Source organism: Lottia gigantea (genome assembly GCF_000327385.1).
Source record: "Lottia gigantea unplaced genomic scaffold LOTGIsca_39, whole genome shotgun sequence".
NCBI lineage: Eukaryota > Metazoa > Mollusca > Gastropoda > Lottiidae > Lottia > Lottia gigantea.
The window spans coordinates 2278168-2335314 of record NW_008709333.1 but is presented as its reverse complement, the minus strand read 5'-3'; the positions used below and the strand labels follow the sequence as shown (position 1 = coordinate 2335314).

At 35.0% G+C, this 57147-nt stretch overlaps 5 protein-coding genes across 5 annotated transcripts; 3 read left to right on the top strand and 2 right to left on the bottom strand.

Moving 5' to 3' along the window:
- Positions 1-23626: 23626 nt before the first annotated feature.
- On the top strand, positions 23627-25618 carry LOTGIDRAFT_163440 (hypothetical protein; the record flags this gene model as incomplete). The annotated part of the gene is made up of 1 exon (XM_009059513.1): positions 23627-25618. One exon carries the CDS (start codon positions 23627-23629, stop codon positions 25616-25618), a length of 1992 nt encoding a protein of 663 aa, XP_009057761.1.
- A 4660-nt stretch (positions 25619-30278) lies between these two features.
- Positions 30279-36283, top strand: LOTGIDRAFT_233458 (hypothetical protein). Its single transcript, XM_009059512.1, has 9 exons — positions 30279-30511; positions 31293-31524; positions 31798-31977; positions 32798-32952; positions 33751-33994; positions 34386-34482; positions 34769-34866; positions 35130-35308; positions 35653-36283. Exons 1-9 carry the CDS (start codon positions 30311-30313, stop codon positions 36031-36033), a joined length of 1767 nt encoding a protein of 588 aa, XP_009057760.1. The 5' UTR covers positions 30279-30310; the 3' UTR covers positions 36034-36283.
- A 3934-nt stretch (positions 36284-40217) lies between these two features.
- LOTGIDRAFT_233457 (hypothetical protein) lies at positions 40218-45460 on the top strand (the record flags this gene model as incomplete). Its single annotated transcript, XM_009059511.1, has 9 exons — positions 40218-40418; positions 40973-41204; positions 41561-41740; positions 42086-42240; positions 42614-42857; positions 43328-43424; positions 43998-44095; positions 44442-44620; positions 44927-45460. The coding sequence occupies 9 exons, from the start codon at positions 40218-40220 to the stop codon at positions 45299-45301; spliced, it is 1761 nt and encodes a 586-aa protein (XP_009057759.1). The 3' UTR covers positions 45302-45460.
- Positions 45461-47127: 1667 nt separating this feature from the next.
- LOTGIDRAFT_191399 (hypothetical protein) lies at positions 47128-50564 on the bottom strand. Its single transcript, XM_009059510.1, has 5 exons — positions 50389-50564; positions 49185-49514; positions 48537-48640; positions 47922-48102; positions 47128-47441 (listed from the first exon to the last, which is right to left on the bottom strand). The coding sequence occupies exons 1-5, from the start codon at positions 50513-50515 to the stop codon at positions 47329-47331; spliced, it is 855 nt and encodes a 284-aa protein (XP_009057758.1). The 5' UTR covers positions 50516-50564; the 3' UTR covers positions 47128-47328.
- A 4511-nt stretch (positions 50565-55075) lies between these two features.
- LOTGIDRAFT_122004 (hypothetical protein) lies at positions 55076-55699 on the bottom strand (the record flags this gene model as incomplete). Its single annotated transcript, XM_009059509.1, has 1 exon — positions 55076-55699. A coding segment is annotated over one exon (624 nt), but the record flags the coding sequence as incomplete, so codon positions are not given.
- Between the last annotated feature and the right edge of the window lie 1448 nt (positions 55700-57147).

Below are 57147 nucleotides of genomic sequence, written 5' to 3'. Positions count from 1 at the left end.
ATAAGTTTTCGTATAGCTTGACATTGCGAAGATGAAGTTTGTAATAGCTTGACATTGCGAAGATGAAGTTGGTAATAGCTTGACATTGTGAAGATGTAGTTTGTAATAGCTTGACATTGTGAAGATGAAGTTTGTAATAGCTTGACATTGTGAAGATGTAGTTTGTAATAGCTTGACATTGTGAAGATGAAGTTTGTAATAGCTTGACATTGTGAAAATGAAGTTTGTAATAGCTTGACATTGTGAAGATGAAGTTGGTAATAGCTTGACATTGTGAAGATGAAGTATGTAATAGCTTGACATTGTGAAGATGAAGTTAGTAATAGCTTTACATTATGAAGATGTAGTTTGTAATAGCTTGACATTGTGAAGATGACGTTGGTAATAGCTTGACATTGTGAAGACGAAGTTTGTAATAGCTTGACATTGTGAAGATGAAGTTTGTAATAGCTTGACATTGTGAAGATGTAGTTTGTAATAACTTGACATTATGGAGATGAAGTTTGTAATAGCTTGACATTGTGAAGATGAAGTTTGTAATAGCTTGACATTGTGAAGATGAAGTTTGTAATAGCTTGACATTGCGAAGATGAAGTTCGTAATAGCTTGACATTGTGAAGATGAAGTTCGTAATAGCTTGACATTGTGAAGATGAAGTTTGTAATAGCTTGACATTGTGAAGATGAAGTTTGTAATAGCTTGACATTGTGAAGATGAAGTTTGTAATAGCTTGACATTGTGAAGATGAAGTTTGTAATAGCTTGACATTGTGAAGATGAAGTTTGTAATAGCTTGACATTGTGAAGATGAAGTTCGTAATAGCTTGACATTGCGAAGATGAAGTTGGTAATAGCTTGACATAGTGAAGATGTAGTTTGTAATAGCTTGGCATTGTGAAGATAAAGTTTGTAATAGCTTGGCATTGTGAAGATGAAGTTCGTAATAGCTTGACATTGTGAAGATGAAGTTCGTAATAGCTTGACATTGTGAAGTCGAAGTTTGATTACTATTTTGAAACATGTCGATTCGAGCTCGATGTGTCTAAAAAGCACCAACAATTGAATAAAGCTATGTAATTATCAATGTAGCGAGAAAATGTTTTTTCATCTGTTACCATGTTTGATTGAAGTAGCCTAAAACATCTTGTAAAGGGAGATAATTTACTGAAGCAGCTCTCAATGAGTTCTAGAAGTTTAGCAGAGCACCATAAATTTCATACTAAGTCTCTTTAAATAACCATTTATCTGTCTTGATTCTAGAATAGTTTTATTAAAACGCCGTTAAAAATCAATATCTATTTGTTATCATTGTATTTTATCAGTTTTTATCAAACACCGAGCTGAATCACTCTGCAAATTTTCTCATTTAATCTAATTTCTGCCTTCAAGTCATACAACTAATTTATTTTACGAGGTTTATGATGATAGTGAATGAAAATAATAACCACCGATATTTCATGCTGTTTTCAGTTGAAAATGAGAGCGACCATTTTTTTCACCAAGATTCGTTATTTAAAGGGATTGTAAAGAGGTTTTGGAAATTTTGTATATGTATCGGGGACACTGATAGCACCAATGTACACCATACAGAGTTTCATGACGTCACCCCCGCAAAGGTTTTCATAAAACACTTAGTTTTAGTGGAATTGCAGGACCCTCAGAGGTCTGATTGAAAATTGGAATGATGGTAATTGATGATATAATTGTCCCCGGTAAGCATAAAACAATTTAGAAATCCTCATTACAATCCCTTTAATATGAGAACAAATTGGGCAGAAATACTTCAGGAAATCTTATTTGAATACTTCACCCCCCTCCTACCGCCGCGACCCACGACCACAACTTACTCACCTATTGTCCCCTATATCTATACATCAATGGATCTGATATTATTATAAACGTTTAAACTTTGACTTCAGGTAGAAACATCAAATAGCTTTGCCCTCAAGGTGAAAATAATCTTGCTTTGATTAATTATAAAATCTCTGAGCTCAGTTTGTACAATATTATTATTATAAGAAGAAAAATGTTGATAAAAGAACAGCCTCATGTCCACAAAATTGATTTCCTTTTCATAATAGAACTTTTTATCTTGTTGACTTTTATTAAAGAGGGTTGTCTTCAGGTTGTTTACAGTCATTCAGTGGCGGCGTCAGCCTCCCGAAACGTGGGTACAAATAGGGGGCAGAATGACTCAAAAGGGGACAAATGTCCAGACTGATTTCCGAATGCGGCAACTCTGTGGATTCGTCATAGTCGCAAGCCTCTCATCGAGCGTTCGAAATGGTTCTCAAAAGAAAATTTTCGAAAAATGGAATTGATTTGGTGTATTCTGCTATTGTCGCCAATAATCGCCAATGAGATCGCCAAGGAATCGAGAATGTCTTTAGACAAGCGTCGTAGCATCTCCATAAACGCAAAAAATGAAGTGCACCAAGCCCACAGATTTTATTAGAAACGAACGCAATATGATCGCTTACGTCGTAAGTTGATAGCGACTGTTGTAGAATTTATAATTTTAAGGGACTTCTTTTAGTGTTTTCTTCACTCAGTACAATTTTAGTCGTCATAAGATCGCAAATGGTCGCTGTCCGTGTGTGTGTGACTGGGCTATACAACCGTCTTTCCTTGTGTAATTGATGTAATATTATGTAGACTCCCGGTTCCCAACCTAGGGTGTCAGGGGTGTGGCCAACTGGTGTAGGAAAAATATTTGTTTCGAATAAAGAGAGCACCTCACATCAACACATGTTGAAAATGTGGATGAAATAATTTTTGACGGTGTGAAAGATCCAGGCGATTGCTCCAGGGGTGTGTAGGCTAAGAAAGGTTGGGAACCACCGATGTAGAGTATATGTTATTTTATGATATTGGTAAGAAAATAAATATTATATACATGACACATTTTACCTATAACAATCTATGATTTTATTTAATATAATATGATCACAGTAATTAATTATATTATATTATATTATACAGATTCAATGAATATATCAAATTATAGTGAAGGTATATATTCCTCTAAATATTAATCTTGTCATAATGGGGACAATAACTACAGGAGAGAATGTTAATAATGGCCGGATGTAAAAATGAAATGGAGTTTTACGTCCTCCTTTTCGGCACCGTGTGGACTAATGAAGACGTGCAACGTCATGCAGGGTGTAATAAGGGCAATTTTGTCAGGAAAGCGGTATTAGCCTGCACTTTTTTATTTTCAGCTATCGAGGGATATTTAACGTGTGCATCATATAGCACAACGGCCGGATATGACGTTAACATTAATGTAAAGATTTTGTTGAATTGCATATTAACCACACTTCGAATTATAGGTCTAAAAAGTAATGCAGATAGCTGAAATTGAGCTCTATCAGCTGGTAAAGTAAATATTTAGAAGACTATACAGATAGCTGAAATTGAGATCTATCAGCTGGTAAAGTAAATATTTAGAAGACTATACAGATAGCTGACATTGAGCTCTATCAGCTGGTAAAGTAAATATTTAGACAACTATACAGATAGCTGAAATTGAGCTCTATCAGCTGGTAAAGTAAATATTTAGACAACTATATAGATAGCTGATATTGAGATCTATCAGCTGGTAAAGTAAATATTTAGACAACTATACAGATAGCTGAAATTGAGATCTATCAGTTGGTAAAGTAAATATTTAGACAACTATACAGATAGCTGAAATTGAGATCTATCAGCTGGTAAAGTAAATATTTAGACAACTATACAGATAGCTGATATTGAGATCTATCAGCTGGTAAAGTAAATATTTAGACAACTATACAGATAGCTGAAATTGAGATCTATCAGCTGATAAAGTAAATATTTAGATGACTATACAGATAGCTGAAATTGAGTTTTATCAGGAAAAGTTTAGAGGGCTGAATCTCTTTGATACAACACAGATTCTATCTGATTCAGTATCATTAAACTGACATTATAATTCAGATATAGATTTATAATATAGATAGCTGTCTGTTAGTTTCACTAAAGGTAATCGTTTTTTCTAAATAATTTGTTTGTACGCCTAAAGCTGACCCCATGTCAAAAACTCAAGCCCTCTCCAAGCTAACAGTCGTGCCTTCTGTCTCGATTTTCTTTCTTCTACTCGACCTCACTAATGTAACCGTCCTGGCAAAATTCCCCTCGTTGCACACTGCATGGCGTTTCCCATCTTCATTGGTAAAACATTAGTAGCAGCTAATGAACTTTTCACACGAGGACGTATATCAATATCAATATATATCGTCAGTAATACAGGAACTCAGATATACTGTCGTCAAATCAATCAATCAAACCTTCACTGAGGGAACATGGCATCGGGAAAGAACACATTTTTCTCTTTAACACTATTTCTTCAATTTTTACAGACTGTTTTTTATTCCATGGGCGCTTTAAAACATGTTCCAAGTGGGCTGACACTGTAAGGAATTATAAACTATGAAGAAATATGGAATTATTATTGTTAACAGTGACTTACAGTCCGAGACAATCGTCTTTGACAAATTAAAGGGATTGTAAAGAGGTTTTGTTTGATTTCCATGTGTATGAAAGCATCAAATTTGCATCTTTCCAATTTTCAATAAGACGTCTGGGTTCCTGCAATTCCACTAAAACTAAGTGTTTGATGACGTCACTTATCGCAAAATATGCTGTAATATATTTAATAAGCACCGTCGCGATTAGTGACGTCATCAAACACATAGTTTTAGCTGATTTGTAGGAACCACAGACGTCTGAATGAAATTGTAATGGTGCAAATTGATGGTATAAGTGTCCCCGATACAAATACAATGTTTAGAAGACCTGTTTATAATTCTTTTAAGGAATGGTTGTCTATTGTTAGGTCTCTGATAATCTTCTTTCTCTATAATGAAAGCAAACATTATTTCATTGGTGATATATCGAGTATTAATGTTACTTCATGTGAAATATTTTTACTTCTAAAGTCGCGAATAGACGAGCTACGGTGTACGGTGTGGTATTATTGATACAGCGGAAAAAATAAGAACTGAATACGTAAACTAGCTTTCAACAAAATTGTTATGCACAGCGACTGATTAAGGAGGATGGGGGCTTACACCAATGATTGGCAGACAAAGATATTTAAAGACACTCTATGTCAGATTAAGTATTAAAGACACTAGCTGTCAGAACTATAACAAGAGATTACCGGTGATATTTATCAGTATTATAGAGGATTAATCTGTCAAATAACCAGACAATTCACCCTGATATACAACCAGTACTCGATACCTGGACATTCAAGACTAAAACAGGTAGACCGGACAGTCAAGTCTTATATGACTATATGAATGTTGTAATTTTGAAATGAAATCAAGTTTTACCCTTTGTTTGCTAAAAATGATTGACCTCAGTCAGACGAGAACGGCGATTCAGTGTGAGTGATATCTTTAACAAGAAAAAGACTGTTGTACAAAGGGCGTCAGGGTATTGTTACACCAGCCTGTAGAACATTGGGTCGGGAAAATTTTCTACGATAGCTGTTGGTAGTTGACAAGTTGACGTCTTCTTTCAGTTAACTGATATCACAGACTAGGTAGTTGGTAGATGTCAAGTTGACGTCTGCTTCTAGCTAACTGATATCACAGATTATGTAGTTGTTGGTAGATGTCAAGTGATGTCAAGTTGACGTCTTCTTTCGGCTAACTGATATCACAGACTAGGTAGCTGTTGGTAGATGTCAAGTTATCGTCCGCTTCCAGCTAACTGATATCACAGACTAGGTAGCTGTTGGTAGATGACAAGTTAACGTCCACTTCCAGCTAACTGATATCACAGACTATGTAGTTGTTGGTAGATGACAAGTTAATGTCTGCTTCCAGCTAACTGATATCACAGACTATGTAGTTGTTGGTAGATGACAAGTTATCGTCTGCTTCCAGCTAACTGATATCACAGACTAGGTAGTTGTTGGTAGATGACAAGTTATCGTCCGCTTCCAGGTAACTGATATCACAGACTGGGTAGTTGTTGGTAGATGACAAGTTAACGTCTGCTTCCAGCTAACTGATATCACAGACTAGGTAGTTGTTGGTAGTTGGATTGGTTCTATGCTGTTGGTTTGGTTGTTGAGAATTGAAAGAATGTTTGTTGGACCAGAACGTTAGTAGAGATTAAACAATTTGACCTCTGACCTATTAATGTTAACATGGTATAATAATTAAATTATAGTCAGTAAAATCAATAAAACAACATTAAATACAACTCAGAATTCACTGGTTATATTCCTCTATAGTCAAACAACTTCTCATTCGAATCACATAAAATTAATGACTTTTTCTCTAAATGAGAATAAAAGACGAATCCTGATGTTGGTACTGAATGACACGTTACTTCAATTCACAGTCTTATTAAAATCATACCAAACTTTCGTTCCATTTTATTTGTATTAAAGATAAAAGTTAATAATAAGGAAACGGAACGAAAGTTTGTTATAATTTTGATTTGATTACAAATCACTACATGAAATATTTCGGGACAATTTTTCTCTTATAATAATCTAAATTCAAACTATTTGCTAATTTTTTTTATCACATCGACTTATAAATGGCTTTGAAATATCCACTAATTCTTTGATTCTGTCTCTAACCTATTGAAATAACCTCAGTAACTTGTACAGAAAATTATAATCCATGGTTCTATAACAGAAACTTGAGAATATTCGATAATTTCAAGAGTCCTTGACGAAGTAGTAAATTGTTCAGATTTCAATGCATCGTGATTTTCTACTGTAAACATCATAATTGAAGAATTTTCGAGTCAGAAGATGATTTTATTCGGCAATTCTCGGTAGATTCCGTAAAGCTAAATCTTTTAAATAAATTTTTAATCTTTAATTGCTACTTTTTCTTTATCAAATTTTAAATTTTACTTGTCTATGGTTCCACGAGCTTCTGATTCTTATTCTGATTCGTAATACAATGAAACTCATATAAACCGGCACATGTGGTTATATTTTACTATGCCTAAATATTACACGATCGCTCGAATGGGACTATTAAACAAGTGCAACAGGCACAACAATGCTTTATTGGTCTGAATCAGACTGCTGTCACTGTCCTAACTTTACCTCACTGCACACTGCATGGGGTAGTCAATCTTAGTTAGCTCAATTAGGTGCAGACAAATGGGGCGTAAACCTTTGATTAAGATTTGTTGTAAATCACATACAAATTGGAGGGAGTAAGTTTATATGATTTACTTCACTGCGGACTGCTAAACGTATCTCGCCTTAATTAGGTGCAGTCCAGATTTGTTATAAATCACCTACAAATTGGAGGGAGTAAGTTTATAAGATGAATCAACAGCACAATCAAAGCAGTTTTATAATAAATGTTACTACACACGCCGATCAATAACATAATCTCACCAGTTCCTTTTCTCTCATTCGCGTTTCCGTGAGCGTTTCTTTGATGAAATATTTATTCTTTAGAATAGCGAGGTAAACTCTCGGTAAACCTGGTTGTATTTCTAATCAATGTTCGTTTGATTTCTGATTGAGAATATTATAGTGTCTATTAAATAACATTCAGTCTTCAGACCGTCCACGTTTTGAATGTGAGTCTAAATTGAGAAACCGGAAAAGTTTGTGCTGGTTTCGCGTACTAAAAAGTTACACAATCTCATTTTTCGGTAAATTATTTTAATAGTACGTTCATTCTTTAATATTAACCTGTTTCGATGGACGGTGAACAAAATAGCAAAGTGTGTGTTAGTTTAGGAACTTAGATGATAACGTTCCACCGTCTTATGACTGTTGAACTTGAAATATTAAGCTGTTTCGGCGACTATAGAAATGTTTTGTATGCTTGTATAATTGTGGAACCGGTAATATTTTTGTGAGTTTCGGAAAGTCTGAACTTTATTAATATCACTTTCGGTAAACTTTAATGTTTTTTGCTAGTTTTAGGACGTTCATACTCCGATATTAACCTGTTGCCTTTGACTATGGTAACGTTTTGCCAATTCGTATTACAGCGAAACCAGCAGAGGTTTTTGTGAGTTTGTGAACTTTCTAACTGAACAATAACAATTTTCAGCCAGTGTTATCTTTTCTACTTCTGATTTGGAACTGAACTTACAAAATTTATGTGCGTGGTGTCTATTTTATGGATTTTGAATTCTCTTTTTAACTTTTACTGATTTGGTTGAGATTTGTATCATTACAACAAAAACTTTTTTCTGATTTCTGAACTTTGAATTTCAAAAATATCATCTCTCCTCGATTGAGCGTCTGGTTTATTATTCTATTATGTAATATATATATATATATATATTTTAAACTGTGCTGAAGAGGAATATTTTAAGTTATGTGTTATTTTGTTCTCTAGACGATCTGGATTCAAGATTTATCTCCTAAATTAACAGGTAATATGTTGACTTCTACCCATTTTTATGTATCAGCTTTAAAGTAACGCGAAATTACAAATTAACTCTCCCTTTTGTCACAATATAATCAATATTATAGGCAGGGGCGTAAGGTAGCGTGACCATTTTGACTGGGAGGTGTAACGTGAACATTTTTACTGACGAACATGTGGGTTTTTAAACGCCCCTTCAGAGAAACAAAAATAACTAGCACTAAGTTATAATCATACGTATATACAAAGTACGTTCTAGCTTTAATGTTAGTTATGGTGTTTTCGTTAAAATGTTCGTCTACATTAAAACTGATTGTCGGTAAAATATTTCAGTTGTACCAAGCAACAAGTCGACAAGATGTGTGCAACATTTCCCAATAACTACTACGGATTTATTTTTTGATATTGGATGATAGCCCCTATTTTTTATAGGCTGATGAATTGAATGGTTGTGGAGAATTTTGTACTTTATACTCACTTATGATTGACATACTTTCTTATATGAAAAGTTCATTAGCTGGTAACAATGTTTCGCCAAAATGTTGTTTTGGTTTTAGTGTTTCGTTTTGCAGTTCGGATAGTTAGTACTTGTTTTATTTATGACCTACCCCTATATAACCTGTATTAGACTATTGCTCCACTGTCGACTCTCGATATTCTGAAAGCATAATACATAACTTTTAATAACATTAATTCGTTTATAGAGCGTTATGAAAGAATTGAAAATCCACTGGACCGTAATGACAAAATCGACTTACTCAAATAGTCTACACCGTCAAAACAAATTTTCATTTACATTTTGATGTACAATATATCGTGTTCTCAAAATTCTAAGAGGTGAAATATCTAGTTTTTAAGTCCTAATTAGACAAAATTTCTTATAATCGTGTCTTAATAAAAATCCATACACGCAAGTATATATATCGAGAGTAATAGTTGTACAGTAGTGGACTCCTCCAGAGAGAAGTACCATTATAATATCATTCTTAGTTAAATATACTACTTTTCATTATCAAATACTTACTCATTTATAATTGATATACTTCCTCATGTGAGCAGTTTTGCGTCAGACAGGGTATGCTTACTCTTCTAGACACCTGATACCACTTTTCATTATGAGATACTTACTCACTTATGATTGATATACTTCCTCATGTGAAAAGTTTTATATCTTCTTTTTATTTTATGTTATGCAAAATTTCTTATAACTGTGTCTTAATAATTCTTAGAAGTGATATATCTGGCTTTTATGTCCTAATATCACTAAAATTAAGATATCGTCATTATATACTTTCTACGTTATGATCGAATTTCTCTGACGGACAAAACTGACTGTCATATTGGATTCTCCGGTTAACTGGCTTTTGTCCTTGTTACTTCCATCACCATTACTTCCAATCGGCTAGACCATTAAGATTTCCAATTCTATGGCTGCCGAAATTGACGACTCTATCTAACAATACGATGATATTCATTGGAATTTCTGATAAAGGCTGTACGTTACATTAGAATCATCTTCACAATGTCAAAATATTGAAAACTTCGTCTAATACCTTGATTGCAATAACCACATTTCTTATAATAGCTTGTGAGGATGTGATACAAGAGAGGTGACTATTGCAGTCAAGGTATTAGACGAAGTTTTAATATTTTGACATTGTGAAGATGTGATACAAGAAAGGTGACTATCACAGTCAATATATGTTGAAGTTTGTAATTTTTTGACATTGTGAAGATGTATTATAAGAAGCTGTCAGGGTGTCTGGAATATGAATGAAAGACGTTAAATAGTAAATAGTAAGAGAAATAAACCCCTGACCCGACTGTCTCTAATTGATTGATTAATCTCTTTCTCAGCTAATTACCACCGTTTCTTGGTTATAGATCTCAGTAAATACAATGGATATACAACGGAAAGAAAGTAGGAGATGTTGAATGAATAAATGGATAGATGGATGTAAAGAGTTATGAGTAAAAGAATTAGCGAATAGTAGGCCTAATAAATGGAAGAGTGAATGAAGGAATGAACGAACGAACGAACGAACGAACGAATCTTTGTCAATTTTCTTACGAAATTATCAAAAACAAGTCTAAAAAAATACCAGATCTTGTGTTATTTGGGCACGGCTTATATTTGGTTAATATAAGTGTTTCCTTGTACATCCGTATAGATACAGTCAAATTCTTCTGAAATCTTCCAAAAAAAGAATATTTAACCCAAGTTACTAGTATTCATAACCTGAAGAGTATTTGCTTGATCGTTTCATTTCAAAATTGGTTTTAAATTCACCTTGGGTAAAGTTACAAGCAGTCTGTATGTATATTGTAGTACTTCCATACTTAGTGGTCCTCACACAATAAACATCCTGATATTTCTGCACTTTAGTGATCCAAACACCTGATATCATTTTTCATTATGAAATACTTACTCACTGACGAATGATATACTTCCTCATATGAGTAGTTCATCAGCTGCTACCAAGGTTTCGCCAATATGTGGTGTCGATTTCGGGTTTCGTTTTGCGGTCCGGATCGTTAGTACTTGGTTTATTTTTTGACCAAGTTTGTAGACACAAGTTGCACCCCTTTCACTATTTATTTATTTAAATTGTTCTCATGTCAAGAAGTGTGCAATAAGGTATATTTTATCAGGATTGTAGGAATAATCAGATGATCTGAGTTCGTGTTCTTGTGGTATTGAACTGTTAGTGTATGTTGAAACATTGTAATAAGAGAATAATTAAGGAGATCTGAGAATGATTACTATATTGAACTGTTTGTCCCCGCTCTAATTATACTGATTAGTTATCAGAAACCTAAACAGATATCCTTTTCTTGCAGAAATACTTCTAGAACTATTAAGGGACCGTTTCAGTAAACTCTTAGTAATCTGAATCTATTTGAATTACGACTTATTTATTGGGTATATCAATATTTTTTGTATACTGAATCTATTTGCAGTAAAGAAATATTAAAGTGATTTTAAAGAGATGTTTTAAAATTTTGTATGTATATCAGGGACATTGATAGTATTAATTTGCACCATTCAACTTTTCAATCAGACGTTTGTGGTTCCTGCCATTTTACGAAAACGAAGTGTTCGATGACATCACTAATCGGAAAACATGCTTTATCACCGAAGGCTCTTCGCTATTAGTGACGTCACCAAATACTTTGTTTAAGTGGAATTGCAGGAACCACAGACTGAAAATTGGCATGGTGCAAGTACCGTTGTTCAACCAACTTCGTATTTTTTGTAGCCACATTCACATACTGAGCCGATATATTATTGTACCAGCTTTTTATTGGGTAGATCCATTTTGAATTGTTATAACCGTAAAGTCCTAAGGAACTGTTCTTGCGTCAGGTTTACAGTTACAGATGCGCATCTTGTATTAATTTAGTAATGAGGTAAATCTTATATTGTTTATTGAATTTAATATATAGTAATTGGTATATTGAATTTAATATATAGTAATTGGTATATTGAATTTAATATAAAGTAATTGGTATATTGAATTTAATATATAGTAATTGGTATATTGAATTTAATATATAGTAATTGGTATATTGAATTTAATATATAGTAATTGGTATATTGAATTTGATATATAGTAATTGGTATATTTAATTTAATATATAGTAATTGGTTTATTGAATTTAATATATAGTAATTGGTATATTGAATTTGATATATAGTAATTGGTATATTGGATTTGATATATAGTAATTGGTATATTGAATTTAATATATAGTAATTGGTATATTGAATTTACTATATAGTAATTGGTATATTAAATTTGATATATAGTAATTGGTATATTGAATTTGATATATAGTAATTGGTATATTGGATTTGATATATAGTAATTGGTATATTGAATTTGATATATAGTAATTGGTATATTGAATTTAATATATAGTAATTTGTATATTAAATTTAATATATAGTAATTGGTATATTAAATTTAATATATAGTAATTGGTTTATTGAATTTAATATATAGTAATTGGTATATTGGATTTGATATATAGTAATTGGTATATTGAATTTAATATATAGTAATTGGTATATTGAATCTAATATATAGTAAATGGTATATTGAATTTGATATATAGTAATTGGTATATTGAATTTAATATATAGTAATTGGTTTATTGAATCTAATATATAGTAATTGGTATATTGAATTTAATATATAGTAAATGGTTTATTGAATCTAATATATAGTAATTGGTATATTGGATTTGATATATAGTAATTGGTATATTGAATTTAATATATAGTAATTGGTAAATTTGAATTTAATATATAGTAATTGGTATATTGAATTTAATATATAGTAAATGGTATATTCGAATTTGATATATAGTAATTGGTATATTAAATTTGATATATAGTAATTGGTATATTGTAGTATAAACAAGCACCAACCTTATAATTATTAGTACTGAGTAATTATAACAGCAAGTAATCTATTATCTGGTAATAATTGGTATATAGAAATGATGTCTGTGACTAATTAGACGATAATGATCTTCAGGATAGAGCTAGAGCTAGGTAACTGATGTCCGTCAATTATAATAGATTATAATTAGCTAGAAAACTAATATCATTGTATTTGATATAGTACTATAATGAAGTGGAGAAATGAAGACAGATAACGCCCTGGCATGTTCAATGTACCTATTATTGACCTATACAGATCATTTATTTGGTTTTCTATAACTGAACAAGTAATTATTAGAAACTTTCACGGTTTATGGAGTTTACAATTTACAATCCTATATCGCTCTGAATCGTGGGGTCAAAGGTTAAATTGAAGGAGGTTTCTATTAGACGTTTAAGAATTACAAATATTAAAACCATATTAGTAAGCTATTTAATATATAATTTTTAGATATCTCGAAAACAAATTGGCACTATATTAATTGTAAGACGGACTGAGGCGGATTGGGTTAAATTGTTTATTTATTATATAGTTAATTGTGTTGAAATTTTTAATTATCTTCGTCTAATTGTTTGTTAATTCCTATATTAAAATGCGAAACTCGTAGTTTCTGACTGTGACAGGGTTTCTATCTAATCGTCTTACTCTGAATTCATTCTACAAACGATTCGATTTTAAAACTTACTTTTTCTACCATGGATAATGTTTTCGATATATCTGTCTATTTTTTGGAGGCCATTTGTTTTTAAATTTAGAAATTTTTTTATCAACAAAACGTAATTCTAAGACTAGCGTCACTACTTCAAAGGAAAAGACTAAAGCATTAATGAGAGAATGTCGATTATTTGGTAAATTTTGAAAAATATAATTTGCTCATTTGGCTTATTTTATATATTTTGGCGAATACATAAACCCAGTACTGACGATTCGAACCGCAAAATGAAACCCGAAATCCAAAACAACATTTTGGCCAATTAATTAACCAAGCACTAACGATTCGAACCGCAAAACCAGACCCGAAATCCAACACAACATATTGACCAAACATTGAGAGCAGGCGAAATATTGTTAGCAGCTAATAAATCTGGGATGGTCAGTGTTGTTTGTGGACAGTATTTATTGACAAGTTAATAGTAACTAGAAACTACCATGATAAACAATACTATTAAATACTAATTTCTTACTGAATGACTTTTATTGACCCGTCATTCCTGATAGACATAATTCTCTTACTCAGAGATTGTAGATAATCATAGAATGATTAACATTGGTAATAATTCAGTCAGAACTAAACAAATATAACAACTGTCAGAAAAGTACGGAGCTCCTTAGGCGCAATTTTGAATACTTATGACGAATTAGTTATTTCGTTAATACAAAATAATTAATTGAAATAATCAGTTCGTTTAAACGAAATAAGTTTGAAAAGTATTGAAAATTTCGCTTAAGGAGCTCCGTAGTAAAAGGAAATAAAGTATAATATAAAAGTTCCTGTGCGACTGGGGGTTTCAACTCCACTAAACATTTCTATCTTATAAGGCAATACAAAGAAGTGAAATGAATAGAGTTTTACGTCCTAATTTTCTGCACCTAATGGCCTAACGAAGACGGATAACGCCATGCAGTATGCAATGAGGGAAATTTTCCCAGGCATTTGCGTGATCTTTTTCGATTTCCAACTGTTTTAAAGACTGAAGAAATTTAAAGTAAGGAATAAAGGAAGGTCTATTAATGATAAATGAAAAGTAAACAATATAAAATGTTAATTAAAACCCTGGCGGTAATTAATTAATTAGACTTTATTTATAGACCACGGTTCAATATCTCATACTGTATTCAACACAGTTACTAGAAAATAAAATGAAATGGAGATCTACGTCTTACTTTTCTATATTTAATTGAGCTAATGAAGACTGGCAACGCCATGCAGTGTATAATGAGGGAAAAGACAGCATGCGGCATACGCCTACTCCTTTTCGGCATGTAGTGTGCAATGAGGGAAATTTTACAGGGACATCGGCATTAGTCTGATATTTTTCGATTTCCAACTATCAGGAATCGTTAACGTGCACAGCCTGTAGCACACGGGGCCTCGGTTTATTGTCCCATCCAAACGACTAGACGCTTCTCTATCTTGCCTGCATCACTGACAGGGGGGAGGGGGGAGGGAGGGGGAACCGGGTTGAAAAATCTGACTGTGTTATCTCGACCTATGCAAGGATTTAAACCTGGACCTTCAGGTTAGCGAGCAAATGTCTTAATCACTGAGCCACAGTGGTTCCTGTATTACAATGAAATGACACATCTAAGTAAAAAATAATAGAACACAGAATAAAGAGAGCAAAAAAAAGAATTTTCAAGAAATAATAACGTTAGATCAATCAATAAAATCAGCGATCAATATTTCACGTAATTTTTTACTCGAAATTTGACAGAAATTAACTTCATTTTACGTGGAAAATTACCCTGGGATTTTCTCTTAATTCTCTCGTGCTAAATTTAGAAAATGAATCAATAACCAAACCTCAATTTTGACTTTGGTTTATTTCGTAACAGTTAGAATCGCTTCAATAATCATAATCACCAACTTTCATAAATGTAATGAACGATGCAAAATTTTCACTAAAAATGAGAAAGTTTTCTTTTATTTGCCCCAAAGCGAGTTAAAAAGCACTTTGCGATACAACGAACAACTTTTTTTTATCAAGATGGAAAATCAAAGCTAATTTCTTTTCTCAACTTAATCTGTATTGTTTGTGTATACGAGCTGGATGGGGTTTGAGCTTGGAGTTTTACGTCCTACTTTTCTGAAGCTTATTGGCTAATGAAGACGGGCAGCGCCATGCAGTGTGCAGTGAGAGAAACTTTGTAAGCAGAGCGCATAAGCCCACTTTTATCAATTTCCAATTGTCAAGGGATCTTTAACGTGCAGAGCCTGTAGCACATGGGGCCTCAGAGTGGATTTGGAGACATGTGAGCGCCACCTGAGCATTAACGAATGATATTTGTTTTGTATATTGGGGTACATGTATATCAAGTTTTGTGTATGTCCTGACGATAAAAAAAGGCATTTTTTAGAGAATTTGTCCCACCCAAACCACTAAACGGCTGAAGCTGGCTGGAGGCATATGAGCGCCACCTGGGCTGTATATTGGAGTACATGTATATCAAGTTTATTGTAGTGTCTTAAAGATACAAAAAGGTATCAATTGAGAATAAACACGTGATTTTCTTACAATTTCTTATCTTTTTATGAAACTCTCAGACGAGTTTGTCTAAAGTAATTACTAGATAGCGACACATTAGCTCTCTTATCAAACCGTTTTCTCGCCTATTAATACGCTTTTAGAATAATCAGCCAATGTAATTTAAGATGCTTAGTTCTATAAATTGAAGTAAAGTGGTCAACTGTAAACATTACAGCGTTAAAGTAGATATTGAGATATTTTATACCAGCAGTATTTCTGGAAACTTTCATATCAGAAACTAAATTCTAAGATTTTTGCGGTAAACTGTATGACACTGATCGAAACTATATTATTGTTTGCTTGTTAAAACTTACCAACTTTGAGACATACCTACTTTGTTGATACTTTTGACATATCCACTTCCGGTTTCTCCATGGCATGTACGAATTTCGACAGTTTTGAAGAAAGAAAAATATAAAATCACAATTCCCTGATCAGTGGCGTCCCACTTTAAGTTGCGTTTGTCCCTGCCCAGTACTATGTCAATGTTCCTCTTCTGAATGTTACTGTAAATTTGAAAAGAGGTTACAATTTCGTTTCGTTGTTTAATTTTTCTTTTTTCGGCCTCCATTGGAAAAGAAAATAACGAAACGAAATAACAATCTAATTTTGATCAGTAAATGACGGTTTTCAAATTTTACTTTGAGAACTTCCATAAGACGACACATCATCTTTAATTCCCAGTTTCCTCACGAAATTTGAAGATTTTTCCACTTTAATCTATAAACAATCTTTTATCGTAATGGAGTTTTTAGGGTCGATTTTTATTGACTTCCGCTTCTGGTTGACTGTTGATTTAGTTTGACTGGTAAATGATTTACACTGTAGAAATTTTACAAAAAAGCCATTAGACTTTAAAATCATAGAGAAGTTTAGATATTAAGCTAGTCTCATATTTCATAGTTAAGGGCATCTTCACATTCGGCAAACTATTGCGAAACGCGTCTTATACCTTGACTCCAAAAGATAACTTTCTTGTATCATTGAATACGGCAATTTGATTAGGATGAACGCTGGAGAATACAGCTAATCAGAGCCGTCGACAGAAAGTCTGTAAACCAAAAGCCATAATGTTGACTTTCGTAGCGTATTTCGGTTCCTTATATTCGAAATATGGATCGTTTAGATCACTTTGAAATCCTTTAAAATGTATTATAAGTGTTTTATTCTTTTATGTGTGTTACTAGGCAGGATATGCTTATTCTTCTAGACACTTGATATCACTTTTCATTATGAGATACTTACTCACTTATGATTGATATACTTCCTCATGTGAAAAGTTCATTAGCTGCTACCAATGTTTCGCCAATATGTTGTTTGGTTTTGCGGTTTTGATCAGTGGCTTTTCTACTGGGGTGGGGGAGGGGCATGCCCAGGTTTGACCCTTCCCTTCCCTACTTTTATTTTTTTCCAAATTTTTATCATTTTACATAGTTACACTATTGCCCCCTGGAAAATTGTATGGCCTCTGATCGCCCCCTCATCTTATGTTTCCTATAGAAACGCCGTTGGTTCTGATCTTGTTAAGACCCACTCGTATCAATCTATTAGATCTTCAGCAAAGTTTTATAGGCAAGGAGAGATATATTATATTTGCTTAGATAAGCCAACGTGTTGAACGATCTGAATAATAGCCGAAATGGACATTGATAAAGAGGAACTCAGAAGTCATCTGGAGATATTCAGCACCCAAGTTAATAACTGACTCGACTTGCAATGATTTAGTCGGTCTGACACTATTTAACATCTCGGGTCAAAGGTCAAGACATTGAATGAGTATATTGAGATATGAAATCATTAACGATCTGACCTCGAGGTTAAAGTTCAGAGGTCAGACATTCCATCTATCATCTATGAAAGATTTGACATCAGTCTATCGATCTGCAGTCATTGGTAGATATTCTTAGAGAGTTTTTTTTATCAGTTTTCTTTTTATCTATTGTGGGTCTCGACATGAAAATATACTTAATGTTTCTGTATTCAGAGACGACAACCATTATCTCTGAATAATTACCTGATCTTGTTTGTTTTCTCTGCTCATAGCAGATGTGAATGAAAAAAAAACGTCAAGTACTAACGAAACGAAACCGTAAAAAAAACACTAATTCCAAAATTACAGTTTGGCGATACATTAGTACCAGCTACCACAGATATTGAAATGTGCTAAAAGTGGTAAAAGTTCATCTGTCAGAAGCCAGAAAACAAACAGGATCGGGTGGTATAATCTAGCGCTGATTTTTAAGGATGTTGGAAGGACCAGAATTGATGCTAATATCGGTCTACTAAAACGAAGTGTTTGATGACGTCACTAATCGCAATAAGTGACGTCATCAAAAACTTTAAGTGGAATTGCAGGAACCACAGACGTCTGATTGAATATTGCAAATTGATGCTATCAATGTCCCCGATACACTTGAAAACCTTTTTACAATCTCTTTAAGTATGATACAGACGTTCTGAATAATATCGTATTAAATCATGTTTAATCAGATTTCAAACCGACCAGTAAAATTCTGAGATCGTGATATCTGTATTGTGTGTAGAAGACGGTCGTATTGTAGACTATAAACTTAACGAGAATTTAACAGGCACAAGTCTGGAGCTAGCTATTTAATATTGAGTCCGAATCTTTAGATTGAAGTCATATTCTTCAGATTTAGTTGTAGGTTCAGCAATGATAGATGGATTCTAGAGATATCGTAATTTTGAATTCCCCTTTTTTCAATGATTTCGATATTTAGATATTTAGAGGTTGCAAACTCTGTGTACGCTTAAAGTTCCTTTTCAACAACAGTAATCGAAGTATTCTAGTCTTTTTAAAGGATTAATGATATCATCCGATCTAAAATGGCGTCTAATGACGTACTTGGTAACGTATTTTACGATTCGGGATTAATGCACAGCTAATAACCTGATACCATTTTTCATTATGAAAAACTTACTCACTTATAATTGATATACTTCCTCATATGAAAAGTTCATTAACTGCTTCCAATGTTTCGCCAATATGTTGTTTTGGGTTTTGAGTTTCGTTTTGCGGTTCAGATTGTTAGTTCTTGGTTTATTTATTAACATAGTTAAATTTCTTGAATCTGATTTGTTTATTTCTTTTCAACCACTACAAAGTCTATTAGTCGGAGATCTATCGTGACTAATTTCCAACATTTTCTAATTTCCGGTATTCACTGAATGCGCTTCCGGTATTTAATCTGTGTCGTGTTGTTTGGTTTCCTTAGTTTCCTGAAGACTGTATACCATGTTAACAATAGCTGGTATTAAACAATGGTTAGAACTCTAATCAGCCGTAACCATAGTAATAAACATTATTAGAATTGTTAACCATTGTCGTAAATAAATCTCAAATTAAACAAGTTCTTATCACGAGCGTTCGTAATAAAATAAGATTATATAAAGGTATTGTTAAAGGGAAGTAAGATAACTGTTGGGCGAGAAATCAATACCGGACATTTGGTCAACGGAATACATGTTTTTAAAAATATTACTGATGTTTTAAGACATAGATATTGAGATAACCCGCTTTATTCTTACGAGAAAATACTTCCATTAAAGAGACGCCATTTTCGGGGGTTGATGTGAATCTTGAATATATGTTAATAGTCTTCAGAAGTACTATAAATGTACGAAAATCACATAATTCCTTCAAAAAAAATACTTCAAATTATAGGTATTTTACTCACTGTTTTTCTACATGTCTTTTCTATATATCACAGAGTAGCCTATCTTAAATTGTCGAGTCGTCATTTTAACATTCAAACGAAAATTTAAAAATAATTCTGAACACACATGGATTTAAAGGCTCAAATTTCGACGGTGAGCTGTGAACACTATTTCTGATTAGCTCAGCTAAAAAAATCCCGTTTCTGAAACTAAAGTATGATTTGTAAAAAAAAAAAAATGGCGCACCGTCCCTTTAAGAGCAATTAATCAATTTATTTTCAATGAAGCACTAAGCTAGATAATTTGGAGAAGTTATTTTTTGAAATAGACAGATGTTCATTTCATAAATGATTAGAATATCTCCTTTCGCCAAAAATCGCAAAAGAGCAGGCTAATGCCGCTGTCCTGGCAAAATTTCCCTCATTGACCCTGCATGGCGATGCCCGTCTTCATTAGACCACATGGTGCAGAAAAGTAGGACGTAAAACTCAATTCATTTCACTTCATTTCCTTTAGCCAAACAGACCATAAGTTCGTCTAGAGCGAGCAGTAAATTACCTTTGAAACACTTGAAAAAGTTACTTGCTACTGAATCCTGCATCGAGTAAAGGCAGCAGTTATTTAACGTACGAACACGGTATTATCTTGTCCTGCCTAGAGGTAATTAATAAAGCGAGCAGTAATTGGAAGCTAAACAACCAATTAATTATAACGAGGTAGATTGAAGTGTAAGGAATTCTATAATATATATTGAAGATATTGTCGCGTATTGTCATGGTAATTTATTTATCCTCTAGGTGATCGTTATAGTTATATCGTCTGTATTCAGACACTGTAAAGCCTGCTACAGACGTGAGGGAACTAGTTGAGTTGCCTACCTCGAGAGGCTGTCAGCTGAGCAACATATCTTTCACTGCATACGAGAGCTCTTCTCACCTGAGCTATTGTCTCACTAGAAAATCTTCGGCCAATTTTGTACGTCAACGAAAACAACTGAAGAACGTTCGAACTGCATCCGTGTCACGTATCTGATCAAAATGGCCTCATCTCCTTGTTTTGAAATTCCGCAGAATTAACAGCGTATAGACACGGGTCTTCTTAAACTACATCATTCATCGTTACCATAATGAAGCCACGTGATCCGCCAACGCGTTTCTATTGGTTTTTAACACTTAAAAAATAAGGAAACCCATCTTTAAAGGTGCTAAATTACAGTTTTCCTGGTAATAGTAGGAGTGCAGTTTAAGCCGATTCTATTCAATTTAAAGAAGGTGATCAATGTTATTGTTAATTTTAGAACCCAGTCTCGAAATCAGAAATGAGGGTTGACAGAGGTCCTTTACCGGAGATATTATTCTGTAGGATTGTCGTCTGCCGTAGATTCAAATCTCCTTTGGGAGATCTAAAACCTAAAACCTAAAAGATTCGAAGGAGAGTGTTTCCTATCAAAGGGTAGACATTTTGACGACGGAAAAACCCCCTTCGCTATAGTTAGTTGGATTTGAACTTTGAGATATTTTGGAAATGCCCGTCAGATATCTACATAAACATTTCTTAGATGGAATTTGAAAATAATATTGATCTACAAGATAAACTGATATATATCCATACAATCTGATTGAGACAGCTTGGAACGATAACCTTAACGATATAATCAACTTCGTTTTCAGCTTCAAATGGTGAAGAAGAAGAATTCAAAATGTTCGGTATATTATTCGGTAGTGAAAAGTTCACTGCTTAATTCGAAAAATAACTTTAAGATTTAATAGATGACGATCTCAAGGTTGTCTAATTAACGAAGACAGTGCTCTCCTTTTTCATAAGGTGGTCTTCTGTGATCCTCGGCTATCAAAAGACGCATGTTTGAAATTTCGTTTCGTTTGTTTGTATGACATTTTCCCTGAAGAAAAAATAAAAAAAATGATAAAAAAACTGGATCCTTTTAACGTTTACATTTATTTCATTTCGTTTGTTTTCATCGTGACATTTTGTACGTAGTCTAACTCGGCCGAGAGATAGAAAGAGTTTTAATCAGATTACCAACTCTCTACATTATTGATTTCCTACATAACATCGTGTGACCCAATTTATACTAATTAAAAAGAAAATATTTCAATTTGATTTCATTAAAAATATATAAAGAATAAAATAATCATAATGAAGAGAATCCGCCATGTTTACTCCTTGACAACACGTATTCTATTATCTCGTTATTTCTCACGATATATCGCGTGTCTTTAATAGTTTCAATTGGAAAGAAACATAGATTTATTCTAAAAGAATGAAAAAATAATGAAAATCCACAAATTTCAATTAAAATTGAATCTGAATTGAGCAGAGAAAATGTTGAAAGAATCAAATTCATTAAAATAAACCATTGAACTTGTCTTTTTCTACGAAATCTCAACAGAAATTCTGTTGTGTGTTCTGAAAGGGATAAATCCGCCATTAGTCTAAATACTGGCTTAGCTTGATTTAACGGCATTTATTAAGAGTGTATGCGAATATCTGTGTTGGTTGCGGTGGTGGCTCACTGAGTTAGACGTTTGCTCGCTTACCTGAAGGTCCAGGGTTCAATCCAGGTATAGGTCGAGATAATACCTTCAGATTTTCAACCTGGTTTTCTCCTGTCAGTGATGCAGGTTGACGTGGATAACCGAAAAAGAGTTGGCGTAAGCCGCATGCTGTCTTTTCCCTCATTATACACTGCATGGCGTTGCCAGTCTTCATTAGCTCAATTAAATGTAGAAAAGTAAGACGTAGATCTCCATTTCATTTTATTTTCTAGTAACTGTGTTGAATACAGTATGAGATATTGAACCGTGGTCTATAAATAAAGTCTAATTAATTAATTACCGCCAGGGTTTTAATTAACATTTTATATTGTTTACTTTTCATTTATCATTAATAGACCTTCCTTTATTCCTTACTTTCAATTTCTTCAGTCTTTAACAAACGTTTCAAGTTTTAATTTTTTTTTATCTGAATTTTCCTTAAAAGACTTGTCATCAAAACATTTGTGTCGATATTATTTGTGAGTTTTATTGAAGATTTTACATCAAAACATATTTTAATTAAACTGTATTGATTCCAATAAGAAATTTTAACAAAATAGAAACAAATGTCCTAGATTTGATCAATATACTTAATTTTGAGATGAATTGCCTCCCTTGAATCAACAAAAATGATCCTATTAAGGAATTGGTTGTAGTTTAGGTTTTTGTCTGTAACAGATTTGGTGGTAGTCTGGTTTAGTACTACTTAGGGTCCGGAGGGGCAATGGTGTTCGGTGTTTAGTTGCAGTAATGGAATTGGGCGGTTGTGGGTGGGGGCTATCCATTTTGTTACCAATTCACTATCATGGATCCACGCCAGTTATGTTACTAGTCTACGTCAGTTTTCACATTCTGATGCCACTATTCGGCTTCTACCATGTAAGAATGGCTACGGTACGGTCTTCACTTTCAGATTAGAATGTTTGACTAAATAATAACACACATATAAACTATACAATATAATATAAATAACGTATTGAATAATATCAAACAAAGGTCACGGGGTTAGGAAACACGTGCGTGAAAATTTAAATAATTAATTAAATAATATGAATAATTAACAATTTCATCCAATTAAAATATCGTAAATACCAAATACATACGTTCCAATATATTACTGTAGATCACCATTTTGATGCTGTGTGTGCCACAAGTCGTTTGTCGAACGAGCTCAATGCTGTTATTTACCGAGCTTTTAGATAATTTACAACGTTGGATGTTCAACTCCAGTCTCAAGTTCAATTCGTCATAATTGTTGCTAAATTTATTTTCCTCTTTTTCAGAAAATGACCTAATATGGATCTGTATGGTGTCGTCTGGTTGTTAGCCATTTTGCAGGAAGTGACGTCATGTTTTCTTACGGAGAAATTACCTAGTTTAGAGGGCAAGGAATGGTTCACAAAAATCAGAAGTGGAGGATCTAATGACGTCATTGCGTATTTTGACCGAAACAGTGTGACGTTTAATGACGTCAAGAATACTACTAATGGCGAAACAAAATGGCGATGTTTTATGAAAATTCGCGGTCGATATTTCTTGAAGAATGTGAGACAAGGCGGTGGATATCTGTATAAGTGTATGGGAATAATAGTTCGATCAGAATCTGCAATCCAACTGGAGTGGTCTCATGTTAGTAGACTCGCTGACCCAGCCTTGTGTGCTGAAGAAAATATTAACTTGGATCCATGGTTATTAATTTCGTATAAAACGGTAGTGAATGATTTTACGTCATGCCCGGTGTCAGGCGGATTTGATATAAAGCATGCTGGGTATTACAGTCGTGATGTTCGAGACTCACGTGGCTATGATATTGGATGTAATCTAATGAATATACCAATGCGATTAGAGTTCGATTGTATCGCTGGTGAGGGCGCCATTTTTAATTTTCGCTCTAAAAATTGTGTACCTGATATCCATTTTAATATTTATCAGAATACTATTTGCGTTGCCAAGTGGAGCAATAAACGCCACCATTTTGTTTTATTACGCACGAAAACTGGATTAGAATTTTGGTGTGCCCGGTTTCCTGTCGGAATCGAAAATCAAAATGAAACGGAACTATATTTATACTCGGATGTAGCTTGCCTCGAAGGTGAATATGCGGAGGAATTTGTGAAATTTATGAAATTTGACCTCCAAAGGGTCATGTATACTACAATATGTGCTGATGAATATCCTCAATGTAAGGAGGGGACGTGTAATGTGTTTTCTAAGCTGGAGTGTCAGAAAACATGTGGTCTCTGTAATCCGCATCGTCCGCCTGGAATTTGCACCTTTCCTAAACGCATGCAGGGAACCTATCTCTTGCACAGTAAACATGGCAACCAGAACGTTACCTTGGAAGGTCGGACCTTAAATATAGAAAATGTCGGACAGTTCGATTGTATCGTCTTCGAAGACAGTCCACTTCGGTCTACTAAAACATACACAACAATGTCTATTTTTCAAAATGGCTGCCGACCTAGATACACGTGCGTCAGATTAAAGCGACTAGGACCTTCCGCTTTACGATATTCATTAGCTCAAAATTTAGTGTGGCCAATCAAAAAGGAGAGAATTGGCGCTAATATTTGTAACGAGGACAATTTTCGCGCCGATGGTGACCCAATTCGTGATACGTTTAGGTCATATAAAAAGACTGGTAAACCAGTGATAAAAATTCACCCGAAGCCTAGATTTATCAACTGTGGAATGAACACGTCATATACAATACGTGCTGAACTACCAGACGGCTCAATCTGCCATGGCGGATTTTATCAACATTGTAAAAACGAGACAAAACTACGTTTCGACTTTCATACATGTAATTCCTTTATCAAACCCAAAGAAGACTTCAACTGTGCTGGAATATTTCGGACTAATTATTGGGAGCGCGCCGTGTTGATACAGAATGTAGACAATCTGAATGATATTCGGTGTTTAATATTCAACAGTTTACGACCATATCAAGCCTTAATCGTAGTCGCAGACGAATGTGATAAAATGGCTTCGGGGTTAGTCGACAGTAATATCCGAATACCCATCATGAGGTTGCATATTCGCTCTGACGTTTACCCATGCAAACACATACAACTGCCTTTAAAAGATGACGTCATCACTAATGTCGTGACGACGACTGAGCCAATCAAAATGAATGTTACTTTGAAAGAAAGTAAAAACGTGAATTCGTTCTCTGTGGATTTAGAATTGAGTTCAAGGAATTCATCAGGTTCGCGGCCTTTTGAAAATAAATTAAACTCTTTATTGTTACTGTTTTTGTGTTACGTTGTTTTTGTTAAAAACTTATAATCTGTATGTTAAAGAGATTGTAAAGAGATTTTCTAAATTTTTTATGTGTATCAAGGACACTGATAGCACCAATTTGCACCATTCCATTTTTCAATCAGACGTCTGTGATTCCTACAATTCTACTAAAACTAAGTATTTTATGACGTCACTAAATCGCAAAACATGCTTGTATCACCTAAGGCCCTTCACAATTAGTGACGTCATCGAACAAATTAACAAATCGATGCAATCAGTGTATCCGATACATATAACACATTTAGAACACCTCCTTACAATCCTTTTTTTCCCCAAAATGTACAAAAATGTATAAAGTAGATAATATAATACTATCCAATGTATTGTTATTCGTTATAAAATGATGATAAAACTTGTCTATGTCCGTCTATTGGTTTCTTTATGGAAGAGTTTTAGTGCAAGAGTAGCTTCATTGAAGCTCGGACAATAGTTAGTTATTCGATATTGATAATAAACCTAGGCATTGTAGAGTTTGATTGGTCAAATACAAATGTTCGTTAGGACCATAAGAGCAAATAAATAAACTACAGTTACAGTTTTTGGAAGTTAAATCCGATTGTATTGCATCTACCAACAACTACCTAGTCTGTAATATTAGTTGGCTGGAAGCGGAGGATAACTTGTAGCGTACCAAACAACCGACCAATCATTTTTTAAAAGTCCGACCCGCCCCCTACGCTCTCTGACCATCACTGGATAGCTAAAGAAATGGACCCTTTGTGTGTAAAGGAGTATTTGCCCTTTAAAAATCTTTTCCATAGCTTCTTTTATGTTGACACACATAATATAATAATTGGCCATCGTAAGATCTGGATTTACTGAATCACGTTTATTTGTGTTTTGTTTGCCCTAGATTTCACCATACTAGTTTTCTCCACCTGATTTACTACCCGGGTCAAATTTGAATATTGATTACACCTTTATTTATAACCTGTCTCCCTTTGTCATCACAAAATAAAATCTTTTTAACTATTTCAAAGAAAGCAGGCATGATTTATTGCCCTTGATCTGAGAATAATATACTGATATTAATATAATATATACTATAATATATTGTTTAGTAATATTCAATCGTTATGTTTATCGTATTAAAGGAGTACAAACACGTAGAAGAAGGTACAAGTAGCCGTCATTTCCAGTAGTGTATTAAGGGGGAGGGACATTGGGTCATGACCTACCCCTCGGGTCTGTGATAGGTCTTATTTTGAAGTGAATATTAAGCCCTCTAAATGCTCAAAATTCATCTCAGGCTATCTGAAATCCGTTGGCTTCTTGAGGGCCTTTGGTAGATCCCTGGCCTCGCCTGGGAGAGACACTCATTTTTGGCCCCCTTCTCAGGCATTTTGTAGACGTAACCCTGATCATTTCTCAACCAGTTGTTCTAATGAAGGATTTGACACCAAAATCACACACTAACGGTTTTAATGACATTGACATTTGACCAATTATCGAGTCTAGTATATATATAAATATATAATCGCAAAATATGCGTATATCACAATATAAAGCCCTTCGCAATTAGTGACGTCATCGAACAGATCAATAATATATGAAACAGGTCAGACAAACAACAACGATTGTTCCGAGATATTGTCGAGACAACTAGAATCTATCAAAACAAACCAAGAGAAAATTAAATATGGATTAAATAACAACTTCATCTCTCGAAAATAGATTAAAAGTGTTTCATTTTACCAAGAATTGATGACAACCCTGGTTACTTATATATATTTAAAAGAGCGCATTCGCAATCATTTTTGTTTAAGCCAATCAGCAATCAGCAATAGTAACAAATAGTCACTCAAGATCATGATGAAAAATCCATCACCCGGCCAGCAGGTTTGAAAATGGGATGTTGATTCTGAAATATAAGATTATCATATCCCCTAAACAATGTGAAGTGTTTTTGTGCACTATACTAGCGAGGCATGGATCAGCAACCTATCACGTCTGTACACACACTTGTTTCATGTTGACATTATTTTACAATAGGGTGTTAGCCTTTTATACAAAATGTGCATATGATCTTATCTTAGTGCAGTTACACTGGTAATAATATGAAAAACAACTCAAAAGATAGAGATATAGAATAAGATGAAAAGACATATTTTATACAGATAATTAGTCTAAGATAACTTCTTTAATTAAACCTCTTGGGTCGATTAGAAAAATAAGGAAAGATGGTTTATTCAATATTTCATTTACAGCTGGGTAGACTGGAATAATGAAGAAAGATGACTTATTCAATACCCATTTACATCCATCCTCCCAGCTTGTCCTTGAGCAAACCTCTTGGTATGGATCTTCCCAATATTATCCATATTCATATACAGCTGGTTCGACTCTTTCCATCATATCATGAAATCTGTCCCCTAATGATTTATCACATTAAGATATGACGGAGCCTCAAGTGGCCAAACCTTGATTTTGTGGACATTGTCGTAAGTTAATCCCCTCAAACTTTGTGTAATCTTATCCATATTTCAAGCGATTGATCTACATTTTAAAAAGGGCAACATTTCATCTAAAGTTAAAGCTAGAGTGTCGTATGATGACTTCATTCTGAAATGAAGCTATGACTGGTGCCTGTCTGCCTGATACTACTTTTCATTATGAAATACTTACTTTATTATTGATATACTTCCTCATAGGAAAGTTCATTAACTGCTACTAATGTATTGCCAATTTGAGTTTCGATGTGCGTTAGTAATGGTTTATTCTGCCAATCAAGGTAGTATATAAGGTATTCAGTGTCATTGTCAACTATCTCAAGATCTAACTTGCTTTATTTACATTGGTTCTACGGAAATGACAAAGTAGTCTTGATTATCCGTTCCCCTGTGCTATGTCCGGTATACAAACTTTACAACTGCTTCAGGAGGATCTTCTTTACCAGCTGGTCCTCAGTCAAACCTTTTGGTATTGATCTTCCCCGCATTTTCCATACCCAATTACAGCTGGAAAAATGAGGAAAGGTGACTTATTCAAGGTCTCCACACTTCCACAGACCGACTGAAATTAAAACCAACGACCAATATTGTTCAACGCCATCAAGCAAATGATATCATACAAAAATTTCAACGCTACAGTCCGCCGTCCATCTGATTATATAAGACGCTAATTTCTGTCCATTAATCTCTTGATTTTGTTTTTAATTACGACAGATTAAATAAAAGGAAATTATCCTCGTGATTTGCCTTGTTGAATGACTGTCCTATATTTTTACTTCTATATTTTATACACCGGCTCGTATTACATCAAACTTACTAGTTCACAAATACTCAGTGCCCTTTTACAGTCGGTACATATTGTACTCTTCAAAAGGTTTGGTTATGTCAGAAATATTCATATACCTGAAAGAGATTAAATCCTAAAACTGACTATTTAAATATATCTAGTATTTAAAGAAACTTTAGGACCTGGTTATATGTGGCGGGTCAGCCCGGTAAGCCGGATCTGACGTCACTCTAAGCAATTTCTACGGATTTACTCAAATGCATTTATATGGAAGGCGGACCAGCCCAAGCAGCCGGGCTCCCCGGTCTGTAGATAAGGATGACAAAGTAAATTTGTACGCAATAAAACTCAAGAGTAGTATACTGCATAAAACAATGCAAATGCTGAAAGAGCCCAGAAGTATACTATATGTATTTGCATTTCCTTATTTAAGCCTCTGTGTTATATTCCTTAGAGATAGGGTCCAACCAGACTCTCAGGGGGCGAGGGGGAGGGAGGGGGAGGGAGGGGGTGGGGGTGTCTAACTATAGCTGACCAACTGACTCGAGTCTGCCTCGTGTGCTTCCAGATGGTGATTTCAAGGTCCAATTCATTCGAAAACATTAATTGCCGCTCGTAGATCAGTAGTATACACGAGCCCACAGAACTTCGTGAACAACTATAACTAATTCATTGATTACGGATATAAAAGGACCAAGAATTTATGAACTTGCACTGAATATCCCCTTAAATGGAAAATTTCAAAAGAGGGTCTAAAAATGGACATGACATCTCCCCCTCGTGATCGGGGACCTTCATGAATCATGGCTAGTTTGTAAACAGAAAGGTGGACTATAAATGGGGCAACTTATACAAGTAATTTAGATGATCGTTTACTAAGGTAAGTGAATATGTACCTAAGATATTATATTGTTTATTATTATACTATTCAACAAAAACCTTAGTTCATTTCTATTTATATTGTTTCGTTTTGGTTTGGTTCGGTTGTTAAAGAGATTCTAAAAGTTTTTAAAAAAATTTATATGTGTATCTGGGATTGTACCATTCCAGTTTGTCTGTAAAACGTCTGTGATTATTGTAATTCCTCTAAAACTAAGAGTTTATGACGTCGCTATCACAGAGGCCTTAAATATTATTAGCACCTTTTGCGATAGTGTTGCCATAAAGGCTTGGTGAAATTGTAAGAACTAATGGTTTTCAAAATGATTCGAGTAACTCATGTCGTTCAATTTGCCTTTATTAAGCCTACACTGCCGCCGTGCACCCAGTTGTGTTACTATGAAATATTAGTTGAGGGTGGGGGTATGCTCCCTTTGCCCCTGTAAAAACGCCTCTGGGTGCACCTGATTAAAAAATAAAAAATCTTCCAAAATCATTCGGAACTCTGATATGACGACTTTCCTTTTTCAGAGTTTTATATGCTAACAGAAGAGAACAGAAATGTTTCGTCTAGTGATATTTGTGACTCTATTAACAGCAATCTGTGGATATTCATATTTCCAAGAAAAGATTCCCAATGGAGATTTTATTCCTCATCCCTGTAAACCAAACTTCGTCTGGAAAGGAGTCGGACATCAGAACTGGGCCGGGGGTGGACCGAGGAATCAATTTGGTAAAGATTTCCTAGCAGCAGGGAAGAAGGTTAGTTCAATATTTATTCTTACTCGTGAAATTTTATGTTACAGGATGGAATTTTCTCAAATTTTTGTCATAAAAATGTTTGTGAAATGGGTGGCCTGTCATCTTATAAAATGATGCAATTCATCTGGTCTAATAATGTAGCTCTGTAATGCCAAAATTAGCGGTTGCAAGCGACATCTTTTTGCTCCTGTACTTTTCCATGGAAGCAATTTCATGACATATATCAACTTTTTGTAAAGGAGTTATAAATAAACCAAGTACTAACGATCCGAACTTCAGAACGAAACCCGAAATCCAAAATAACAGTTTGTCGAATTAATAACAGTTAATGAACTTTTCACATGAGGAGGTATATCAATCATAAGTGAGTAAGTATTTCATAATGAAAAGTGGTATCAGGTGAAAGGGTAAACATACCCTGCCTGGCGCCACACCCACCATAGCTGCTCAACATACACAACAAACAATTTAAGTTGTATTACTTCTACTCTGTATCAGATGAGTTTGAGAAATGAGAAAATGTTTCCATATCAAGGGAGGTAATGCAATATGTGCAAATTAATTCTCACCACGGGGTAAGTGACTGTACACATTCAGCACAGTAGCTGTACGTTAATGAAAAGTACTCATAATCATAATTTACGGCTGAGGCAGTTTCGGGGTAAAAAAAAATGCCACGACGCCCCCAAGGATACTTTCAATGGTACTGGAGATGTCCATCGTTATACGTTTTGCAGTTCGGATCGTTAGTACTCAGTTTTTCTGTTTACAGTTATTCCAGTGGACAGAAGAATTGTGTAGAAAAGATTCGGATGCTGATGGAAAGACTAACGGTCAAGAATTGGGTGATCCAAACTGTATCTGGAGACCAGGAACCGTCCCCGAAGGAACTGTGACAGGAATCTCCCACCCAGGGGTTTGTGATCCGTGGGGTAGTCCACAGTGTAAGGATAAGAATGACTGGGTGTCTTGTGAAGGTGATGAATTTAACTGTCCAGCTATACACGAGGAAGGTAAGACTTATAGTGGCGCAATTGTAAGTTGAAATGTAAGTTCATAATGTTCCTTTAACTTATCTGACAGTTTAAACTACAGGTATATTACTGTCACTGTATACAACGACCACAATGCTAATTTCTACGTGTGTGATACCCCTGGAAACTGCATAGAAGTCTTAGTCTTCAGAAGTAAGCGCATTGAATTGAAAGGCTATTTAGCAAAAGAGGAGAAGTTGAAATTTACGAAAACAAGATTCTCGCCATGTATACATGAACTTTTTATTTTAGGAGTCATGACTAAAGAATTAATCTATCCCCGGACCAACGTACCAGCTAAAGACACAACTTATATGTGTATGGGATTTGAATTACCTAGTGATGGAGACTACCATATAATCGCGACTACACCGATAATTAATGAAAGTAGAGTGATGCATCATATTGTGCTGATTGGCTGTGATGAAGATTGTAAGTTTCTCTGTATAGGCTAGAACACTTTCCCTCGGGTTTTTAAGGTATATAAAACCCACTTTCCGAGGCATTTTCCGAGGGAAGTGTTTTAAAATATCATAAAAACCCGTGAGAAAGTGTTTTATCTGACTTATAAACCGACACGGATTAAATTGTTTTTTAAATAATCATGAACTAAGGGGCGCAACTCGTGACTCAGACAGTTCATTAAGCGGCGACCAGTGAGCTAGACTTAATATTTGTAACACATTGAATTTTGAAAAGACAAAATGCATTATTGAAACATATCTTGACCAAGCTGGTGTCCCAGGTGTTAAAAAAACTTGCTCTATCATTGGGGAATACGTCTAAAACATTCAAGACGTTCTTTGGAAAGGGGTGCAACTCGTATTTACCAATCTGTCAATTTAATCGGCGACCAGTGAGATAGACTTTCTATTTGAGTAGGCCTTCTTAAAGGAGCATCCTTAACAATTTGTCCAACCAATCATACTTTAGTTTCAGAAGCAGGAATTTTTTTAGCTTACATAATCAGTAATAATGTTCACAGCTCATCATCGAAATTTAAGCCTTCAAATCTAGGTGTATCCATAATTATTCACGTTTGAAAGTTAAAGTGAGACTATGCCATAATAGAAAACACATATATAAAAATAGACAGTGAAATTTCTAGTTTGAAGTATATTTGAAGGGATTATATGATTTTCTTGCGTTTTAGTATTTCTTAAGACTATTAAAGAACAATAAAGACCCAAATCAATCCCTGTAAATGACGACTATAATATATTATTTGTTGTAACCATGTTTCTAATTTTAGCTGAAGTAATTGACAAACCTCGTGAATGTTCTATGGGTCTTAGAGGATGTTCTACAACAATTGGACTTTGGACTCTGGGACTACCAGGAGAATGTTTCTATAAAGAAGCTGGTATCAGAATGGGAATGAAAGGGATGAAGAGGGGTGTTTTACAGGTAAAATCATGGTTATTCTGTAGACTGAAGACTTCCAGTTCACATTGCTATACATTTTTTTGTGAAATCAATAATTTATTCAAATTATATTAAAAGATATACATTATGAAACTGATAGGGGAACAGGCTTCGCCTATATTACTCCTCGTGACCATTTGACCAATTGTGTAAATGATTGTTCAGGGCGGTGAAAGGGTTTTAAATGATTGTTTAGGGGGTATGAGGGGTCTAAATGATTGCCAGGGCGGTGTGAGGCTTTTTAATGATTGTTTAGGGCGTATGAGGGGTCTAAATGATTGCCAGGGCGGTGTGAGGCTTTTTAATGATTGTTTAGGGCGTATGAGGGGTCTAAATGATTGCCAGGGCGGTGTGAGGCTTTTTAATGATTGTTTAGGGCGTATGAGGGGTCTAAATGATTGCCAGGGCGTTGTGAGGCTTTTTAATGATTGTTTAGGGCGTATGAGGGGTGTAAATGATTTCCAGGGCGGTGTGAGGCTTTTTAATGATTGTTTAGGGCGTATGAGGGGTCTAAATGATTGCCAGGGCGGTGTGAGGCTTTTTAATGATTGTTTAGGGCGTATGAGGGGTCTAAATGATTGCCAGGGCGGTGTGAGGCTTTTTAATGATTGTTTAGGGCGTATGAGGGGTGTAAATGATTTCCAGGGCGGTGTGAGGCTTTTTAATGATTGCCAGGGCGGTGTCAGTGGGTTGAATGATTGTTTAGGGGGTATGAGGGGTGTAAATGATTGCCAGGGCGGTGTGAGAGGTTTACAGTTTCTTTCCCTCTCCTTGTTTCAGTTTCATTGGACGAACCCTGAGATGAGAACAGATTATTGGGATTCTTCGGGATTAAAGATCTATTATACAAACAAGCTGAGGAACTTTGATGCTGGAACGTGGATAACCGGCCAACAATATCTCGAGATTCCCCCACTTTCTCCTAAAATTGTCCAGCAATCTACCTGTTCACCTCGCTGTACTAAATATAAAGTCAACGATACAATTTACATCACTACTGGATTAAATCATATGCATTATTTAGGTAGGTTCGTTCTCCGTCTTTCTATACTGCATGAACTTTCCCCACAGCGAATTAAAAAATAGTTTAGCTATAGAACGCAGAGTTACTTTTGTTTTCATCATAAAATGGTAAATTTAAGTGCATTGCATAGTTAGATTGGTCCTGCTAGGTGAACTTTTTCCACAATGAATTAACAATAATTTTACAATTCACCTATTGTGTTTTCTTAAGTTTATTCATATTATGTTCTTTTTTGGAAGGTCATTTTAAATTTGGGCTACCTTAGATTCTGAATTCTCCCCATAATGATTTAAGAGACAATTTGGCTATAAATCGATATACTATTTCCAATCATGCTGATAAATAAGTATAGTTTGGTTGGACATAATTCTCAATTTTTATTGTATTAAAGGAGTATCTCAGTATGTAAAGTTAACACGAGCTAACGGTCAAGAAATTATGTTAACAAATGATGAACATTACAGCTACGATACACCTGTGATGCACACGTAAGAGAAATATTAATCATCATTTCTTATTAAATTAAAGAATTGAATTACTTAACAATAATAGTAGTGTTATTCTACCACTCTGTGAATATGCTTCTCAATAATAGTTTGCCATAATTATCATTGAAAATTGAATTAAAGTTAATTTGTAGAAGTCACACCATAGACCAATATCATTTTTCACAAATAACTTAAATGGTGATAGCTATGGTGTGAGGATCCCTTTAGTTTCATATCACCTGATACGGTATTGTGAAGCTATATTAATATTAGTTATTAATTAAAGGTATGACTCCCCGGTTCCTGTTTATCCTGGAGATAGTTTTGAAACGGTTTGTACCTACAGATCATTGTCCAGAAAGAAAACAGCATTTTTTGGAGAAGGTAGGGAAATACAGTTGCGTTTTTATGAATCATTTGGTTGGGGCTCACAGGCTTGTCAATGATAATAAATTTGAAACTGGGGAGGGATCAAATGCAGGCTAGATGTCTAGGCTTATCTTTGATAAGAAATTATTGGTAGTTGAAATGCGATTACAACTCAGATATTTATGCGGCTTAACAAAAATCATCAGATATTTCCGGAGCTTATTTTGACGAATATACATCCCTATTATTACCTTCCAGCTTCTCACTGTTTATTTTAGGAACATTTGATGAGATGTGTTTTGGTATTTTTAACTTTTATCCTGCCCAGAATATACGAGGAAGTCCAAATTGTGTCACCAGTAATGATTTTGAATTTTGTGATTTTGAAGATCGACATTGTGATTTTAGAGCATTGTTCAATCATTCCAACCCAGAGAGCAGAAAACTTTATGACAAGGTAGGCTAAGACAGAGAACATCTCATGTTAAAGCATGAAGGCGATGATGCTATACGAATGCTACTAGTAAAGTTAGACATTTTCGTAATAGCTGAAACTATGGCATCCTTGGAGCTTCATTGTAAAACATTGTCAAGCTTAAGATAACTGTAATGTATCTGTAATAATCATATTCTTGTCAGAAACTCCATTGTGAGAACCGGTAGAGCGAATGTGTATAAATCATGCGCTCATATTTGATTGATTTCAATAAATCTAAATGTTTAACACAGTGACTATAATAGTTGTTCGAATCAGTTTGCAATCTACGGATTCCTCACAAGTTATCATATTTTCCTTTTAAGGTGTTAAACGTCTGCTCTTATGATGGTCATTGTCGCCATGGCTGTCGAGCTGTAGTTGATGACGTCATGCGTAACCATGAATGTTTTAAAGATGGCGTAGCAGAGTCCATTACATTTCCAAGTATGGTACGGGGTGAGAATAAAGATACAGCCGAATCGTTGAAGTTTGTGACCGCTATGAAATCGTGTAAATGTGATGTTGAAAGTTCGATTGAATACAAACCTGTGATTAAAGATCAACTTCTAAAAGAAAACGAACAAAAAGTCGAAGTCGATGGAAGTAATCCTCAAGAAAAACCAACGTCTTCAGGGAGACAACTCTTGTTTTCAATGTATGTTTTAACTTTCATGTTGTCTGTAGCCATGAATGTTTCGTTATAAATATCCCTTTGCTTTGGTTTAAATACAAAAAATATTGCATTATCTATGGGTGACGTTTATATATTGTCAAATTCAGACTAATCAAAATAAGAAAATCTGTGGTGGCTACACTAAAAATAAAAGCTAATAAAAAAACGAAAGTCTACGTTAATTTTAATTCTTCAGGGAGACAACTCTTGTTTTCAATGTTTGATTTAACTTTCATGTTGTCTGTAGCTATGACTGTTTTGTAATAAAATTATCTTTTGCATCTTTGTTTTTATAATGATGAATACAAGAATATATATATGGCATTATCTATGAGTGCAGCCTTTACACCACATTGAAATATTGACAATTACATGATTCGATAAGACTCGCAAATGAATGGTACGATTAAGAGTTAAGTCCCCTCCCAAAAAGCCATGACCCTGAAAAAAAGTTTGCTTGAAAACTATAAAAATTAATTTATGATGGAACAAAGACTTAGAATTTTCCGAATTATTTTTGTGAATATCAAGGACATATGTTTGTACCTTCCGGTCATGTCTTACACCGATCGATTAACGAGAAGAGGACTTGTGCGAAAATGCACCAGTTCCCAATGATTCAAATGAGGCCACCATTTTCAATCACCATCCTTTTTCTCCAAATGGTACGAGATTCCTGATTGGATAAATTGAATAGTGACGTTTGGTCTGGTCATTAGTCTCTGAGGAGAGGAGATTATGAGATTGTGAAAGCAACGGTTAGATGTGATACACACTGTACACCGTTGATAAAGTAACATTGGTTCACATAGGATTCTTACAGCTGGTCGTTAACCAAGTCTCTTGGCTTTGATCTTTCCTGGTTGATACGTACCCATGTACTGCTGTATGGACTGGAATGATCAGCAAAGATGACTTCCAAAATCACTTTTGTTTTAACCAATTACCGGTTGCAGTATATCATGACCTTGTCATGGCAAGCAATCTACAATTAATAACTTTCCTGGTATTTTTTCCATTTGATGATTGTAATAATTATAACTGAATTCTCAACCAATCAAATTTAGAGACTAGAATATGGAATATCGAATTTGAATTCTCCACAGTAAATCGTTGGTGCGTGTTTTGAATACAAAATAATCCATTATCCATACAGCTGATTCGAAAACTGAGCTGGTGATTCTAAAAATATTGCCTTAAGGTTTTCTTTCCCCCATAAATGATATACACTCAACTCACAAGAAATGGACAAACATTAGATCAGGTATGTACACATAAAAGATTCATATCGATAACAGTTTTTAACCAGGACAAACACCCAGTGCCCTTTCATGACCGGTATATATTTTACTCCTGAATAGATTGCGAGATGTATGACACTTAAGGCCCTTTTACACGGTAAAGCACGGAATACATCTTGCTTTATAAACCATAAATTACCGTGTCAACAGTGTTAGTACAGGAGTTGTATATTCCACAATGTGTTCTATTATGTACAGCAAGTTGTATGCAACATTTTATCTCTGACCAATGGGAGCTCAGGTTTAAAGTTATAAAGGTCATCACTAGGATTGTTTGGTGGGAAGGTATATTAATTGAGAAGGAATAATTCATGTTACTTGATATACTGTGTATCCTACCAGGAATATATGACAAAAGTTGTATACAGCATATAGTATATACCTCGCTTTATTTACTCTGAATAGGCCTTTGACGGGATTGTAAAGTGGCTTTTGACTTCTATTTGCTTTATTCCAAGTTTCGGTGGATGTTTTAAGTTCCTGTAATTATAGAAATATCCAACAATGCGTATGTGACGTCACTGCTGCAGAAGCTAATGATAATGAAGAAGGGACTATACTTTTGTCTGTTTATAGAAACGCCAGACATCACCTAACTCTGAGTTATATTCTAGAGGGTGATTCACTGTTGTATTATTGTCTGTTTATAGAAACATCGTATATCACCCAACTCTGGGTTATATTCTATAGGGTGGTCCACTGTTGTACTATTGTCTGTTTATAGAAACATCGTTTATCGCCTAACTCTGGGTTATATTCTAGAGAGTGGTCTACTCTTGTAATATTGTCTGTTTATAGATACAATGGAAATCACCTAACTCTTGGTTATGCTTCACAGTGGTGCAGTTTAATTCAATAAGATTGAAAGAAATATGACAGCCTCAGTAAGACATCCTATTTAAGGTGATCATACAAAAAACAACTCAAACAGGCGAAGTCAAAACAATAGTTGTTACAGTGCATCTTATTATCCGGCCGGGTCAAACCTTTCTTCATACTCAGCTGAGATACTCAGATACTCAGGTGTATAATTAATTGTATCAAATACAAAAAATATAACTATTCCTATTAGTGCACAACATTTCTGGTATGATCACATTAATCTTCAAATTTTACCTGTTCTTGATGCGAGAGGCATTATCAATTTGAGTAAAAATCAAAAAGAGCCTGAGAAATAGTTTGTTGTCCTTGGACATGGTTATCTGAAAGTTTTAACTGAAGATATCTTACCAGTAAATATAAAGAATGCCACAACTATTTAAAAGGTTTACCTCACACCATAGTGATTACCAGTTGTGTATGGTTGCGAATAATGAAAATGGTCATAAATTTCGAACACAACTCACAACTCACAACTCGGTTACATGAGAGTACAACTCACAACTCAATTACATGAGAGTTCAACTCACAACTCAGTTACATGAGAGTACAACTCACAACTCAGTTACATGAGAGTACAACTCACAACTCATTTACAAGAGAGTTCAACTCACAACTCAGTTACATGAGAGTATAACTCACAACTCATTTACAAGAGAGTTCAACTCACAACTCACTTACATGAGAGTTCAACTCACAACTCAGTAGCATGAGAGTACAACTCACAACTCAGTTACACGAGAGTACAACTCACAACTCAGTTACATGAGAGTACAACTCACAACTCATTTACAAGAGAGTTCAATTCACAACTCAGTTACATGAGAGTTCAACTCACAACTCAGTAGCATGAGAGTACAACTCACAACTCAGTTACACGAGAGTACAACTCACAACTCAGTTACATGAGAGTACAACTCACAACTCAGTTACAAGAGAGTACAACTCACAACTCAGTTACAAGAGAGTACAACTCACAACTCAGTTACATGAGAGTACAACTCACAACTCAGTTACACGAGAGTACGACTCACAACTCAGTTACAAGCGAGTACAACTCACAACTCAGTTACATGAGAATACAACTCACAACTCAGTTACATGAGAGTACAACTCACAACTCAGTTCCATGAGAGTTACGTTCGAAACTTTTGACCATTATTCTTATTCGTAACCATACACAACAAGTTATCACTATGGTGTGAGGTCATCTTTAACAGGGTAAAGACTATCTGAACTTACAATAAATATCCTTTTAAATAGTAAATTTAGAAATAAGGTACCCGTTACATAACATTACATGACATCAACCCCTCGTGATAGGATAGCCCCTCCCCATCCCTCGTGATCGAGTAACTTCGTGAATCATGGTTAGATTGTAAACAGAAGGGTTGTATAAAATGGGGTAGATTAAACAAATATTTTAGATGGTGGACGATTAAGGTAAGTGAATATATACTCTAATATATCATACTATTACAAACATAGGTTAAATCATGTCCTGCAATGTAAAGGCGTATTTTATCTTTTATAAGATTAGTGGTTTGTATTTGGATATTTGGGACTGATTATCGCTTTTCAAATTATAAGAACGGAATTTATACATTGCATTTTGAATTCATCGTTTTTAACAACTACCTTCATAAACTGGAAAATGAAATGAGATGAATGGAGTTTAACGTCCTACTTGTCTGCAACATGTAGGCTAATGAAAACGGCAACGCCATGCAAGGTGTAATGAGGGAAATTTTGTCGAGGGATCTTTTACGTGAACAGCCTGCAGTGTAGCACACAGGGTCTCGGTTTATTGTCCAATCCATGAGGAAACCGGGTAGAAAAATCTGAAGGTATCATCTCGACCTATACCCTGAACCTTCAGGTTAGCGACAAAACGTCTAACTAACCTAGCCACCGCGGCCCCCACCATAAACCGGAAAGAAGCATCCGAGATACGATTTGTTTATGTTCTCCGGAAATTAACTTGATGGCCGGTTAAATACTCAACTTTTGTTTAAATTTTTCTTTCAGAGTTAAAATGTTTCGTCTTGTGATATTTGTGACTCTATTAACAGCAATCTGTGGATATTCATATTTCCAAGAAAAGATTCCCAATGGAGATTTCATTCCTCATCCCTGTAAACCAAACTTCGTCTGGAAAGGAGTCGGACATCAGAACTGGGCCGGGGGTGGACCAAGGAATCAATTTGGTAAAGATTTCCTAGCAGCAGGGAAGAAGGTTAGATATCAGTATTTTTTTTAATACTCACTTATGGTTGATATACAACCAATATGTTGTTTTGAATTTCGGGTAGTCGCCGAAATCAAGATGGTAGATATTGAAATAGATCTTTGAAGATAGAAAAGAATGACAGGTGCCCGTGAACAGAGTAAGAGCTCAGAGTATCCATTAGGACAGCATTGCTGGGTTTAGAGCGAAAATTTATTTAAGTTAAAAAAATCAAAATAACGGATGTATTCTAAAACATATTTTTAAAGAAAAATGGTGACAAGCATCGACGTTTTAACTACACACTCTTGATTGAACCGACGTTTACTTTATATAAATAGCCTTGTATGATCAAACTAATCAAAACGATGGTTTTATTACGACAGATTCATATATAACAAATATTTACGAGTGTGTATTTACAAAACAAAACGTATGTAGATTCTTGTTGATTGGCAGATTCGAGAATCACGTGACACCGTGAATACATAGTACGCCAGTCCTTAATACGAGAATTACCTACTAAAATGAAACACGGTAGAAATATTTTACAATCATTCCAGTGGACAGAAGAATTGTGTAGAAAAGATTCGGATGCTGATGGAAAGACTAACGGTCAAGAATTGGGTGATCCAAACTGTATCTGGAGACCAGGAACCATCCCCGAAGGAACTGTGACAGGAATCTCCCACCCAGGGGTTTGTGATCCGTGGGGTAGTCCACAGTGTATGGATAAGAATGACTGGGTGTCTTGTGAAGGTGATGAATTTAACTGTCCAGCTATACACGAGGAAGGTAAGACTTATAGTATCACAAGCCAGGACCAGAATTGGTCTCCCTAGTCGACATAAGATAATATGTTAAAGAGATTGTAAAGAGTTTTTCTAAAAGTTTTATGTGTATCAACATCAATTTTCACCATTCCAATTTTTCAGAACTTTAAGTTATAGACAAAACTAAACCAATACACGAAGTCTTGCCGTTTATTGAATCGGATTTAACTAGTATAATAGATACCTATAGGGTGTGGGCAGGGGGAGAAACTCCTAAGCGTCACCCGTGTAATTATATTCTGGTGCTCTAATCGATACCACATTTGGTTTTTACTTAAGAAGAATTTCTACGTCATATTTAATGAACTTGTATTTTAGGAGTCATGACTAAAGAATTAATCTATCCTCGGACCAACGTACCAGCTAAAGACACAACTTATGTGTGTATGGGATTTGAATTACCCAGTGATGGAGACTACCATATAATCGCGACTACACCAATAATAAATGAAAGTAGAGTCATGCATCATATCGGGTTGATTGCTTGCGGTGATGATTGTAAGTTTGTTGTTTCTGTATATATTTTTGAATAGATTTTCTTAAGAAGTACTTCTCGTTTGAGGAGTCAAATGCTATACTGATAAACAAAACAAGTACTAACTATCCCAACCTCAAAACGAAACCCGAAATTCAAAACAACATATGGGCGAAATATTGGTAGCAGCTAATGAACTTTTCACATGAAGAAGTATATCAATAATAAGTGAGTGTTTCATAATAAAAAGTGTCTTGCTTTGGACGAGATTTTTGGTTACTGGAATTGTTTTGCTAGTAAAGATATTTATTTCTTTTTGTTTTATCATGTGTTTTATATTCAATTTGTGAACATGTTTCTATTATTAGTTGAAGTCACCGATACACCACGTGAATGTTCTATGGGTCTAAGGGGATGTTCAGCATTGATTGGACTTTGGACTCTTGGACTACCAGGAGAGTGTTTCTATAAAGAAGCTGGTATCAGAATGGGAATGAACGGCATGAAGCGAGGTGTTTTACAGGTAATGGTTATTGGCCATGTCAAGTGTCAGGAAGTGTATACTCTAGTCATAGAGCAAGGGGGTCTGAGTACTATAATATTTTGGGGAGTTGTACACTCCAGGCCGGATATTCATATATAGATCTAGGCCTATCATCAAGACACAAATCTAATAACATTGTCATGTACTGGTAAAGGTACAACAGTGGGTACCCCAGTGGATCCCCCAAGCGAAAACCCTTCGAACTCGATTATTGATAAGCATAAAAAACTCCGAAGGTCCAAATAAATTACGACGTTTCACTCGAATATACTCTATCTACGCTACAGACGTCAAACTCGATTTTAAAAACAACTTTATTGAAAATATCAAGATAGTTCATTTTTTATTTCAGTTTCACTGGACGAACCCTGAGATGAGAGATGATTATTGGGATTCTTCGGGATTAAAGATCTATTATACAAACAAGCTGAGAAACTATGATGCTGGCACCTTGATGACGGGGCAACAATACCTCGAGATGCCCCCACTTTCTCCTAAAATTGTCCAGCAATCTACCTGTTCACCTCGCTGTACCAAATATAAATTTACCGATACTATTTATATTACTACTGGATTAAATCATATGCATTATTTAGGTATGCACGTCTTATATCAGTCACTCAAATTTTCCCCATGATGAGTTGAGAAACATTTTCACCATAGAACGCATTGTTGCTTTTAATTCTCTTAGACGTCTTAATGTGGCTTCGTGAACCTTTATAAAAATAGGATTTGGAACTATTTCAAACTTGAAAGATTAGACCTTTTTGTCGCTTTAATGATAGATGGTATCATGGACATTATTGAAGTAGGTTGGTCCCTAGATGAACATTCCTGTACAGTAATTTTATAAACCCGCAAAGCGGCGATGTATCGCTTTAGTTCTTTAATGTTGCTACTGAATCAAATCAAATGTATTATTTAAGACTGTAGGTCTTGGTTTCATCCTGCATTTTAAGTTAATGAAGCGAATTTGCCCCATCATGAATTTTAAATTTTATGTAAAGTTAATCATCATTCTACTCTGTAATGATTGTTTGTAGTCTATAAAGTGTATTGTTTTCAGGGATATCTCAGCATGTAAAGTTAACTCGAGCTAACGGTACGGAAATTATGTTAACCCATGATGAACATTATAGCTACGATACACCCGTCAAACACAAGTAAGAAAAAATATATTTTTCTTTTATTACTTTTTGCCACTTTGACAATAATGGTAATGTTTATCACTTGTTGCCATCGTTATTGTTAATGTCACCCTGTAACTATACTTTTCAATAATAACGTTACCATTTTGACACTGACTGTGTTTGTCAATAGAAATGTTATCTTCTATTATCAGGAATCTTAATCTAATAGATATATCTGTGTTTGTCAATAGAAAATTTTATCTTCTTTTATCAGTAATTGCCACCTGTAACTTCACTTATCAAAACTTATAACATACTTGGTATCACTTATTGTAGTACTTGGTATATTAATTATTACCACCCTGTCACTATATCTAGAATGCTCACGTTAGAGTAGTTCAATAATCTTATAATCTTAATCTAATAGATATATCTGTGTTTATAAAGCACCATTGAATGCTCATATTAGAGCAGTAATGAGAGCTATACCAATCTTAATAATTTTACCATTTCTATAACTGTTTTAAAATGAACATGAGTTTTTCTGTTTGCTTTTTAAGGAAAACGAGATTGTGAAGCTATATTAATATTTGATTTTAATTAAAGGTATGACTCCCCGGTTCCTGTTTATCCTGGAGACAGTTTTGAAACGGTTTGTACCTACAGATCATTGTCCAGAAAGGAAACAGCATTTTTTGGAGAAGGTAGGGATAGATACGCCACCAGGGATGTTATTGTCTCCCCTGTTCGCCTACCTGATCTTTCATTTAATCACCTTTTATCGGAGGCGTTAAAATCTCGGATATTCACGCGATACTACAATGTGGTCATGTCATGAGAGCAGTTCTCTCGGATTGTAACCTATCTTGTGAATTTAACTTACAGTAGAAATGTATTAGGGTAATATGTATGTACGCATTGTTAAAACAGAAGCACACTTGTCTGAAACTAACTGCTATGTTTTTGGACTATAGGTGTATGTTGTTCTAGTATTTAGACAAAGTTTTACTCTCTAGTCTCCCTCTCTAGCTTCTCTTCTGTCTATTTTAGGAACATTTGACGAGATGTGTTTTGGTATTTTTAACTTTTATCCTGCCCAGAATATACGAGGAAGTCGAAATTGTGTGACTATTAATGATTTTGAAATGTGTGATTTTAAAGAACGACATTGTGATTTTAGAGCGTTGTATAATCATTCTAACCCAGAGACAAGAGATCTTATTGACAAGGTACAGTCAGATTAGAAATATCAAACTTACTTCTTATATCTTTTTTTCGGGGTCTGTCTGTGTACTTAAGTGGGATGGGGCCCTCCCCGGGATATTTTGTTCAAGCATATGCCCTCTTGCATGTTTTATGAGGGTGAGAGCCGTGGACCTTGTTCAATCAGTCCCGTTGGGTAGTTGAGCTGTGGAATAAAGTCACAGCAAAACCATCATGGAACCGATTAAGAGAAGGATGTTTGATAGACCTGTTAAAGCTCCCTGGAAGTAACCTAATTTAGGGATTATTTTAAAGTTTTACGTTCTTTTAAGGTGTTAGACGTCTGCTCTTATGATGGACATTGTCGTCATGGTTGTCGAGCTGTAGTTGATGACGTCATGCGTAACCATGAATGTTTTAAAGATGGCGCCGCTGAGGCCACTACATTTTCAAGAATGATACAGGCTGATAAAGATACAGCCGAATCGTTGAAGTTTGTGACCGCTATGAAATCGTGTAAATGTGATGTTGAAAGTTCGATTGAATACAAACCTGTGATTAAAGATCAACTTCTAAAAGAAAACGAACAAAAAGTCGAAGTCGATGGAAGTAATCCTCAAGAAAAACCAACGTCTTCAGGGAGACAACTCTTGTTTTCAATGTATGTTTTAAGTTTGATGTTGTCTGTAGCCATGACTGGTTTGTAATGAAATGATTTTTTATGTGTCTGTTTATGAAGGGATCAATTAAAAAAGGTATATGGCATTATCTATAGATGTCGTTTATTATAATGTACCGGTATTGTCAAAATCAGTCAATTAGAATTTAAAAAAACTGTACTGGCTACACTAAAAATAAAAGCTAATAAAAAAAGAAACGAAATTTTAGGACAAAATCAAACTCATTTCAAATATTAAATGAGTCCAGATTGAAAATATTGATTGAATAACCATATTTTAAACGTTGCAGTCGAACGAAAAGCTGACGTTCTAAGTTTCGTCTAAATTACACAGAGCTGCCAAATGTTATGATAATTAAATAAGATTGCTGTATTGCTTGGACCAATGTGAATCAGTATCAGGGTTGAGTGACTTTAAAACGGCTCTATATTCTCCTGACCACAAAGTACAATCTAGTTTTCTTCGTTTCTTTATTTGAAAATAACATTTATAGTTCAACAAGATATACAATAACAAAATCAAACATTAACAAGATCACAATATATTCTCAGGTTTTTCAACAGTTACTGGAATAACACTTTTTATGAATATATGTTAAAAACGAACAGCAGAATAATATTTGACAAATATTAATATATATATATATATATACATAAAATCCAAAAAGAAGTCTGACAAAAGTAGAATATAGTTAAATGAGATCAATAACGCCGATAAAGATAGTTAATTTTTATTGCCAACATGTTTCAATTTCATATTTTCAAGGCATAGCATATGGCATAGCATATTTCAAGGCATAGGCATATGCCTTGAAAATATAAAATTGAAACATGTTGGCAGTAAAAAATTAACTATCTTTATCGACGTTATTGATCTCATTTAATTATATATATATATATAGAGAGAGAGATGATCTTCAGATGCAAATATGTTGGACCCTACATTCTACACAATTTCTTCTCAAATAAGGTAAAAGCAGTACAATTCAACACGATTCTTTCCAATTACTGACAGTCAGGCAAATGGCACAGTTTTGAGTTAGCTCATAATATGGGAAAGATACAACTGTCAGTGGCGCAAAATATGGGAAGGTACATCTTTCAGTGGCGCAAATTATGGGAAGGTACATCTTTCAGTGCCGCAAATTATGGGAAGGTACATCTTTCAGTGGCGCAAAATATGGGAAATGTACATCTTCTAATGGCGCAAATTATGGGAAGGTACATCTTTCAGTGGCGCAAAATATGGGAAATGTACATCTTTCAGGGCCCAAATTATGGGAAATGTACATCTTTCAGTTGCCCAAATTATGGGAAATGTACATCTTTCAGTGGCGCAAAATATGGGAAATGAACATATTTCAGTGGCGCAAATTATGGGAAATGTACATCTTTCAGTGGCGCAAAATATGGGAAATGTACATCTTTCAGTGGCGCAAATTATGGGAAATGTACATCTTTCAGTGGCGCAAAATATGGGAAATGAACATATTTCAGTGGCCCAAATTATGGGACATGTACATCTTTCAGTGGCGCAAAATATGGGAAATGTACATCTTTCAGTGGCCCAAGTTATGGGAAATGTACATCTTTCAGTGGCGCAAAATATGGGAAATGAACATATTTCAGTGGCGCAAATTATGGGAAATGTACATCTTTCAGTGGCGCAAATTATGGGAAATGTACATCTTTCAGTGGCGCAAATTATGGGAAAAGTACATATTTTGGTGGCGCCAAAATAATGGGAAATGAACATCTTTCAGTGGAAGAAACCTCACCCACAGAAACAAATGCAGGAGAGCATATTAAGAAATATTTGAGGAAGGGCCCAAACCTCTTTAGTCCACGACCCCTACTGATCTGATTGAGCCATTACATACAGTGTATATTGTTCAAGTAGCACAAGCCTTGTAAACCGTTTATCTTTGTTTGGGTGGCTCGTACCACCAGGCTTTATTTCGAGAGACGCGGAGGAGGTTGGATGGATCACACAATGAGACTATAACGATTGATATGTTGAATTCAATGGATTAGATTTGTAATAAACGATCTACACTAGACCGAATACTGGAATTTTAAATCTGTGTCCTTCAGTCTGTTGGTGATAATTTGGTCCATCTCGTCGTTTTGAGCTACAGTGAAATGATTCTTCCAGTCCCCGACCACGCCTGAAAAACATCAAGACAGGAAAAAGGATTACAAGAGCGTGAGTTGTGAGTGAAGAAAGCCTTCGGCAACTCCTGTAAGGCTCTCTGTAACAGATTCAGATTTCAAACCGTTTGGAAGATTCGGAAACTTGTATCGCTCGAAACACGAGCTATAACCTAAGATAAATAATTGTCACAATATCAGCACCAGATCAGAGAAAAGTATTGTAATTTTGTGTTCCTATTGCTGCCAATATTGTACCATCTACACGATCGCTATTGTTTCAATATTCACGAATGTAAATGAAATAGAACGAATGGAGTGTGACGGCCTACTTTTCTGCACCATGTGGGCTAATGAAGACAGACGGAAACCCTAATTGCTTTAGTTTGCACCTTTTTTTATCATTTGACTCAAAAGAGAACTTGGTCTTTTGGTGTTTTACAACAAGAGAGTTATTTCAATGATAATTTTATAATAAGAATAAATCGTAGATTTACCTTTTCTATAAATGAAATTTTTTCCATCTTTCGACATATGTATTGGAAACTGTTCTTTCAATCGTTCATCATTTTCTTTCATACTGGAAAAACTACATTTTTCAGCTATGGCCGTGAAGAGATCGTTGGAATAACTAAAGCCGAGAAAATCAGATAGTCTCTTGATTTCTGATGTAAAGTTCTGAAATGGGATCAATGCGAATAAACATTAAGAGCGACGATCTGAATTGAACAACTAGGTCGAAAGTGGCATCCTTAAATATTCCGGACGAGTGAAGACCCTTTGCCTTTTTAGATAAGAAACTTGTGGCGATATATCCTGTCTGGTAGTAGCATATTGTTCCATGGCCTCTCTCTCGGGCCTGGTCAAGAAGATAGTTGAAAATTAAGCCCTCTTAATGCCCAAATCCATTGGCTTCTGGGAGGCCTCACCGCGGAGAGACACCTCTCGTTTTTTACCCTTTCCCCTCTCCTCAGGCATTTTTCATTTTGTATATACGCCTCTGTTGTCTCGGCGAAGATTATTATCTTTGGGTAAGACGAGTTTCTGCCAATCACGAACGCCTCAATGTTCCTTAAGCACCGGTAGCATATATATAAACAATAGGAATTTACCTTTTGTAAATCCTCATAATACATGACGATAATGTTTGGATGTTTCCCTGAATTGATTTCTTTGTCCCATTCTACCACATAGTCGAACCAAGAACCACCAGGCACTGTAAGATGAAAATATAGACACGAGTTATTTCCCTTGTGAGGTAAAATACAGTATAGATATATTTTACAAAAGATAACAACTTAGGTTCACAGTTAAGGATCCTTTCTACCAGCTGATCCTTGATCAAACCTCTTGGCATTGATCTTTCCCAGATTATCCGTATTCATTTACAGCTGAGTTGACTAAAATTTTGAGTGAAGTTGACTTATTCGAGGTCATCAGACATCGGAACCAACAGCCGCCATTCCCTCGACGTAACCAAGCAAATGACGTCATGTAAAGAACCAATGCTATAGACTATGCTATAGAATCTCACTAACAGGAGAGCCTAATACTCCAATATAACCAAACTATATCAAACTAACAATAATGCTGGTAATAATCATTAAACAAAATACTAATATCCGAACCCCAAAACGAAACCCGAATTCAAAACATGTTGGAAATAAATAGGTAGCAGCTAATGAACTACTCACAAGAGGAAGTATATCAATTATAAGTGAGTAAGTATTTCATAATGAAAAATAACACAAATTATTTACCTTTGCCTTCAATAAATAAACTATAAAACCCGTTCCAGGTACCATTATAATCAAAATCTGTTGCCGACTTCAAATGATAATAATACGACACGGCCACATCTTTAGGATTTCTTAATAAATACACCATCTTAGTCTTCACATTACTCTCCGATTTTAAACATTTGGGAAGTCCCTTATATCTCACGTGGGTGTTAAAAATCCTGGGGGACTGGTATTTATCAAAGTCTTTCTGTGTACCAAAACTAAACATCAGACGTTCTTTGGCTGATTTTGAGGGTTCGGCTTCTCCTTTTATTAACATGGATAACACTTCCCATAACCAATGTGTACCTGAAATGAAAACGAAATCTGAAATCGAGTTTTTGGAGTAATCTGATTGAAATGCAAAGAAATGGGTGACTCCAAAATTTTCATACGTGGCTATTTGGATAAAGTGAGCCACAGATCTAGATCATTATTTATAAGGGGGTGTTGTAAACGAGGGTGCTAAGGTTGGTAATTCAGTGTTTGAACTGGAAACAAACGAGTTGAAATTAGAACATATTACAAAACAAATGATATAACAATGAATATTACAGGTTTTTGTAACAACCAGTGGTAGCATGGTGGGGGTGGGGTGGAATAGAAAAAATGGTTTGCACCCCAAATTGTACCCCCACTTTATTTTTGCCAATTTGTTTTTATATGTTTTCCCCCATTGAGTCAGTTGGCCCCTAAGGCCTCAAGAGGCTGGCACCGCCACTGCTAGGAACGATGGGGGTGTCTACACACATACCAAATGGTCTGCCTTGAAAGTTCCTCTACCGCTCTGCATCATATTATAGAATTGAAAGGCATCCACTTTTAGCCGGAACTGTGGTAGTTAAACCGTCAGTCTGAACAGTCAGGCTATGTTTCCTCGAAACGATCTGAGCGCTAGGACATCCTAGATACAGTGTTAGAGGTTAAGACCCTAGGACATCCTAGATACAGTGTTAAAAGTTAAGACGCTTGGAAGTTAATACCCTAGGACATCCTAGAATCAATGTTAGCAGATAAGACCCTAGGACATCCTAGAATCAATGTTAGCAGATAATACCCTAGGACATCCTAGCGTTAAGATTGTTTCGAGAATACATGACTTGGACTACAAGATGAAAATGGAATCTACTATTCCTTACCGAGTTTTACGGAAACTGTCGAGAATTGCCGAACGCACACATACCTGACTTAGCATAAGCCGTTAAGATAACATCATTATCATTGAATGTGAATTTTTCACAAAGTTTGGCTTGATCGGCAAGAAATGGCCAGGGAGCTGTGTATTGCTGGTCTTGGTGGGAATAGCCCATTGTTATTGCTCGCAATCTTTCACTTTTTCTATCGTTATCATTATTATTTCTGAAAATATAGAAGAATTGCATCTAATAATAATCATTTCACAAATAGATATAATAATCATTTCACAAATAGATATAATAATCATTTCACAACCAGATATAGTAATCATTTCACAAATAGATACAATAATCATTTCACAAATAGATATAATAATCATTTCACAACTAGATACAATAATCATTTCACAAATAGATACAATAATCATTTCACAACTAGATATAATAATCATTTCACAACCAGAAATAATAATCATTTCACAAATAGATACAATAATCATTTCACAACCAGATATAATAATCATTTCACAACTAGATATAATAATCATTTCACAACCAGAAATAATAATCATTTCACAACCAGAAATAATAAGCATTTCACAAATAGATATAATAATCATTTCACAACCAGATATAGTAATCATTTCACAACCAGAAATAATAATCATTTCACAACCAGATATAATAATCATTTCACAAATAGATACAATAATCATTTCATAACTAGATATAATAATCATTTCATAACCAGACATAATAATCATTTCACAACCAGATATAGTAATCATTTTACAACCAGATAAACAAGATTTCATAAAACATATAAACATATACAATGTAACATGGCTGAGATTTGGTACGAAATATAAAAATGTAAACACTTTGTTTCTAAGATGATATAAGTTGTTATGGAAATTCTGATTTCTTATTCTTTTACCTGTGACTGAATCACGAGAGACAGTTTATTCTTCCAGACACCTGATACCACTTTTCATTATGAAAATGTGATAATCCTGTGCCAGGCAGGGTACGATTACTCTTCTAGACACCTGATACCACTTTTCATTATGAAATACTTACTCGCTTATAATTGATATTCTTATTTATGTGTAACGTTATTCAGCTGCTACCAATGTTTCGTCAAAATATTGTTTGGATCTCGGGTTTCGTTTATAGCTGTTCGGATCTTTTGTATACTTGGTTTATTTATTATTTGTGTACTATAAAAGCGACGAATGTAGGTTAAAAAATTGTATCAATGGTTTGTGTGTTTATATTCACCTTGTAATAATTAGTTAACCATATTGAAGATATTTTCAATGAAACTCTACATTTTATGTTAGAGCATCTTCACAATGTCAAGCTATTACAAACTACATCTTCACAATGTCAAGCTGTTACAAACTTCATCTTCACAATGTCAAGCTATTACAAACGTCATCTTCACAATGTCAAGCTATTACAAACTTCATCTTCACAATGTCCAGCTATTACAAACTTCATAGCTTCTATTTACACCATTCTGGTCTACAGACCCGAGGGCACTGATATGCTGTATTCGGAAGTTCCAATCAAATCGCCGCTTTACGTGATACAAGATTAGTGGCTATTGTAGTCGATGTTCGAGTACGAAGTTTGTAATAGTTTGACATTGTGAAGATGAAGTTTGTAATAGCTTGACATTGTGAACATTGTTTGAAGTGTTAATAGTTTTGGCTCTGTACCATTGTATTATCTCACAGTGTCAGTTAAAAACAGGAAACTAGGTGTTACATCACCAGGAGAGGTAGTCCGTATGTCTGTACTTTTGTTACAGGTAGAGTTAGGGGCCGGTGTAGTTCTGCGAGCTAGATGTTTATCCGCTAACCTGGGGGTCTATAAACTGTTTCATATAAAATCTAACGATCAATTTTATCCTACTTATGATATTTTTCGTTGTAAAGTCCTCACTGTAGAAGAAATAAACCAAGTAAAAGATCCGAACCGCAAAACAAAACCTTGAATATAATCGAAACAATGGTAGCAGCTCACGAACTTTCCACGCGAAGAAGTAAATAAATCATACGATCTTATGGTAAGATTTGTTTTGTGAAACAGTACCCTGGGTTTAATAAGGGTCGACGTGTTATTTTCTGATTTTTAAACCCTTTTGAACCCTGCCAATGCAGCAGGTCTGATGAGCTGATATTTGACAAGTGACAACAATAAATCTTCACTACCTTTTACCTTTTATTTTCTCATTTTAATACGGCCAACTGATATTGTGAAATCGTGTATGAATATTGTCATCACTATATCTTTATGACATTTAAATTTATGGGTCTTTTTAGTTGAAAAAAAACATTTAAAGGGCCAGTTGAGCCATTTTAGGTGCTCGACTTGAGTCTTGGAAATATGTAATTTTTTTTTTTTGAAATATGTAATTAGTCTTCAGAAGTACTAGCAATGTACGAAAAGCACATAATTCCTTCAATCCCCTTCCTTAGTTACCAGCTGATATAACACATTGAAGCTATCCATAATATACTATTGCAGATTAAAATTAAAAGCTCTATCACGTTCTATTAGCTGGTTTGTTATATATAAATCTACTAACTTCTCGTGAAAATTTTAAACAAACAGAGCTTGTACGCTCTATAACTTTTCATTTCTTTTTCAAATCGATTTCAGTCTACACTCAATACACGTATTGACATATTTAATACAGATATATTGACGTCATCAGTCCAAATATAGCATTTCTATAAGTGATTTTTAGTGACGTAATACGTCTGAAGTATTAGACCTAGTAGGTTCACTTTTAGGGAATCAGAATTGTGCAGTGTATTTTGCTTCTTTAAATGTTAGAGCTAAAATCAAATTGTTTATGAATGCTGTTATTAAGATATGAAATATTCAATGCAAAACAATTTTTCAGATAAATATACAATATAAAGTGAAAGAGTAGAAAAAACTGTGTTAATCCTAAACTGTCTTAATCCTAAACTGCCTTAATCCTATACTGTCTTAATCCTAAACTGTCTTAATCCTAAACTGTCTTAATCCTAAACTGTCTTAATCGTACACTGCCTTAATCCTAAACTGTCCTACTCCTATACTGTCTTATTCCTAAACTGTCTTAATCTTATACTGTCTTAATCTTATACTGTCTTAATCCTAAACTGTCTTAATCCTAAACTGTCCTACTCCTATACTGTGTTAATCCTATACTGTCTTAATCCTAAACTGTCTTAATCCTAAACTGTCTTAATCCTAAACTGTCTTATTCCTAAACTGTCTTATTCCTAAACTGTCCTACTCCTAAACCGCCCTACTCCTAAACCGTCCTACTCCTAAACTGTCTTATTCCTAAACCACCCTACTCCTAAACCGTCCTACTCCTAAACCGTCCTACTCCTGAACTGTCTTATTCCTAAACTGTCCTGCTCCTAAACCGTCCTACTCCTAAACCGTCCTACTCCTAAACCGTCTTATTCCTAAACCGTCTTATTCCTAAACTGTCTTAAACCTAAACTGTCTTAATCCTAAACTGACTTATATCTAAACTGTCTTATTCCTAAACTGTCCTACTCCTAAACTGTCTTACTCCTAAACTGTCTTAATCCTAAACTGTCCTACTCCTAAATTGTGTTCATCCTAAACTGTCTTAATCCTAAGCTATCTTAATCCTAAACTGTCTTAATCCTAAACTGTTTTATTCCTAAACTGTCTTAATCCTAAACTGTCTTAATCCTAAACTTTCTTAATCCTAAACTGTCTTAATCCTAAACTGTCTGATTCCTAAACTGATTCCTAAACTGTCTTAATCATAAACTGTCTTAATCATAAACTGTCTTAGTCATAAAATGTCTTAGTCATAAACTGTCTTAGTCATAAACTGTCTTAGTCATAAACTGTCTTAGTCATAAACTGTCTTAATCCTAAATTTGGAGCTTTATAAAAAGATGTCCACAGATTTATTTCTGTTTTTTTTTTAAAAAATACAGTTTGAACTGGAGCAGTAAAGATTTGTTCATGTTTTGAACATGGCATTCTTTTCCCATTCATGTTTTACGAAATATAACCATAGGGGATATCAATTACCTCGGAAGGCATGTTCAGGAGACTACCCAATAAACATTAAAATTCTCGTTTTACCGATCGTCATGATGGCTTATTCCATTTCTCAATGAAGTGTTTGTTCCATCCTAGACCTGTATATTTGGGAGAATCAAACCCTTCCTTTCCCGATATCTAATTATATATATTGCATATCTTCACTTTACCCATGGTATATTAACTTATATAGACAGACATGCTCATTTAAACAACTTCTTTACCAGCCGATAACACATAATAATAGTTACACGTATCCTCTTTCGGAAAAATTATAGAATGGTTTGCGGACTAAGAATTCTGCAATATGTCTGAGTTGATTTGGCATTGATATTTTAACACCATTACAACCGTGCCAGATAAAAATACAACTTTTACTCGGTCATTGAGCTCGCAAGGTAAACTGATAGTACAGTTAGTTTACAAAGAGGTGGTTCCACTTAAAGAGATTGTAAAGAAGTTTTCGTAATTTTTTATGTGTATCTGGGACACTGATAGCCTCAAATTTCACCATTTCAAACAGACGTCAGTGGATCTTACAATTCTCTGAAAGTCGGCGTTTAATGACGTCATTATCGACAAAATCTGCTGTACATTACACATACATTTTAAGCAAAAAGTCGACTGTTCTGCATCTGACTAGGCTAAAGAATATGTGAAATATATTTGTTTGTTCCCCAAGGTTCCGATGCTTTTTGAATCACGCTGAGAGCCATGGTAGCACTGAGAGCCATGGTAGCACTGAGAGCCATAGTAGCAGTGAGAGCCATAGTAGCACTGAGAGCCATGGCAGGGCTGAGAGCCATGGTAGCCCTGAGAGCCATGGTAGCACTGAGAGCCATGGTAGCACTGAGAACCATGGTAGCACTGAGAACCATGGTAGCCCTGAGAGCCATGGTAGCACTGAGAGCCATGGTAGCACTGAGAGCCATGGTAGCGCTGAGAGCCATGGTAGCGCTGAGAGCCATAGGAGCACTGAGAGCCATGGCAGCACTGAGAGCCATGGCAGCACTGAGAGCCATGGTAGCACTGAGAGCCATGGTAGCACTGAGAGCCATGGTAGCACTGAGAGCCATGGTAGCACTGAGAGCCATGGTAGCACTGAGAGCCATGGTAGCACCGAGAGCCATGGTAGCACTGAGAGCCATGGTAGCACTGAGAGCCATAGTAGCACTGAGAGCCATGGCAGGACTGAGAGCCATGGTAGCGCTGAGAGCCATGGTAGCGCTGAGAGCCATGGTAGCACTGAGAGCCATGGTAGCACTGAGAGCCACATTAGCACTGAGAGCCATTGTAGCACTGAGAGCCGTTGTAGCACTGAGAGCCATGGTAGCGCTGAGAGCCATGGTAGCGCTGAGAGCCATGTTTTAATCACGAACAGGGGATACCATATGCACTGTTAAAAGTTATTTTAAGGCTTTTTATCCCTCTACGTGAGATCCTGTTGAACTTAATGCTGATGTCGTAAAGCGGATTACGACCGGATCAAACGACAGAAATAGAAGAATAATCCTACACCTACACCGGCTTTAATCTGATAAATGAATGATTTGATTGTGCTAAACAGCTGTTATCTAGTTAGCTAGTACAGGGCGGCACAGGTCGTACTTGCGACCTGATTTTTTAACAACTGCTAGCAACTAAATTTTCAACGAATTCCAGCAATTGACGGCACACTGGACTTATTCGAAGGATGAAAAATGAAGGATCCAATAATATAGATGAATCAATAAACTACCAACCAATGCCAAGTCATTGCGTACTTTGCGCTTAGGTCTTGACTACACTAGCCACTATTCTGGCATCACGGAGGTTTGTAAATGCAAAGATTTGATTGGATTATGAATGTCAAAAACTATGTGTATGTTTTTCTATTTGACATTTCAATGGACTCGATAGCTTGAAGGAAAGCCATATTGTATCAGACATCGAACTCTGCTACTGTCACACATTTTACTTCATAAGGCCACGATCTAAAGGGGCTCTTACACCATGGCGATCACTAGTTGTGTAGGGTTGCGAACGAGAACATCGGTTATAAGTTTCGAACGCAACTCTCATGCAACTGAGTTGCTAGTTGCGTTCGGTACTGACCACTTTTATTATTCGCAACCATTCAGCAACTGGTAATCACTATGGTGTGAGGACACCTTTAATCTGAAAGCTTATATTAGATTTGTAGCCAGTGTAGCCTGCAGGGATTATTGCTAGAAGATTCACTTAAAAACAATACTCATAGTTATAAAAGACTTTGCCAGGGCATTCTAAGCCTTTAGGCTTATAAGGTGCAAGAAAATGTGCTTTTGTTGTATTGATTTAAAATGGATTTTCTAGTCTCTGTATGTGTATCAGTGACACTTATAGCTTCTATTTACACCATTCTGATTTTCTAGTCTTTGTATGTGTATCAGGGACACTTATAGCTTCTATTTACACCATTCTAATTTTCTAGTCTTTGTATGTGTATCAGTGACACTTATAGCTTCTATTTACACCATTCTGATTTTCTAGTCTTTGTATGTGTATCAGAGACACTTATAACTTCTATTTACACCATTCTGATTTTCTAGTCTTTGTATGTGTATCAGGGACACTTATAACTTCTATTTACACCATTCTGATTTTCTAGTCTTTGTATGTGTATCAGAGACACTTATAGCTTCTATTTACACCATTCTGATTTTCTAGTCTTTTATGTGTATCAGTGACAT

Bases quoted from the DNA above. Each gene is read 5' to 3' on its own strand.
- LOTGIDRAFT_233458 (XM_009059512.1), top strand. From the start codon at position 30,311: ATGTTTCGTCTAGTGATATTTGTGACTCTATTAACAGCAATCTGTGGA. The intron at 31,978-32,797 runs GTAAGTTTCTCT...TTCTAATTTTAG, and splicing joins GATTGGCTGTGATGAAGATT to CTGAAGTAATTGACAAACCT. The intron at 32,953-33,750 runs GTAAAATCATGG...TCCTTGTTTCAG, and splicing joins TGAAGAGGGGTGTTTTACAG to TTTCATTGGACGAACCCTGA.
- LOTGIDRAFT_191399 (XM_009059510.1), bottom strand. From the start codon at position 50,515: ATGGGCTATTCCCACCAAGACCAGCAATACACAGCTCCCTGGCCATTT. The intron at 48,641-49,184 runs GTAAATAATTTG...TTCATCTTACAG, and splicing joins TTTATTTATTGAAGGCAAAG to TGCCTGGTGGTTCTTGGTTC. The intron at 48,103-48,536 runs GTAAATTCCTAT...ATCCCATTTCAG, and splicing joins ATTATGAGGATTTACAAAAG to AACTTTACATCAGAAATCAA.